This window comes from Micromys minutus, assembly GCF_963924665.1.
Source record: "Micromys minutus genome assembly, chromosome: 1".
In the NCBI taxonomy this organism is placed as follows: Eukaryota; Metazoa; Chordata; class Mammalia; order Rodentia; family Muridae; genus Micromys; species Micromys minutus.
Genome location: NC_137969.1, coordinates 140340007 through 140412095, shown reverse-complemented (window position 1 = coordinate 140412095; position 72089 = coordinate 140340007). Strand labels below are relative to the sequence as shown.

General features: G+C 38.9%; 1 protein-coding gene across 1 annotated transcript; it reads left to right on the top strand.

The window, feature by feature from the left end:
* Positions 1 to 25562: 25562 nt before the first annotated feature.
* TMPRSS11A (transmembrane serine protease 11A) lies at positions 25563 to 58714 on the top strand (the record flags this gene model as incomplete). The annotated part of the gene is made up of 8 exons (XM_080910031.1): positions 25563 to 25683; positions 33263 to 33339; positions 45126 to 45193; positions 47598 to 47755; positions 52925 to 53096; positions 54999 to 55258; positions 56456 to 56598; positions 58553 to 58714. The coding sequence occupies 8 exons, from the start codon at positions 25563 to 25565 to the stop codon at positions 58712 to 58714; spliced, it is 1161 nt and encodes a 386-aa protein (XP_080766157.1).
* Between the last annotated feature and the right edge of the window lie 13375 nt (positions 58715 to 72089).

The following is a 72089-nucleotide window of genomic DNA, read 5'->3' as shown; positions in this document are numbered from 1 at the left end:
AACAAAATGCAGGGACAAAATGTAGAGCAAAGACTGAAGGAAACGTCATCCAAAGACTATCCCATCTAGGGATTTATCCCATATGCAGACACCAAACCCAGTCACTATTGCTGATGCCAAGAAGTCTGATATGCTTGTCTCCTGAGAGTCTCTACCAGAGCCTCACCAAAACAGATGTGGATGCTCAGTCAACCATCAGACTGAGCACAGGGGCCCCAAGAGCCAGTTAGAAAAAGGACTGAAGAAGCTGAAGAGGTTTAAAAACTCCAAAGAACAACAGTATCTGCCAACTGGACCCTCCAGAGCTCCCAGGGACTAAACCACCAACCAAAGAGTGTACATGGCTCCAGGTGCTAATGTATCAGAGGTTTGGTTTATCTGGCATCAGTGGGAGGGAAGGCCCTTAGTTCTGTGGAGACTTAATGGCCTAATGTAAGGTAATGCTAGGGTTTGCGTGGGGGGGGGGTGCCTCTTAGATGCAAAGGGGAAGGGAGATTGGATAAAGGATTTGAGGAGAGAAACCCAGGAAAGAGGATAACATTTGAAATATAAATAAATAAAATAACCAATAAAACATTTTTAAAACGATGATAGTAAATGAAAATCTAATATTCTTTTGCATACTTTCTCTTAAGCAAATTAAAATTTAAACTTTTTATGTACCATTACATTATCTCCTATTATATACCAACCATACTTATAATTTATTTTTGAGATAATTTTATTATTACAGAGGACATCTCCATCAAATGTCATTTATGTACACTGCTTAAATCTAAACCCTGGTCTTCTTGTCTTTGTGGCAAGCATTTTAACTGCTAAGCCATCTGTCCAGCCCTTGGACTTCTTCACTCTCAAGAGTTTATCAGTGTGACTCCCTGTAAGAGAGCCAATTCCTTCTAGACAGTCAGTAAATGGAACTGAGCTGTAATAGTCACCAAAGGCCTGTAAGATCTCAACCCTGGGATCCATCCCAAACCTGTTCTGTAAAACTCACCTTGGCACAGGTAATGAGCAAGCTTGGCTCTTCTTCAGCACCAGCCAGATACAATAGCTGACTCCTCTTGGGACACGTGAAGTCATATTCCAAAAAAAACACCTCGAACTTTCTCGTGAAAATACTAGATGAGACAGCACAGAGTCTCAGAAGTTCAAGGATGTAAAAGAAACAAGATATCAGTACTTCAATAGACGAGGAAAGATGTCACCTTGCCCACCTTGATCACGAAGGAGGATGCAGTTGATGGTGAGATGAAGAGAAACACAGAAGAGGGAACTATTAGGACAGGAACAGAACGGAAACGAGAAAGAAGGATTGGGGGAACCGCACAGTCACTACTAAGGATTATATTAATAAAGCGGGACTTAAAAATGATGAGCTCTGTAGGAAAGAAAGGATGAACTATGAAAATGATGTTATAAATTTTCAGAGGTAAGAAAGACAGACACAGAAGTGCTAAGGCCCTCAGAGGCTGGATCGATGGCTCGGCGGTTACCCCTCGCTGCTGTGCTGCTTGTTTTAGTCCCTGTTCTGTTTTGTGTCCTATGACACGGAATGGTTGCTGTTTTAGTCCATGGTTCCAAGAATGCAAAATTCCTGACTAGGAAAGCATAGCAGGAACCACATGTGGAGAGGTCAAGTTTCATTGACACACTGAGAGGAGTTGGGGGAGGGGGAGGGAGAACAGGATGTGGGGCTATAACATCATAAGATCTATCCTCACGGATCTCTTTCTTCAGTGAGGCTGCATTTTCTCCAAGATCTAAAACCTGCCAGAATAGTGCCACCTTCCAGAGAGAAACCACTTGTTTAAAAACATGAGTCTGGTGGTGGTGGCAGTTCTCATTCAAGCCACTGCAAACGTTGCATTCCGTATCTTAAAAATTACCACCCCTCTAGTTAGTAAATTCTTGCTTACCCAGTTATGTATTTCCTCAAGCAAACAGTTCTTCAACCATTGTCAAGAGTAGAAATATCAATTGGCTACTCCTGTCCTTTCGATACCTACTCATTCCGGTCTATTGTTAAAGTCCAGGATAGCTAAGATACTGGCCTAAGTTATTGTCAGTTGAGTAGAAGTATATTAAACTTGAGGGAAGGTGATTGTCGAGGATTAAAATGCCAGCTCTTGCTTTCTTTCATCAGACTTTGCTAACCACTTCCATCCTCAGCTCTTAGTAGAGTCTAGGTACACGTTTTCCGTCCTACGCAGGGCAGCAAAGGAATCTGAGATGAACCTATTACTTTTCCATCTTTGCAACAGTCACTTTTGGCTCTCAGTTTTCAACTGCCTGGATCATTGTAACTGCAAGAGTGTCTCGGTTTCTCTTTTGTTGCTGTGATGAAACCTCTGACAAGGTAACTTAACTGAAGAAAGCCTTATTCTAGTTCACAGCTCAAGGCAGCCCACCACAGTGAGAAACACAGGCAGCAGGAGCTGGAAACGGCATCCAGACTCTGAGAGCTGTGGTACATGAATTCTTTTCCCCTTTCTCTATTTACAAAGCTGCAGATCTCATTCAGAGACTGCCTTCCCACCTCAGTTCATGGAACTAAGAACATGGCTCACAGACATGCCCGGAAGCCCACATCCCAGAGATTTCTAGAACCTGATGAGTTGGTAATTAATATTAACCATAATTACTCCATACATGTCAACTTGAAGCTAAAACACATTGCTTTTTTTTTTTTTTTTTTTAACCCATAGCTTCTTATCTTTATAGACTCATGGCCACTGATAATGGAAAAGGTATGCAGCCCAAAATAAAAATCCCAATAGTGTTTAACAATTTCAACAACTCCAAAGACTGTGAACTTTTATAAAAATAAAAACAATTTTCCTATTTCCAATATATAATGACAAAAAGTAACCATTCCTATTTTAAAGTAGGGGAAGCAGGGCAGAGCAAGACAAAAATCACACAAAAGGGAAAACCAAAATCTGCACAGCAAACATGAAATACTGCTGAAGGTCTCTGTTCATCTAGGGATGATACTGTAATCAGCCAGACTCTAAAAGGCTTGGCATTCCTCCTCCCAGCTCTCCTGCTGTGCTGGCTAGTTTCATGTCAACTTGACACAAGCGAGTCACTAGAAGGAGGGAACCTTAATTGAGAAAATGCCTCAATAAAATCCATCTGTAAGGAATCTTCTTGATTTATGGGGCAGATCCCAGCCCATCGTGGGTGGGGCCCTCCCAGCCGGTGGTCCTAGATTTTATTACAAAGCAAGCTGAGCAAGCCATGGGAAGCAAGTCAGTAAGCAACATGCCTCCATGGCTTCTGTACAGCTCCTGCTACCAGGTTCCTGCCTTATTTGAGCTCCTGTACTGACTTCCTTCAATGATAAACAGTGATTAAAAGTGTGAGCCAAATAAACCCTCTCTTTCCCAAATTTCTTTTGGTCATGGTGTTTCATCATAGTAAGAGTAATCCTGACTGAGGCTGACCCACCAATACAGTAATAGAGACAACAACCCATCCAGAAAACTTGACTAAAAATTTATTCTGTCTATAATAAATTCAGGGGTAAGTGTAGACCAAAGATTTGGCCAACTAACAACTAACAGAATTTGAGAACTTGAGACCCATTCAACCGGCAAACACCAATTCTTTTTTTTGGGGGGTATGGAAAATAAAATTTATTTTCATTTTTTATTGGATATTCTCTGCATTTACATTTCAGATGTTATCTCCTTCCCCCAATCCCATCTTCCTTTCCCCTCCTATTGCTTCCATGAGAGTGTTCCCTCTCCCAACGACCATCTCCCATCTCAGCACATTCACATTTTCCTACACTGGGAAAATGAGCCTTCTCCCATTGATGCCATAGAATGCTATCCTCTGATGCATATGCACCTGGAGCCATGCATCTCTCCATGAGAACTCATTGGCTGGAAGTACCAATACTTCATTTTTGACATCATTAGTTATTCTCTCACTCAATAGAAAATCACTCTAAACTAAGAAAGCTCCACCCAGCAGCTGACTGTAAACTATGCAGAGACCCACAGCTAAATGTTGCACAGAACTCGGAGACTCTTATCAAAGAGCTGGGGGAAGGACTAAGGGGTTACAGGAAGATCAACAGAGTCAACTAATCTGAACCCTTGGGGGCTCCTGGAGACTGAACCACCAACCAAAGTGTGTATATGCGCTGGACCTGATACCCCCACGTATGCGTAGATGTATACGGCTCAGTATCCTTGTGGGTCTCCCCCAAACTGGAGCAGGGGCTGTCTCTAAAATTGTTCTAGAATGTCTAAAATGTCACTAGAATTCATTCCCCTTGTCTGGCCTCAGGAAAAGGGATATGCCTAGCCCTGCAGCAATATGATGTGCCAAGGCACTGCAGCCTCCCAAAGGGAAGTCAAGGAACATGGGGGAATGAACCTCTGAAGGGGTCCAGGAGGAGGGGGGCATCAATCAAGATGCAGAGTGAGTGAACAAGTGAATGAATGAAACACACCAAACAAACCAGAAATCGTGACATTGGGAGAAATATTTGCAGGTGAAGAGTACAGTTCTTTATGCGATATGGATTCTTTTATGGATATAATGTTGTAATTACAACAACAACAACATATAGAACAACCCTAACTAAGACAATTGCCTTTTGTACACACAGACTCTCTCCTAGGTTGTCTCCATTCTACTGCCGTAGCTCTCCTCAGTATATGCTATGCGGTACTGACACTTCCAGTAGCCCTGAGTCTCTAGGTAACCTCAGCTTCAACGTCACAGCTGTACATAATGGCTTTTTTTCTGGGAGTTCAACCCTTTCACACATGACCTGACATCCTGAGGATTTCCTTACCCTTATGATCTTTCATAATATGGGTAAAGCCAGCACCACGAGAATGGCATTGCTACACTCCAGAGAAGTCGCCATTCCTTGAACCACGGCCACATCATCATCTGTGTACCGATGCTATGGACATGTTCCTAGACTTTGGCTTTTGAAAAATGGAGAGCCTCTTATTTCTAGGCTTTATTCTCTTTTGATGTTTTTGAGAATTCTGTTCATGAGTACACTTTGTTTCATCATTTCTACTTGTCCTTCTTCCTTTCTATTCCTCCTCCCCTTCAACTTGATCTCAAATCCATGGCCTCTTCTACAAGTATTATTGTTACACACACACAGAACTTAGTGAGTCTGCTTATGGTTTTTCATATACACATGTGTTCTGGGCTGACCAGTTGGGAGTGGGATTGGATAACCCATCAGTGGTCCTGTTCCTGGAGAAAACTGTTTCATCCTGCCCTGACATCCATTGATTACCGATAGTTCATCATATTGGCATGTCATGTTTATGGTCATATATGAAGGTATTCCAATACCTTCATATATGGATAATAATACACACACACATAAAACATAATAGGATATATATCTTATTATGTCTGGCTCTTAGACTATTTCTATCACTCTTCATTACTAGAATTTTAATGATATATATACAGCACCTTGTTGTATATGGACATCCTATAGTCACATAGTGTCTGCATTGTAACCGGTTGCAAATCTTGGTAGCAGCATCTGTCTGCTACAGAAACAAGCTTCTCTGGTAAAGCTTGTCCTGGCTAGTTTTATGTCAACTTGACACAAGCCAGACATTTTGAAAGAGAGCCTCAATTAAGAAAATTCCCCTACCAGATTGGCCTGTGGTGCATTTTCTTGATTTCGTACAGTAGGCCCAAGTCATTGGGTAGCACCACACCTTGGCTGATGGTCTTAGGTACTATGAGAAAACAGGCTGAACAAGCCATGGGAAGGAAGCCAGTAAACAGTGATCTTACGTGGTCTATGTTCCTGTCCCTGCCTTGAGTTCCTGACTTGGCTTCCCTCCGTGATGGATTTATAAGCTATAGGGTGAAATAAATCCTTACTTACCTAAGTTACTTTAGTCATATTTTATCACAGTAATTCAAACCCTAAGTGGTGAAGACGAGGAGAGCTAAACAAACGGTTATAACACAATGAGAAACTGTGTTGATTTAGGGAAAGGGTGGTAGAAGTTTCCCCTACTATGATCCCTCCAACCAAAGGTAATTGGCTAAGTTTACAGTCCCTAACTTGAATTCCCTTCCCACTGAGTGGGTGGTATGTCCAACGAGACAATTATTGGCTACCTCTAAGATAAAACTGTCTCTATACCACCACTGAGTACATTTTGCTTGGTTGGTCATTGTTATGAATCATAGGCCTTGAGTAAAATTTACCATAGGAAACCTTACTTTATACACTTACATAAAGTCACACATGCAGCACAATATAAGCTTTCTTTCTTTAAATGAATTTGGCTCTTCACAAGATGGACCCTTCAATGGGTAGGATTTTGTCACCAAGGCAGTCTTTCTCTTGTCCCAGTGCAGCACAGGATATTTCTCTTCCATTAGGATGACCTCTTTAACAAATATAGTGCCTTGTCACACCAGGAAAAAAAAACACAATCCTGTCTTAAGATCTCTTCTATCAGAAATAATAATAATAATGAAGAAGAAGAAGAAGAAGAAGAAGAAGAAGAAGAAGAAGAAGAAGAAGAAGAAGAAGAAGAAGAAGAAGAAGAAGAAGAAGAAGAAGAAAGAAGAATCAATTATCTTCAAATACAACCTTATTTAACTTTTCAGGACTTCAACACAATGAAACCAGATTCGTGGCCAAATACCTTAGGAATGAATGAGCTCCTGCTAGCACTCCTGTTCCCATCTGACATCTCACAGGCCAGGCCCCTCTCTGTGTCTCTCTCAGCATTCTGATCTTCCAGGATCCTACCCCTTAAGAGTTGGCCTCATTCCAAACTCCAGACTCTTTCACATTTCAGATACAGAATAATTCTAATGGCCTAAGATCACTTAGTCAGGTTTATCAAAACAGCTTGATGGGGGGGGGGGTCATCTCTTGTCTGAGCTCATTACAGTTCACGGTTCAAGGTACAATAAACATGACAGGGAAGCGAAGACAGCAGGAGCATGAAGCAGCTGGTCACACTGTCTCCATAACCATTCTCTGAAGACAGTGAATGCATGCTGGTTCTGGGTTCCCCTTCTCTAATAACATAGTCTCTGGATCCCAGCCAACAACAGCCAGCAGCAAGAGTGGGAAGTTCTTCCAACATCAATTAATACAACCAAGATAATATTCCCTAGACGTATCCAGAGGCTTTTATGGCAGGTGACTGTAAGATTCTATCAGGTTGACACTACTTATTCACACAGGTTGACCCCATACCCAGAAGCACCAGGCAGTGTTCCAAGGTCCTTGCTGGTGACATCATCAGCAACTTAATTCTCAGAGAAAGCTGACTAAAGCCAGAGTGGAGTATTGCATTGCACTCCGCAGAGGAGCAGAGTAAGGGTAAGGAAGGACGGAGCACATTCACGGACTCTGGCATAAGAGATCACGATTAGCAGAAAATTGGTGCTATTCCATGTCAAGTCTCTCCAAGCATTTTCTTCCCCAGAACAATGAGCAGCCTCTGTGTTTACTTGTTCCAGAAAGGAGGAACCTTTTTTCTTTTTACCTTAGACAGACATCCCGAGGTTGTTAGAATAGACCCAAAGGGAGTAACTTGTAAAAGGATTACCTTTGAACTCTACAAAATAAGCAACCAGATTTTGTCTCTCCGTGTTGCAGCAATTAAAACAAAGGTTTTGCACAGTAATCTTTTAATTTAAAAAGTCTTTTGTATTCAGAACAAGTACTTGTTACTACTTACACTCACTGGAAACCCTAACACAGTAACACATAAAAGTGCCAACAGGAGAGGAAGGGGTAGGAGGCAGTTACATCATTATCAGGCCTCAGCCTTGCTTTTTTGTGGAACAACAACAAAAAACAAAAACAGAAACAAAAACAAAAACAAGATTCTTCTGAAATTTCCAGGACAAAAACTTTCACAGCCAGCATCTCTCAGAAGGTTCCAGAATGCTTAGTCAGTGGGATTGTAGTAGACCATGCCCACTTCATCGGAAACTGTTTCAGAGTGATCAGTGCATTTAGCTTTAGAATAAAACTGTTAGAACAGTGGCTCAAACATGCAATCACCCCATTAAAGAATTGCTAACAATTGCAATTTATCATTCCAAGAGGACCTTTTAAATGTGCTACCCACATTAATATTAATAAGAAAATAAGAAAGGGTATAGATTTTTAAATACATTGAAGAGATATTTGGAGGCGCTTAGCATTAGGAAAGTGAGTAAGATATGTGAGAGCGAGTGGAGTCTGAGAAAGTTCTAAGTGGTTGGCAGTGCTGGGTGCACGCCTCTTCCCAGAGCACATTGCAAAAACCTGGAAGAATACTTTCTTCTTCTTTTGTCTTGTTGCTAGGTTCAGTGAACTTAAAGAAATTCTTGCTAAACAAACAAACAAACAAAAAAAAAAAAACCCCAAAAAGCACAAATGAACAAACCAAAAAATCCAACACTTTAGAGACTATGTAAGACAAATAACAGGAAACAACAGTAACAGGTGAGGAACGGGAGCAATCTGATTCTGAGTGTTACACAGCATAACAGTTTATGCCTTTTCTTCAGTGAGAAAAATATGAGAAAGAATAGTCCATTCACAGGAAAAACAAAGATTGACAGAAACAATTCCTTGGGAAAAATATGGTCATAGGAATTACTAGTCAGTGACTTTGGGGCAGAAGTAATACCAAAATTCACACAGAATTTTAAGGAATCCTGACTATCCCAAACTTCTTTACAAAGCAAAGATGAGGGTTTTTGCTTCTGGATTTTGAAACCAGATGCAAATGTAAGAAGAGTGTAGGGCTGGAGCCGGAAGAGAGACGCCTCAGCAGGGGTGAACCTGACAGTCCTTGCAGAGAAGCTGAGTCACAATCTGAGCAGCATGAGACAGCTCACAGCCTCCTGAAACTTTGGCCATAAGGGATCTCATGTTCTCTTCTGACCTCAACAGGCACTGCATTCTCTCTCTCTCTCTCTCTCTCTCTCTCTCTCTCTCTCTCTCTCTCTCTCTCTCTCTCTCTCTCTCTCTCTCACACACACACACACACACTTAAAATATTAAAGATATATATTTTCAAGAAGTGGAAGCCAGGCATCGTGGCACAAGTGTTCTTTGTTCCATCTCAGGTTACAGAGACAGAAGCAGGTACATCTCTCCAGTCTGAGGCCAGCCTGCTCTGCATAGCTAGTTTCAACATAGCCAAAGTTTCATAACAAGACTGGTCTAAAGAGTTCAGCACTAGAAGAAAGACAGAAGACACATTAATAAATGAAAATCAAAATCACCAATTAGTAAAGGATATAATGTTTTTAACCAATAGAATTAATTGTAAAATCTAGATTTTATGTGCACAATAATGTCATTGTACTATTTAATGTATATCACACACAAATATTTAATGGGATCAGAAGCTTAAGGCAGGAGTTAAAGGATACAAATCTTGAGAAAATAAAACATTATAGACAAACTACATGGCATTTGATTTGGCAGCAGATGTTTTGTACTTCTTACCAAAGTAATTGGCAACAAAAGAACAAATGTGTGAGTTAATCTCCATCAAGATTTCGAGCATCTGTATACAAAAGCTTACTAGTTGGTTCCTCAAAAACTAAACACAACTCATCACAGACTTTGGCCACTCCATTTCTGGGTGTATGTCCAAAATAATTAAAAGCAGGCACTCAATGAGTAGTTTCACAACAGAGTCACTTACAGCAGAAAAAGATAGACATAGGCCTACAGACGAAGATTTGAACAGATAGACAAACCACAAGCAAAGAAAACGTACCCTCTATTATTCAGCCTTGAAAATAAATTCTGATAAGTGGAGTCATCCAGGCATGGTGAGGCACATATGACTCCACCCCAATGAGGCAATGGGAATAGTCAGATTACACTATTTATAATTACTTGACTGGTTGATGAATTAGTACTAATTAATTTAAATCAATAGTTATAAGGTGCTATAGAGGCATAGTAGTTTCTGAGTGCTAGAGTTAGAAAGGAATGGGGATTTACTGCTGAATGCATCCAGAGCACTAGTCTGGGAAGAAGGAAAAGCTCAGGAAACCGACAGTTGTAATTGCAAGATGTAGATCTACATATTTCAGAGACTATATGCTTAAGTTTATATAATAACTTTTATGTCTACATATACATATTTTCCAAAAGCACTTAAAACTAAAAGAGAGGAAGAAAAGGACAGTCAGAGGGGACTGCAGTGAATGTAGTCAGAGGCAGAGTCACTAGACACAAGCCAAGGGATGCCATTAATGATAGAATATGCAAGCAAAGGCTAGACCTCGTGGAACAAACCTGCAGTTCCATCCACCCTGGAATCCAAAGCGGAACAATCAGAACTCGAAGGCCTGTTTTGGCGACAGTGAAATTTCAGGAGCAGCCTGGATACTTTAACAAGTCCTGGTCTTAAATTAAAATGAAGCAGGATTGGTATATAGCTCACCAGTATAGCAAAAGCCTTGCATGTATGTAGTCATTGATTCAACAATCAGCATCTCAATAAAAACAAAGGCCAGAAATTTCGTTGGCATCTTGATGTGGGATGCATGCTCTTGATAATGGTGAAAGGATAATTAGTCTTTTTAATGTTGAAAACATTTCGATTATTAATCTCTTAGTCTGCACTTTAAGCAGTTAAGTTGTTGTGACATTAACACACATATGGCATCACAACTGGCTTTATTGTTAACTTGTCACATTTGTAATAATTTGCTGAGGTTGTCACCACCAGTGAAATAGGAGTTAGGAAGAAGGGGGCCTAGAAAGAATGGAGGAGGGATAGAAGGAGCAATAGGAAAGAGGAGTGTGTAACCACCACCCAGGAGGAAGAATGTGACTCCATGGTGGGACAGACTGACTGCATGAAAACATAGAACCCACTGTCTGTCTGTCTGCTCCAGAAAGTGGCTGATAAATCACAGAAACTCGAATTTGTCAAAAGTTGCCTTTCATCAAAAGAGTACAAAGGGAAAGAGGGGAAGCTCTAGTCTTGTTTCCTAGGTATTCATGTGGCCAAAGATGAACAAACGTGTGTAGTTTGCCTAAATGGAAGCATTTGCTCATTCTTTTTAGGTTCCTTTAGAGTCTGGTAAATGCCAAATGCACATGTTATTGCTTATTGCATTATGTCATTCTTAAAACCTCATTTGAAATTCATTTATTTGCTTGTATTCTGATAGAAGGCACTTAAAATCAATTATTAGTATATTGATTGTTGTAATAATGTATCTTTATGATAAATTAGCACTGCACACTGATAAGATTACTAGATTCTGAAACTTGAGAAGTATTTTAACTGGAATGGCATGATTATTTCTTGCTGAGCGCTTTTATATTATTGTCTCTAAGCTGTGTACATTCCTACCAACAACTGGCTCTAGACTCTTAATCCTTGTGCATTCCTAACACGTTTCTCACGTAAACCCCTAGGACCACTTTATTCTTTAACAAAAGTACTCAATACCAAAAAAGAAGAAGAAGAAGGGGGAGTGGTGATGGGGGAGAGGGGAGGTGGAGAGGGAGTGGAAGAGGGGAGAAAGGAGAAAGCTCAAACTATTTCTTTCTGTTGGGAGTATGTTTTCTCTGGCTGCTTTCTCCAGGCTGTCCTATGGGCTGCGTCTTCTGTGCTCAGACTTGTCAAACTTGTTTCATTTCAGCTACTTGTCACTTGTTTCCGTATTTCTCCCAGGAGTAGATCTCTAAGACATTTAGGGATGTCATAGAGTTGATTGGAAAGTCAAGTTCAGTGGGTGATACCTGCACGATTCCTTCCTCCCAGGAATAGATCTCTAAGACATTTAGGGATGTCATAGAGTTGATTGGAAAGTCAAGTTCAGTGGGTGATACCTGCACGATTCCTTCCTCCCATTCGTGATGTATCTGTATAGGTAAGTTCAGTTTTGTTCCTTTGCTGTGTCTGTCCAGGGAGGCAGGGGTTGGTAGACTCCCTAGATCAGAGCATAGCTAGTGAGAAATCTTTAAGGAATTCAAACTGCTTTGAAGCTTAAAGGATTTCTGTAATTTTCACAGTGGGTTGGAGTAAGTAATCTCTGTTCAAACAGCCAGGTTTTCTACACAAGTCAGCATCAGTATTATCTCGTGTTTCCAAGTTCAGCAGTGGGTAGCTGGGACTGCGGTGGAAAAGGCAAGTCCACTTAGTCCTGCTTGATTCAGATCTGAGAGGGAGATGATCATTTGCTTTAAAGCCATCCTCATTGTTCCAACTCCACAGGCTGTTCCCTCAGCTTTTCCTCCTTATTGTGTGCTGTGTGTGTGTGTGGAGGGAGATTAAGAAGACAGGCCTTTCAGAGACAACTGGGCCACTGTAGACTTCCTCAGGAGAAACTGAGCTCACAGGAGATCAAGGCTGGTGATAGTAGGCTAACTTTCTAAAAGTCCTTTTAAATAGTAAAAAAATATATATATAATTTTAAATATGATTTGCCACATTCAAAGAAGGAAAAAAGTTGGATATATATATATATATATATATATATATATATATATATATATATATATATATATATGGTAAAATTTCATTTTTGTTAATATTTATGATCTTTCTGAAGTATTTTTACATATTATTTCATTAAGAGCCTCAACAAGCCTGGTGAGTTCAGTAGAGTGGGTATCATTAAGGCCTATCCTGATAAACAAATCTGAAGACACAGACGTTAGGAGACTTCTCCAGGCTCACAGGACCATCAGATGCCAGAATTTCTTGTAGTAATACTTAACTATATATTATACAGTTTTATTATTGAATAAGCATATTCCCCTTATTAACTTCCATCTCTCTAGATAGAAGGCATCACCCTGGGAACTTCAGATGTGAGATTTTCATATTAGACAGCCTGCTAAGTCAGTGAGCTTCCCTGAAAAACTCGACCCCTTAGAATACCTATATTTGATAGTAATATTTTAATCAGTGCTTTAGAAAGAAACTGTATCATAAACATGGTCTCTGACACTCCTTGGAAGGGTCAACAGTGCTTCATACATAGCCAATACCTCCCAGGTATTTACTGAATGAATGAGAAAACAAGCAATGTAAATATTTTGTGCTAATGTTTAGCTTGTTTTTAAAATTTTATTGAAATAGAAAATCTATGCCCAGTGCTTACATATAGTAAGATTATAAGGCAAAATGTTGCATTTCCCATTTTTTCTATTAAAGTTATTGAGTCTTGTTATTATAGGCACCAAACATTTTCTTTTCCAGTGAATAATTAGGCACCTATGAATTTTACAGTTTAAGGGAAGTAAATTATTGGAGTAATATTAATGTTCAATTGTCCCTATTTTAGACATTAGTGACATATTATTAGCAAAGAATAGATATAATAAAAAAACTCTAAGTAGCAGTAGTTGCTTTGAGTCAAATTCAGGAACAATAACCAAAATGGGAGATTTGCTAGAAATCCTGCAAAGAGGCAGGCATAGGGATTAAGGACAAGAAGGTGCTTACTAACTGCTGTGAAAGCCTGTGCCAGGCCTCCAACCACTCTAAAGTGCATCCCACAGTTCTGCGAAGTTTTAATGCTTTTTGCTTCATTAACAAGAAACACAGTGGGAAGACTGGGAAATGTAGCATTTTATTCACATGCCTGTTGTTTGTGCTATAATAAAGCCTGAATCTCCTCCATGGAGTCTGTGATTTCATCTCCATCTTTGGGCTGGCTTTAGTAGAACAAATTGCAGACTCTGTTTATGTTCCCCCCAGAAATAACTATCTCCCCACCATTTCAAACTCTTTATTGATTAAGGGATTCCAGTCACTTTAAAACCTCATTTATATTTTTTTAAATAAAAGATAAGATAAAATGTCAAGTGCATTCTTCATCTGAAATTAGGATCAAGTTCCCAGAAGCCTGTACAACCCTCTCTTTTTCTAGCTTAATAGAAAACAAAAACTAAATTCACCTCTGGCCTTTAGAGAAAAAATTAGTTCTGGACAAGTCCATTACCAATCTTTGTGGTTTAGATTTTAATATTTTTGGATAATGTTTCAGCTAATTTGCTAATTTGCTAAGTCTAGTCCCTGACATATCCTAAAACCATCTTCAGAGTTGAAATTATTAGCTGGTAAATTATCAATTAGATAATATATTTTTATTTTTCCAGAAAAGCCACACGTTCATTACATATCTTCTACACCTTCTATTAACTCATCTAATTCTTACTGGTGTGTGACTTAACAACTAGGTTTCATAGGTGGGGAAAGTAACCAGTCTGATATTACAAGCTAATGGAAGACAGGGTAATGGCTGGATGTGAAGGCAAAGACCAAGAGTAACTGAAAGGGTCTTCTTCTTTTCCTCTATCTAATGAGTTTTAAACACCACAATATTTTGTGTTCGCAAATTCTCAATTTTTATGAAGTATTCAGTCTCATTGTCTCCAAATATCCATCTATAGTCAGTGGATTGAAATGGGTATTTTTGTCACTGAGCTTTAAAAGGTGACCTGCAAATCATTGTTTAGTTGCGCCTTCATTTCCTTTTATCTGGAATATATGGAATTATATTTCTAATAAAACCTGAAGACTGAGGAATATGTATATATACACACATATATATATATATATATATACACACATATATATATAATATACTCAAGATTGTAGAAATTTACTATAGACCAGTACACAATCCCACATTAGGTGGTACTTTATTTGTATCTATAATAAGAACTATTACTTATTGCCCATTTATTAAATACACATCAGTTTGAATCATAGTATTTATTAGATGATTTATTCATTACAATCCTGATTGAAGCAAACCTCTGTGATCACCCTGTTTTCATGAGAAGGAAATATCACCACAGATCACAGTTATTCAGTTTCATGTTGTAAACCTGATACATGCATTAATATGTCTGGCATAATTGGCAGAAATGAACCCACTAATGGTACCATCCAGTAAGTAAACCTTGAATACTATCTTCTCTTGGGTTTTCACATTTGGTCTCAAGATGGTCTAGTTGCAAACAGGAAATTACACTGACAAGTCTTTTCCTTCCTTTATCTGACTTTACTAGTAGAATGGTAGCACTAAGGCTGATGTCACCAAGTTATGGTGGCACATGAAATCATGAACATCACTGGCTCTCAACCTTCCTAATGCTGCGACCCTTTAGCACAGCTTCTCATGTTGTGATGACCCCCAACCATAAAATTACTTTAGTTGCTACTTTTTTTGTAACTGTGATTTTGCTATTATAAATCAAAATGTAAATATCTGATATGCAGGTTATCTGATATATGACCCCGAGAGAGGTCAAACCCTTAAAAGGGTCACAGTCCACAGGTTGAGAACCACGGATTTATATGAAACTTGCTGTCCAAACTAGGACTCAGTATATGCTAGAGTCCTTCATTTGCTTGCCCAATGCTTTCACGCTTGGAGATAAAGTTTTTAATTTCCACCTAACAGAGAGCAGGGAACTGAAGTAGACCAGGTTGTGAAAACTTCAAGACACACCCCACACCACATCAAGCATTTCTTACCCTAAAGCCAAATTAATATATCTCCATATAAAAATGCTTATAGAGGGTTGTTCCAGGCAGATGGGAAATTTAGAATAGTTTTCAGTGTTTGTCTTTAATATTTGTTAACAAAATACAATTTTGTCATATTTTTACTATTTTAAGCATTTTAAAAAAGCAGTTTACAGTACTGAATTATTTTGAATCTCACAGGTCTCAAAGGCTGTACCCAGAAACTGGGTGTAGTGGCATATGCCTATAATGTCAGCACCTGGGAGATAAAGACAGGAGAAATGTGCATGTCCAAGGTCAGCCTGGACAGCACAGTGAGACTGTCGATAGTCAAGGAAAGGGTTGTAGCATGCATTGTATGAATGTAGAGTTCATGACAAGGAAAGGGTTGTAGCACGCATTGTGTGAATTTAGAGTTCATGAAAAGGAAAGGGTTGTAGCATACATTGTGTGAATTTAGAGTTCATGACAAGGAAAGGGTTGTAGCATACAGTGTGTGAATTTAGAGTTCATGACAAGGAAAGGGTTGTAGCATGCATTGTGTGAATTTAGAGTTCATGATTTATTCATCCTTACTTCTCCCAACTCACCATAATGTTTAAAACACAAGTTTCAAGAAAGACTGTAGAAACCATATTCAAGTAGATAAATAGACACAGAAGTAGAAGGAATGTTGACGGGAAAACGTAAAAACAAAAAAGGATAGAATATATTGTTATGCCTGGTTAATGCCTTAGCAGTAGTTTTTAGAATATGTTGTATTATACAATGCTATGATACAGGTATTTGCACAAAAAGAGCTCATTTTTAGTACATGAATTACATGAATAACCATTCCAGCCTGAATCTTTTCTTAATATTAAACAACTTTATTTTAAAAAACAGAGATATTTGTACAGATTTTTCACAGCATTTTTGCATAAAACTATATGAATATATTTTTTGTCAACATTTGATTTTTTTAAAGATTTGATAGTATGCATTGAAATCTTACTAGTTACAATGAGCATAAAGTACATGTAAAACAAAACATAACATGGAAATAGTCAAAGTTTTCTTGATTTGTAAAGATTAAACATAGTGATTTTTAAATACCAAGAATTGCCACAAGGCTATATTCTTAGCTCTTAAATTATTAATGATTTAAGGTCTACGTGTGCCACACTCTGAGAGGGTGCTATACACTTATTTTTTTCTAAGAAAAACTGAGGCTTCCACTTTTTGGCCTTTCTTCTTTTTGAGCTTCCCAGCAGACACATCCAAATGGTATTTTCTGTGGTGGTTTGAATAGGAAAGGCCACATAGACACGTGTTTGAAAGGTTGGCCCACGTGAAGTGACACTTTTAGTAGATGTGGCCTTGTTGGGATAAGTTTGGTCTTGCTGGAGGAAGTGTGTCACTGTCGAGGTGGGCTTTGGGGTCCTCATATACCCAAGTTAGGTCTAAAGTGGCAACCTTCTTCTGGGGCATGAGAATAAAGATGTAAATCTCTCAGCTCCTTCTCCAGCACCATGTCCCCCTCTATACTGCCATGTGTCCCACCATGATGATAATGGACTGGACCTCTGAAACTGTAAGCCAGCCCCAAGTAAAGGTTTTCCTTTATAAGAGTTGTCTTGCTCACACTGTTTCTTCATAGCAATAAAACCATAATTGAGACACTTACTGTGTGCTAGTCTCTTTATGTGGATTAATGCATTTAGTTTATAAGTAGGTAAAATACTTATTTTCACTTTAAAATGTGGGAGTTTTTAAAAGATTTATTTATTTTGTGTATATCAGATTCCATTACAGATAGTTGAGAGTCACCATGCAGTAGCTGAGAATTGAACTCAGGACCTCTTGGAAGTGCACTTAACCACTGAGCCATCTCTCCAGCCTCAAGATGTCAGACTTTTGATACAGACAGGCCAAATGCCTTGTCTTCCACTGCAGAGTGAGGAGGCTGGAATATACACTCAGACCAATTTTAGAAACTGATGTATACCATTGCCAGTCAGACTCCTGTTCAATCTTTCTGCATTAATTTAAGCTGCGTGTAGCTCTGTTTTATGACTGATTCAAGCGTTAATCTCAACAACATTTAATAATAAATTTGAAGCTAAAGCTAGGACAACTGGACATCATGTTCTGTTGTTTTCTCTATGTGAAATTTAAGTTGTTTCAGGGCAGAGCTAGAAAGCACTGTTTTGCTGAAAAGGAAGGGGTCTAAAATGCAGAACTGGAAACTAATTTCACTAATTAAGGTCACGAGGCATCAGAGGATGTGTGCTTCCACTGTGCTTTGGCTAACTCAAAGTAAGTCCCACCTCTGAGGCCAGATGTGATGAGGAATGAGCAACAGTCTAATGTCAGGGACGTCCCCCTCCAAGGGCATGGACAACATCAATGGCAGCCAAGACAAAGTGTCTTATAGCCTTCCACTCACACCCTCATCCTACAGTGTCCGGCTTGACACAGTTAAGCCCCCTTAAACCTGATTTCCAATTTGCATCTCCAGTTGAGAGCAAATAGATGAGGAGCAGAGGTTTCTTCTGAAAACCCAGGGTCCTTCTTAGTTCCCTGAATTCAGCACAGCCTGAACTTCATTGTCCTTTCCCACAGAAAACATCCTTTATGCTCAAATCACAGTGCTATATTCCAGTTTTCTCCTTTTTGCCTTGCCCTCACTTCTGCCCGCTCTGGGAGATGGAGGAGAAAGAAACACAAGAAGGCAGATCCTTTGGCTTCTTCTGATGTAAGCACTCCTGAGAACTCTTGGACATGAAGCCTCCACCGGTGAGAGCACCCCACAGGCAGGTGCTGTGCTCCTTGTGAGAAATAGGAAGATCCAAGAAACAGGAAGAGATGTTGATGGAGAGTAGATATGGAGTTTTTCATTCCATTAATTCACTAGCTCCCAGTGTCTAAGATTTAAATGGTGTATCACACTTGTGAGTGTGCTAGTGGCCACGACATATAGAAAACTAAGGGACATGCTTCCCGTTTTTCTCTTCATTTGAAAGACCAAAAACTCAAAAAGAAAAATTCCATTCAACATTACCTAAATTGTTTTTACATTCATTACAAAATATATTTGATCCGAGAAACCTCTCCTCTTCTTACTTCTTGGGGACATTCTTAAGAAATATCTCAGGGCTAGAGAGAGATGGCTTGGTGGTTAAGAGCACTGACTGCTCTTCCAGACGTCTTGAGTTCAATTCCCAGCAACCACATGGTGGCTCAGCACCATCTGTAAAGGGATCTGATGCCCTCTTCTGGTGTGTCTGAAGACAGCGACACTGTACTCACACACATAAAAGAACAAAGAAAAAATGATAAGTCTCAGTGCTGAGCATGACTTATTCACTGCCTTCAGAATCCTGCTCTTTTTCAGAAGATATGTGTCCACTGTCGAGAATTAAATTATAGGCCATGGATATGTATTAATCACTTGCTGCACGACTATGAAGACCTAAGAGAAATTCCTCACAGCTCACAGAATAAGGCAGGTGTAGCCGTGCCCTCCTGCAACCAAGCATGGGAAGGCACAGTGGAGACAGGATGCCTAGGGCTGCTGCCTACCTACCTCAAGGTTCAGTGAAAGAGTTAGACTACAATCCGTTAGGACAGGTAGTCATAGAGGACATTCAACTTTCTCCTCTGTTTATGCACGTGAATAAGTGTACACACAAGCACACAAGGACACTCACACACATACACAAGCACACAAGAACACTCACACACACATGATTTAAAACCAGAAGATATTTGGTAGGATAGAAAAGTGTGGTCATTCCATTTCCTCTGCATTTCTTCTTTTAGCCTCCCATCTTTCCAACTGACTATTGTCATGTTCACCTAAGGCTCTCTGAAGTTGAGGAGAAGGAGATCATCACTTTGGGAAAGTACATACACATTTAAGGCCAATAGGAAAGATGGATGTATAAAATCAGACTCCGACTTAAGATGTAAGCTTAACAAAGACTGATAAAGCTTTTTTTTTTCCAATAAAACGGTCTCTACTTCATTTCAGGAAAGCCTCCAGTTCCCTGTGGCTTAAATTTCACAAATCATCCATCAGAACAATGGGAAGCTTTTCTTGAAAAGTTAAAACCAATCTCTTAAAGAACAACTTGCTCTCCAAGAAGAAATATTCTAAATCATAGATGTTAAAGGCAGACTCTTTAAAGAACACCTAGTGGATGCTATCACACAAATGAGAAGAAGGAATAGCTTCTAATATTCTATAGCTAGTAAAATAATTAAGGGTAATAATTAAATGACTACTTTTAAAATAGCTATTAGGGAAGACTGTGAATATTTCTAACACACACACACACACACACACACACACACACACACACACACAAACTTGCCTGGTTACAGGTGTGCAACAACCTTTATTTGTTCAGTATTTGTTGCATACATATACTGAAATATCACAGCATAATCCACGCATAGACATAACTCTGCATCGTCAATTAGAATCAAGAATATACTTTTCTAAAATATCAGGTCCTAACTGCTCACTTAAGATATAAGAACTGGGCAAATTGTTTCTTGGGGTAAAATACTCACAAATCTTCTACAAGTAATTCTAGTTATAAGAATGACTATAGGTCACACAAAGTAATCAGTTAACCCAATAAAGTATACTTTCCAAATATTATATAATAACTCATATTTTTATAATTTCTATATTAAGTGATTATTCTAAAAAGGAGGTAAGGGTTGACTGGTAGACAGTTATATGTCAAAGTCGTCACAGAATAATCCTTGCCCTTTTCAGGTAGCAAGTGGATGAGGACTTCTTATAGCACGTGCTCCAAGGAAAAGAATGAGGTTCTGTAGGGTTTTTTTTCTATTGAAGGTTTCCATACAAAGAAATGGCAAGTGAGGCCCAAGGAAGTCAGGTGAAGGAGTTCAATTCCCTAGCATTAGCATGACAGGCTGAACCACCATGTATCAGAACTAAACCTGGCTCAACTGTGAAGACAGTAAATATTCTAAACCACAGAATCCCCTCTCCACTCCTTAGAATAAATTTGTCACCCTTATTTACTTAAATTAGCAAGTGGATTTGTAGCATGGGAAGCTGGTCAACAATCAGTAAACATCAGCTAGTGTTTGCTGAGGCTTAAACAATGCTTGCATGAATATTTGTAGAAACATTACCAATATGTAAATGCACAGTGGTATGGAATCACATGGGCACACTCTGTGATGGCTAATTTCATGTCAACTAAGACAAATTAGAGTCATCAGAGAGGAAGGAACCTCAACTGAGAAACTGTCTCCCTAAGATCAGGGTATAGGTAAGACTATGGGACATTTTATTTATTAGTGATTGATGAGCAAGCCAGTAAGCAGCATTCCTTCATGGTCTCTGCATCAATTCCTTCCTCCAAGTTCCTGTACTGTTTGTGTGCCTGTCCTGACTTCCTTTGATGATGGGGTATGACATAGAAGTATAATCCAAATAAACCATTTACTCCTCAGGTATCTTTGGGTAATTGTGTTTCATCACAGCAATAGTAACCTTAACTAGTACAGAAATTAGTACTAGGGTAGTAGAGTATTGCTGTAACAAACCTGCCCATGTTATTTTCTGAAGGATTTCTGGAGGAATTTAGAACTTTTGACTGGAAAAGCCATGAGTGTTGAGAGATCAGTGGGTTATTCTGTAGAAGCTTGGTTGTTCTTGTATGACTCTTGAAGGCCATGCAGACAATGAAGACCTAGCTTGTGATGTTTCAGAAGGAAACAAAGACTCTAGTGGTCCTTTTGTGTGAAGAATCTGTGCTTCTGGTCATCTAGAGCTGAAGAGTTATCTGTGATAAACAATAGACCAGAACCACTAAAGGAAAACCCGTGCTTTGCTGGTATAATGGATGCTGGTCAGATGAGGCTGAAGTATCTGCTCATTAGGAAGAGAGCAGCAATACAGAGGTAAACTCTGGGAAATATTTCTCAAGAGTCAGCATATAGAAGCTGTGTTCCAGAGGTGGCTGAGGTAAACAACAGTGTAAGAGTTACCCAGATGGGATTGCTTTTGAAGGCCCGATGGGGTCAAGAAAAGCAGCTGAAGCTTAGCAAGAAGTGAAGAGGTCATTGGTGAATGTGTTGCTCCTGGAGCAGTTGAAGATCCAGGATTGAAGGGGTTATGCAGAGGCTTGGCATCATGAAGAAAGTCTGGAAAATCTATTGGTGAAAGTGCAGCCTAGTTGCAGCAGAAGACCCTGGTATCTTGTAGATGCCCTTACTATGGGATGACCATGAAGAACAGCAACAGTAATGGGCTGAAATCTTTCCAAGTTTTGAAGGCAAGCCGTGTGTGCTGCAGGTGGAGCTGGAGGAAAAACCCCGGCTGCCTGGAGAGAGCAAAAGATTATGAGTGAATCCCAAATATTGAACATTGAGTTATTTGCATGATTCGAGTTTGGTTTTATATTGTTCAGATTATGACTATGTTCTGGTGATTCTCCCTTGAAGTGACACATACATATATGTATTAAATGCAACAAAGGAACATGAAATTGAGAGACATTTTTAAAAAGAGGGACTTCGGAGTCCTACAGCTTTGGATTTTAAAAGAGACGGATTTACTTTTAAATACTCAGAACTTGATGGAGTGTCATATAGTTTCAGCAAATAATTGGTTTGTGCATGGTGTTTTAAAAGAATGCCTAAATCATCAGTAGTAGCCAACCTGTATAGTGTCAGAGTTTTATTCCGTGCCCCCCAAACAAGCACCTATGTATAACCTTATGCTTCTTTCTGTAAACTGTATCAAATTACATAAAAACCTCTTCCCAATTGCTCTACCCTCCAAACATAATAGAAGGATGGTGCTTTTGAGACAGTTTATTAATGCACACACACACTCAAACTCTCAGCCTATCCACACCTACAACCTTTGCATTACAAAGAACTTCCAAATGTTAAAAGGTGAGGCAGAACTGTGCTGTCAGGACCAGGAATTTGCTTTAGTTCTTGTTTCAATTTCTAAGCGTTCACTTTGTGTGTAATAAAACATTCCCCGCTATTCGCTTTATTCCAAGACCATCTTAGAACTGCCTTCTTATGGAATGGCACTCGACTCCCAGTCTGAAAGGTCAGCGCTCACATGCTCTAGGTGCGCATACGCCTTTTCACTAAAGTCATAATAGTTTAGTTGTTCAAGTCCCTAGATGGCTGCCACCACCCACCACCCCCCACCCCACACATTCTCTTGCACATAGTGCTTCTTACTGAATGGATCAAATCCTATCTAGATGCTGGGGGGTTTACAGATATAATAAAGTCCACAGAAAATTTATTTTAAGAAATAAATTGTTATCCTTGGAGGTCTAATAAAATGATACATTGAGAAATGACTAGGCTTTATTTTGATCTCAGTTTGGCATCAAGAAATTGAGTTCTAATATTCTACTGAACTTGGAAGTGGGTCATGAACCACAGATTATGAACGCACCCCCAACCAGAATCTCAGTCTCTGTCATGAGACTATGAGCACTAGATGGTCAGCCCTGAAAACATACAGATACATATAAAGCATTATACAGACTGAACTTATGTTCAGGTATACTATGTACCTGTAAGCACATATATGCTTGTAATAATAATTGGTGATAAAATTCTAATTTAAAGGAAAGCGAGGGATGTTATATAGGAGGGTTTGGAGGGCAGAAAAGGAAGAGATATAATTAAAATATAAGTTATACTTAGGGAGAGAGGGGGGCAGGGGAGGGTCAAGAAGCCAGCTGTGCCACATAGCACTGGGCATCACTTTGAGGTGCAAATTTTGCAGGAATTAGTTTCTCAGAGATGGAAGATGAATGCACCTGTGTTTTCTTTGCCAAACACATGCAAAGCCAGTGAGAGAAACAATGTCTAACAAAAGGCTGCTTCGATTTATAAACAGTCTAGAGTCCGAACAGCTGTACTAAGTGGGCTTTTTTGTTTGTTTGGTTGGCTTTGAGAGGGTTTTGGTGGTGTTGTTTTATTTTTTGGTTTTGTGGATTGTTTTTTGTTTTTGTTTTTGTTTTCTAATCTGAGTGATCTTAGGCAGGTGACTAACCGTGTTTGTGCAGAATGGGAGAGTAATGGGGTGAAGGTTTTTTGTTTTTGTGTTTGTTTTTGTTTTTTGCCTTTCTGCATTACATGATTATATTCATAACAGCTGGTCTCATCCAGCCTTAATCCTAGGGGAGGCACCCAATATCATTGCTACTTGATATACCATGTTTGTTTGACATCCCGGGATGCCCGCCTTTTTCTGAAGGGAAACAGAGAAGTGAATGAGGAGTGAGGAGATGTGGGGGGGGGGGTAGGGAGAGGGACTGGGAGAAGAGGAAGGAGGTGAAACTGTAACCAGGATGCAATGTATGAGAGAATAATTTAAAAAGAAACAAATAAAGACAAGTTGGTCTTAAGTGTTTACTCGTGCTTTTACTTTTGTACTATTACTTATAAATAGGTTTCGAAGCTGATCCCTTGGCACTGGAAAGTCCATTGACATGCGTTTCCTAGGGAGTTCTGCCTCTGTGCTCCCAGTTTTCCTCAGTTGCCTATAATTTGTTGTGTAGATTTGAGGCTTTGTGGGCTTTTTCACATCTACTGTGGCCTGCTCACCTGAAACAGGCCTTTCATTATAGGCTCAAACTCTTACACTTTTTTGCCTATTACACAAACTTATCAAAATGGCTTTATATTTCCAAAAATTAAATAACCACTGTATACTGAATGTTTACTTAGAACTAAGCATTTCAATAAATCCTGTGAATTAAATATGAAGAATTTCTCTTGATCGTTGTTATCAATAAAGATGAAATGACAAGCTAAAAATACAAGTAAACAAACCACTATTATGGGACATTGTTTAAATGGATCACTAAAGTTACAGGGCCTGGTGAACTCTCTGCCAGTATCTTGTAATTCATATGCTATCTTTATTTTACGTGCTTGTAGTTTATAGGTTTATAAATTTATTCTGTAACAGACTCCTCATCAGTTTTTAGTGGTAAAAGATCCTAACCTACTGCAGCCCATTGCGGACTTCCAGTTGACTCTGTATCATGAGCATTCATGCATCCTCTTGATACAATACAGGGAACACATTTGTTTTCAAAAGGTTAATTGAAGAAAGGGTTTTTTTAAAATCCAAAACTGTGACAATTTTCACTACCCATAGTTAATGAAATATGAAGCACACATTAACACACATAAAGTATTTCTGTCAATGAATTGAACCAAAACCTAATTAAGATTTTAAATATAAATTCTAGTTTTAAAATTTAGAAAATCAAGTTGATTAGTACCACAAAGAAGCATCAGACAAGAACAGAGGGTGAAGCTATCTAAAACCTGTTAGTTTGGTTTTCTCCACAAGTCAGTGACATTCAGATTTCAAAGGAAGCAAGGTTGCTTTTGACTAAAAGAGACTTATAAGCCATAAAGACCAAGGACTGTGCATTGACCTGCATAAGACAGGATGGTACCCTGGCCTGGGTAAGGCAACTATAAACGCTGTGAAGACAAAAAGCAACTTGGAGGTAGACTGGCCATCAGCAGACATTAGAACACTGTTAATAAACATTCTGAATACAGAGGTTGGATGACACCCCAAAAAAATGTCATTGATAAAACTACAAGATGAATATATTCATTTAGACTTTTCTGATTTCCCATGTCTAAAACTTCACATTAGTTTTTAGAGGTGAATGAGAAAGTGTATATCTGACATTAGGTTGCAAGCCTTAGGCAGACTGCTAAGAAATGGGGGAGCACTGGAAGGGGGTGAATGGGCTCTTGCAAGCCTCTGTTGACAGCAGTTGCACGTGGCCCCACAGAGCTGCCACCAGATGTCATTAGACACAGAAACTAGGGGCAAGAACATGATTCCCAGATCTAGTCTTTTTTTTTTTTTTTATCTTCTCAGGACTAAAACTACTTTAAGCAAAATCAAAATAATGTACTCTTGGTGTTAAAGGCAGCATATAGCAATGTGGATTTATCCAAGAACAACTAGAAAACCTGTAACAACTCCAATGTGAGAGTAACCATGATGTTCCTTTATACAGAATGGCAGGCTGTGGTACCCACAAAAGAGATCTGAAGCCATGGATGATCATCCTTCTCTCCACTCTATCCCTTATGGTGGTGGTAGTGACCATTGGACTTCTGGCTCAATCCTTCATTTTTGGTAAGGGACAGTTGGGACTCTCACTTTTGCACATAGCACAGTGTGATCTGCATACCCATAAATGACATTTATATTTTCACCTGGGACAGTCTCCACACAAAATGTTTTAGAGTTTATTCTGTCATCTCATCACAAATAATTATTGCACCAGTCTTAAATACAAGTGTTTTCTGAGTGCCTATGACCCAGCTGATGTAGTGTTCAGCGAGGCATAAAAGCTTCTCACTTGCTGAGGTGCAGCAAGCTTTAGAATCTACATGTAATATCAAAAACACTCATTGTAACTTGGCTGCTATCAGTCAGACTGAGCAAATCTAACCTTTTTTGTAAACACAACTTTACTTAAAAAAGAGAGATGCATGTACAGATTTTAAAAATCATTTTGGCATAATATTTTATGAGGATATTTTTGTCAGTTCTTGATTTTTTTAAGATTTGATAGTATGCATTGAAATCTTACTAGTTAACATAAGCATAAAGTACATGTAGAATAGAACATAACATAAATGTCAAAGTTTTCTTGGTATGTATAGATTAAACATACGATTTTTGAACACCAGAAATTACAACAAGGCTACATTCTTAGCTCTTGAATTATTAATGATTTAAGGTCTAGGTGCACCACACTCTGAGAGGGTGCTATACACTTTTTTTTTCTAAGAAGGCTTTCACTTTTTGGCCTTTGTTTGTTTGTTTGTTTGTTTGTTTGTTTGTTTTTTGGTTCTTTTGTTTGTTTGTTTGAGCTTCATATGGCCTATGAGTTGTTTCTTGCGTGTTCAGAGCTTATTGGGGTTAGTATCCAATTATCAGTGACTGCATATTATGTCTGTTCTTCTGAGACTGGGTTACCTCACTCAGGATGATATTCTCTAGATGCATCCATTTTCCTAGGAATTTCATAAAGTCATTCTTTCAAATAGCTGAGTAGTACTTCATTGTGTAAATATACCACAATATTTGTATCTATTCGTCTACTAAAGGATATCTGGGCTCTTTCCAGCTTCTGGTTACTATAAATAAGGCTGCTGTGAACATTGTGGTGCATGTGCCCTTATTGTATGTAGGAGCATCTCTAGGGTATATGCCCAGAAGTGGAATAACTGGGTCTTCAGGTAGGACTATGTCCAATTTTCTGAGGAACCGCCAGGCTGATTTAAGAGTAGTTGTACCAGCTTACAGCCCCAACAACAGTGGAAAAGTGTTCCTCTTTTTCTGCATCCTCGCCAGCATCTGCTGTCATCTGAGTTTTTGATCTTAGCCATACTGACTGGTGTGAGGTGAATTCGCAGGGTTGTTTTGATTTGCATTTCCCTGATGACTGCAGATGTCGAGTACTTCCTTAGATTCTTCCCAGCCATTCAGTACTCCTCAATTGACAAATTTTTGTTTAGCTCTGTACCCATTTTTAAATAGGATTATTTGATTCTCTGACGTCTATCTTCATGAGTTCTTTGTATATATTGGATATTAAACTTCTATCAGATGTGGGATTGGTGAAGATCTTTTCCCAATCTGTTGGCTACCAGTTTATTTTCTTGACAGTGTCCTTAGCCTTACAGAAAGTTTGCAATTTCATTAAGTCCCATTTCTCAATTTTTGGTCTTAGAGCATAAGCCATTGGTGTTCTGTTCAGGAAAATTTCCCCTGTGCTTATGTGTTCTAAAGTTTTCCCTACTTTCTCCACTAATAGTTTCAGTGTACCTGGTTTAATGTGGAGATCTTTGATCTTCTTGCACTTGAGCTTTGTACAAGGAAATAAGAAATTGTCTATTTTCATTCTTCTGCATGCTGAGTGCCAGTTGTACCAACACCATTTGTTGAAGAGGCTGTCCTTTTTCCATTCAACGTTTTCAGCTCCTTTGTCAAAGATCAAGTGACAATATGTGTGAGGGTTCATCTCTGGATCTTCTGATCCATTGATCAACCTGCCTATCTCTGTACCAGTACAATGCAGTTTTTAACACAATTCACTTGTAATATAGCTTGAGGCTAGGGATGGTGATTCCTGCAGTTGTAATTTTGTTGTTGAGAATAGATTTCGATGTTCTAGGTTTTTGTTATTCCAGATGAATTTGCAAATTGCTTTTTCCAACTCTGTGAAGAAGTTGGAATTTTGATGGGGATTGCATTGAATCTGTAGATTGCTTTTGGTAAGATGGCCATTTTTACAATGTTGATTCTTCCAATCCATGAGCATGGGAGATATTTTCATCTTCTGAGATCTTCTTCAATTTCCTTCAGAGATTTGAAGTTCTTCTCTAACAGGTCCTTCACTTGCTTAACTAGAGTCACACCAACGTATTTTATATCCTTTGTGACTATTGTGAAAGGTATCTTTTCCTTAATTTCTTTCTCAGCATGTTTGTCTTTTGAGTAGAGAAAGGCTACTTAGATTAGTTTGAGTTAATTTTGTATCCAGCTACTTTGCTGAATTTGTTTATCAGCTTTAAAAGTTCTCTGGTGGAATTTTGGGGTCACTTAAGTATACTATCATGTCATCTGAAAATAGTGATATTTTTACTTCTTCCTTTCCGATTTGTATCCTTTCGATTTCCCTTTGCTGTCTAATTGCTCTGGCCAGGACTTCCAGTACTATGTTGAATAGGTAAGAGGAGAGTGGGCAGCCTTGTCGAGTCCCTGATTTTAGTGAGATTGCTTCAAGTTTCTCACCATTTACTTTGATGTTGGCTGTTGGTTTGCTGTATATTGCTTTTATTATGTTTAGGTATGGACCTTGGATTCCTGCACTTTCCAAGCCTTTTAACATGAAGGGATGTTAAATTTTGTCAAATGCTTTCTCAGCATCTAGTGAGATGACCATGTGGTTTTTTTTCCTTTGAGTTTGTTTATATTGGTGGATTATCTTGATGAATTTCTGTATATTAAACAATCTCTGAAGCCTACTTGATCATGGTAAATGATCATTTTGATGTGTTCTTGGATTCGGTTTGCAAAAATTATGTTGAGGATTTTTGCATCAATGTTTATAAGGGAGATTGGTCTGAAGTATTCTTTCCTTGTAGGGTCTTTGTGTGCTTTAGGAATGGGGTTATTGTGGCTTCAAAAAATAAGTTGGATAGTGTTCCATCTGACTCTATTTTGTGGAATAGTTTAGAGAGTATTAGTATTAGGTAGTCAATAAATGTCTGATAGAATTCTGCACTAAATCCATCTTCTCCTGGGCTTTTTTTGGTTGAGAGGCTTTTGATGACTTCTTCTATTTCTTTAGGTGTTATGGGATTATGTAGATGGTTTATCTGATCCTGGTTTAACTTTAGTATCTGGTATCTGTCTAGGAATTTATCCATTTCCTTTAGATTTTCCAGTTTTGTTCAGTATTGGCTATTGTAGTAGGATCTGATGATTTCTTGAATTTCCTCAGTTTTAGTTGTTATGTCTCCCTTTTAATTTCTGATTTTGTTAATTTGGAAACTCCCTCTTTACCCTCTAGTTAGTCTGGCTAAGGGTTTGTCAATCTTGTTAATTTTCTCAAAGAACCAGCTCTTGGTTCTTTTAATGGCTCTTTCTGTTTCTACTTTGTTAATTTCTGCTCTGAGTTTGATTATTTCTTGCCGTCTACTTCTCTTGGATGTATCTGCTTCTTTTTGTTCTAGAGCTTTCAACTGTGCTGTCAAGTTGCTAGTATATGCTCTTTCCAGTTTCTTTTTGAAAGCACTCAGAGCAATGAGTTTTCCTCTTAGTGCTGCTTTCATTGAATCCCATAGGTGTGGGCACACTGTGCTTTCATTTTCATTAAATTCTACAAAATCCATAATTTTTTTCTTTATCTCTTCTTTGACCATGTTATTGTTGCGCAGAGCATTGTTCAGCTTCCATGTTTATTTGGACTTTTAGTTGTCTTTGTTGTTACTAAAGACTAGCCTTAGTCCATGGTGATCTGATATAATGCATGGGAGTACTTCAATCTTCTTATATCTATTGAGGCTTGTTTTGTGACCAAATATATGGTCAATTTTGAAGAAGATGCCATAAGGTGCTGAGAAGAAGGTGTATTCCTTTGTTTTAGGGTGAAATGTTCTGTAGATGTCTGTTAATTCCAATTAGTTCATAACCTATGCTAGTTTCACTGTGTCTCTGTTCAGTTTCTGCTTCCAGGATCTGTCTATTGTTGAGAGTGGAGTGTTGAAGTCTCCCACTATTATTGTTTGTGGTGCAATGTATATTTTCAGCCTTAGTAGGATTTCTTTTATGAATATGGGTGCTCTTGTATTTAGAGCATATATGTTAATAATTGAGATTTCCTCCAGATAATTTTTTCCTGTAATGAGTAAAAAGTGTACTTCCTTATCTTTTTTGATAACCTTTGGTTGAAAATCTACTTTATTTGTTATTAGAATGGCTACTCCAGCTTGTTTCTTGAGGCCGTTTGCTTGGAAGGTTTTTTTCTAACCTTTTACTCTGAAATAGAGTCTGTCTTTGTCTCTGAGATGAGTTTCCTGTATGCAGCAAAATGCTGGATTCTGTTTATGTATCTATTCTGATAGTCTATGTCTATTTATTGGGGAATTGAATCCATTTATATTAACAGATATTAAGGAATCGTAATAGTTCTTTCCTACTATTTTTGCTTTTAGAGGTAGAATTATGTCTGTGTGTCTTTCTTCTTTTGGTTTTCTTACTTAGTTATTTTATTGCTTTTTCTAGGATGTAGTTTCCCTCCTTGTATTGGGTTTTCCATCAACTATTCTTTGTAGGGCCAGATTTGTGTTCAGATATTGTGTAAATTTAGTTTTGTCCTAGAATATCTTGGTCTCTCCATCTATGGTGATTGAGAGTTTTTCTGGTTATAGTAACCTCGGGTGACATTTGTGTTCTCTTAGTATCTGTATGATATCTGTCCAGGATCTTCTAGCTTTCTTAGTCTCTGTTGAGAAGTCAGGTGTGATTCTGATTGGTCTTCCTTTATATGTTACATGTCCTTTTTCTCTTCCTGCTGTTAGTATTTTTTTGTTGTTTTGAACACTTGTTGTTTTGATTATTATGTGTCAGGAACAGTTTCTTTTTGGTCCAATATGTTTGGGGTTTTGTAGGCTTCTTTTCTGCTCATGGTAATCTCCTTCTTAAGGGTAGGGAAGTTTTCTTCTATGATTTTGTTGAAGATATTTACTGTGTCTTTTAGTTAGTATTCCTCTCCTTCTACTATTCCTATTATTCTTAGGTTTGGTCTTCTCATTGTGTCCTGGATCTCCTGTATGTTTTGGGTTAGGAGCTTTTTGGTTCTTGCATCTTCTCTGACTGTTTTGCCTATGTTTTCAATGTTGTCTTCAGCCCCTGAGATTTTCTCTTCCACCTCTTGTAGTCTGTTGATGATGCTTGCATCTGTGACCCCTCATATCTTTTTTAGGGTTTCCATTTCCAGGGTTGTCTCTTTTTGTGTTTTCTTTATTGTTTCTATTTCCATTTTCAATTCCTTCATCTGTTTGGTTGTGTTTTCCTGTATTTCTTTGAGTGGTTTTTTTTTTTTTTTTTTTTTTTTTGTTTCCTCTTTAAAAGCTTCTATTTGTTTATATGTGTCCTCCTGTGCTTGTTTAAAGAAATTATTTACGTTCTTCTCGAATATCTTCATCATCATTGTGTGGTATGATTTCAAATCTGAGTCTTCTTTTTCTGGAGTGTTTAGCAACCCACTGCTTGCCGTGGTGAGAGTGCTGGGTTCTAATGTTGCCAGGTGGTCTTGATTTCTGTTGCTTAATTTTTTTCTTGTTTTCCTTTTGCAATTTTCTTATCTGTGATTATATGAGGTCTTGTTGTCTTTGACTGATACCTGTTTCTCCTGTGGATCTGAGGGCCTGTGGGCTTTACAAGAAAATTGCTTCTTAGTGTTCGGCTTTTAGTGGGCAAGCAGTGAGTTCTGTTAGCAGTGACTCAACTCTGTTGTGGGCTCAGGTGTGACAGTTCTTGTGAGGCTGTTCTGGGAGCTCAGCCCTTTGCCCTTAGGTCCTGAGTATTACTGGCAGGAACCTGGCTCTTTTTCTAGGCCAAAACGGTCTCTTTACCAGATAGCACAGCACTTTCTGCTCTCTGAGAACTCCTGGTGTCCTCTCCCTGGGCCTATGTGCCAGGCTCCCCTCTGGTATGAGGGCCTGTAGTGCTGAACTTGAAGCACTGCCTTTCATAGGCAGACCCCGGTTACCACTGCCTTTGCCTTACTGTGGGCCTGTGTGTTTAGTCTGCGATCATAGTCTTTCCGGGTGAATCCTGAGACTCTCTGCCAGAGGCCTGGCCCTTACTGTGGGCCCCAGGGCCACCTTTTCTGAGTGCTCTGCCTAGCCCTCTTTGCACTTTGGTTACTCACAGTGCAATCTCACCAGGCCTGTGTCCCTGGAGCTCTGCTGTTCCAGGTGGCCAAGTCTAAACTTATTAGGTGCACGCCAAGATAAAAAACTGTAATAAAGTTGTTATCAAAATTGTTTTTTAATTTGCCACTGTTCTCTGTCCAGTAGAATTTTTAGAGCAATACTCCTGACTGAAAAAATCATATCTAATAAAATTATTAAATTCACATATAAATTATGACATAATATTATCTCTTAGTCTAAAATTGTTCTCCTAAAACATTATTTAAAGATTTTGTTTTTATTGTCTAATATATTTATGTCAACAAAAATAATGCTCTCTCTCTAAATTACATCCTTCTTTGCTAAGTATAAACCATTTACATTTTTTTTTACCAATGTCCACAATGGCACACTGTTGTGATGTATGTGTGCAGTAAATATGAGAAGCTCAAGGTGATCACTTGAATGGTTTTATATGATTTCATCCTTAAGATTTAACAACAGGGAAATGCCTATTTAATGAGAAGAAAGTGAAATGACTTCCTACCACATTACGAGACTCATACTCAACCTTAATAGCAGTTTATACTAGTGACAAAATATCCATGTTAATTATACAAAAGCATCATTAACTGTTGACAACAGGCTGTGATTTCTTTACAGCCCTTAGAGCCAGACAGCTGATTAACATCACTGTTACAAACTGTTTCCACTTGCAATCTCTGCCATCCTTTTTCTTGGTGATTACTTCCACTGTACTTGGCTCTTTCTTCACAGGTAAACGTATGTAAGAACACTCACTTACTTCTACTCCTGGATGGTTTTAAACCTCAACATACACAATGAACACCCACATAGCAATGGACACCCAAACTCTGGAGCCTCACTGTAAAATCCGAAAAGACCACCTGTTGGTTGTATGACAAGCATCAAGGTAGTTGAGGTTCTTGTGTCGTACTTCTCTCCTTTATCAAATGGAGGTCTTGCCAATCCCAAGAATCTGGAATTATGATGAAATGATACATGTGAGGTTCTACACACAGTAAAGATTCAACAAATGTCAGCTACTATTATTAACATAAAACTGTGTCAGTATGCTTCAATATTTTTGTTAAGTTCAACAAGAAAGAAGGTTGGTGATAAATTTATAGCTTCATTTCTGCCCCATCATAGTTAGATTTTGGATCCAGAAGACTCTGAATAGCTCACGCACTTTCTACTTTTAATTATCATCATAGGCCAGGAAATGGAATATTATCAAGGAACCTTTACAATTTCAGATATTCAAGTCAATAGCAACTCAGGACGAAAGACCTCAAATCAATTGAAGGACTTACAGGAGAAGAATGAAAATTTGGTAAGTTAGATAAAGTTTATCTTATACAATTCTGGCAGAATTTTATGGCTTGTTCATTTTCTTGCCAAGAACATAACGTTCATTCCACTTACATCTGCAGCATTCTAGCCCCCACCTCAGACTGTTTATTCTCTATGTCATGTGATGTGTAGGTAGAATTGGGTTGAAAGAATGTGCCTGTCTAATAAATTGGGGCTTGACCCAAATCTCTTCTTAGACAATGGAAGGATGTATTAATGAAAGGAAGTATGCTAAGGGATCTATCCTATAATGTCTCTAATGTCTCTAAGAGGTTTTCCTAATAGAAAAGACTAGCTGCATTAGAACTCATTGTTGGTCACAAGTTTCTTATAAAAACCATTTTTCATAGTTTTAAAAAGACAACAAAGATATCAGTTTTACCTTGCAGTGTGTTAGTAAAGGGAAGAAGCTAAGACTTACTTTGTGATATTTATAGTTAATGTTAACAAATTGGTTAAAGCTAAAGAGTCCAGGACACCTTCCAAACGGGAAATGTCTTCTTGGCTTTGTAGAGTTATGTTCCCAATGTTCATAAATCCTCATTCAAGAACTGCTCAGATAAATTTGTCTAAAGGAAGCACAGAAGGTTGAGTCACTTCAACAAGAATAAATAATGGCTACTCTTCATATTTTAAGGATTGATTTATTTTATGTATGGGTGTACTGGTCTAACTACACGTACACATACATGCCAGAAGAGGGCACCAGATCTCATTATAGATGGTGGCGAACCACCATGTGGTTGCTGGGGATTGAACTCAGGACCTCTGGAAAAACAGCCAGTGCTCTCACCACTGAGATATCTCTCCAGGTCCTGTATTTTATATTGTAACCAAGACTTTTTTCCTTAAAATATTTCCATTCACAAATTTGTTGTCATGTATTCCATGTCATCATATTCCTACATGAAATGTGCAACTACAACATGCTTGCAGCAATGCTATAGATCATGTTTCTAATGCATATTCTCAATCATCATTAAGTTTTACAGCTTTTCTGTCTTGAATTTTCACGTTCCAATGCATAATTTATGTTTACAGATTGATGCATGTTCCCCCTGTGCTTTTGCATTCAGAGTACTGGGCAATGACATTTGCTATATAGCCTTGAGAAATCCAAGAATGAGGTGTGTGTGTGTGTGTGTGTGTGTGTGTGTGTGTGTGTGTGTGTGTGTATTGCCCAATTAATTTTACCTAAAGTGATTTTGTGATACATAACTGGGTGGTGGCGGCACACAACTTTAATCCCATCACTCTGAAGGCAAAGGCAGGTAGATCTCTGTGAGTATGAGGCCAACCTGGTCTACAAAGCCAAGGAAAAAATGTTTGACATATACATATATGTATATGTGTGTGTGTGTGTGTGTGTGTGTGTGTGTGTGTGAAATATATACATATAAATGTATGTCACACAAATTCATACATATGTGTGTATTACTTGAAAAATAAATTTTTTCAGAGATAAAATATCACTCATTGAGAATCTTGAAGTTCTTTTACTTAGTCTGCACTCAATATTGTTGTTATTGTTTAAATATATAACAACTAATAAACCCTATTTTTATTAAACTAAATAAGATTGCAATAGCCTGAAAATAAATAAGTAACATATGAACTAACAGAGATGCGCATCGTATCAGACCCAGGGCCCACATGAGTCTGCACCAGGTCTTCTGCATCTGTATTCTGACTTCCAGCTCTGTGTTTTTATGGAACTCCTGAGCATGCCAATGAGTGCATCTCTGATCCTGTGCCTTTTCTTGGCTTTGTTTTCTTCTGTTTGGTTGTTTTGTCCAATGCTGATGTGTTAGCTTTTTTCTGTATCTCATTTTATTATCTTTTATTATGTAAAAACATAAAAGAAATGAAGAAAACTTGGACATACATGTGCAGCAGAGACATAGTCTGAAGTAGATTTTCAAGAGTCAGGTATATGTGAGTTTCTAGGCCCCAGGGACAGATATTGACTTAAATAATGACATATTTATTCTCATGGGTATATTCAGGGCCTTTAATGGTTGTCACTACATACTTATGGGGCAGATACTTCAACCAACTAAGCTATGGAACCACATGGCTTGCTACATATTTAATGTCCTTTATCCTCATAAAACACACATATCCCTTCCCCTCCAGGTCACCATTCTGTTTTATGAGAACTTTGGTTTGTTTGTTTGAAATCATTCTTTCAAAACTACATTTTGTTTTATGTGAGCATTCTTTAAACTTACCTCTTCACCTTTGCTCCATCCTGTTTTTATGCAGTTTTTTGTTTTTTTGTTTTGTTTTGTTTTGTTTTGTTTTGGAGGAACTATCCATGCTGCTGATTGTGTGTCAAATTCATTGTCACTTTCTCAATATTGTTTGGACCTGTCATTTTTTACCTTTGTTTCCGCCAGTCATTGTAAGACATGTCCTAATCACACTCCTCCTTTTCCCATTATTGATACATTCAAGTATGGAATGGATCACACTTTATGGAAGCAGAACTCATGGTTCCCTGGGCATAATTTTACTCCCTGTTTAACACCATTCTTGAGAGTGGCTGAATAAATGTGTTCTCCAATCTGCAGTACGTTTTGAATTGTGTTCCCACACATCTTTCCCACAATGGGATGTCTTACTCTATCCTTGCTTTTATAACAAAAAAAAATACCATAGACAGTATAACTTAATCAGCACACATTTATTTCAAATTGCTCTAGAAGTTCAGGAGTTTAATATAAAGTTCTTAGCAGACTTGGTATCTGGTGAAGACTTTCTTGGGCATAGAAAACTATATTTAAAATGTTAAAGGATAATGATAAGTTTTTCATAAATGAGACCAAAATCCTGAGACATGTCTTGAATGAATAGATACTTATTTTACCTCAATCTATAGTTGGATGGCCCCATGCACTTGGCAGAAAACTGTTCTGGGGCAATGTGTGACACAGAGCACATTCACATCATGAGAGGCAAGAAAACTGACGACTGGGAACAGGCTTGAGGTTGCCTGCTTCCCTTAGCCAGGCCTCATTCCCTAAGGGTTCCACAGCCTCCTCAAACAGCACCATAGCTGGAGAAAGCAGTGAGCATATAGCTGTCATGGCACAGCCAATCAGGAAGGAGAAACCGAGTTCCCAGGAAACCAGGGTCCTGTATATCCTTCAGTCGCTTGCCACTCAAAGCCTGCTTTGACTAGCTTGGCCTCGCTTGCTAACGGGTCCATGTCCTACCACAATCAAAGAACTTTATCAAACTATGGACCTAGATAAAATAATATTTCATCGCTCAAGTTATGTCTGTCAGGTATTTGGTCTTGTTTATGGAAAAGTAATAAATAATGATACCTTTATATTTTGATAATCTTGAGTGCTTTGATAAAGTTTGCTACAACCCAACTAGAGATCATGTTGAAGACATTTGATATTCTACCTATAAAAGGAAGACACAAATATCTAGCTGATTTGGGATTATTTTTCTTTTCTTGGTAGTATTTGCTAATCTAGTAGGCATCAATTAGCAGTATTGCCTTATTACCTTATTTGAATTTGCACTTTTCAAATTACTACTGAGTACTTCATTCCTTGTGGTGCATTAATTTCCACAAATTCTTTGTATATATTCTTTGTCTATGATTTCATTTTTGCTTGCTTACATTTTTTAGGTGTTTTGCATAATTTTTAGACAATGAGACTGAATTTTTTGTACACACCACACTTAACCTTCTTCTTCTGTTTATATTGATCATGAAATGGAAAATCCGTGCAATCATATCAACTTTCTGAGCCTTGTAACTGTTTTTGAAAGTTCTTTGATAGTCCTTTTCTCCTGGTCAGTCAAAATCATTTCATTGTGTTTTCTTCTACTAAAATTTTAGAATTTTATGTTTTATATTAGCTCTTGAATTCATCTAGTGAATATTTTCGAATGTGATATTAACAGAGAATCAGTTTTTAGTCACTGTCTAATGAACTAGTTTTCAAAAACAGCTAACTAAACCATATAAGCTTTTCTTTTTAAAATGTTTTCTAAACTTAATTTTACAAATGCAGCTTACTGGCCCCCACCCACTCAGCCCACCCACAGTCCTCTGAGTGGGTGGAAACCACTAGGCACTGACTCTTCCAGTGAGGCCAGACATGGCAACCCAGCTAGAAGAACATATCCCCATATAGGTGACAATCTAAGCTTAATATCAGTATTAAGCTTATTGTTTTTCTTGGCGCATAGGACTTTCAGAAAAGGAAATATGATCTGTCCTTTCAAGTTGTTGCAATCTCGTGGGGGAGATGTGAGTAACACGGCAGGGAGCTGGGAAGCAAAGCAGGATGTAATTAGGGATTAAATTGTGTAGAGGGCAGTACATGTTGGAGAATGTCGAAGGGAAAGCAGATCAAGGAAGATCCCTGTGATCACAAAACGCTTTGTTTTGCATTGTCTCACTAGCTTAAATCAAGCAGGCACTCTCCCCTACCCCTACAGAGTTCGCTTTAGAGGATTTTCTGGAAGGGTTCAAGCCTCATCCTGAGCCACTCCTCTTAACAGTTGCTAAATCCTAATGAGTAAAACCAGCTTCTTCTCTTTCCTATGTGGATACTAATTGGATTGCCAAGAAAGACGGCTACAGATCCTGTTCTGCCTCATAGTTTTGGCTTTACCCATTTGAATGAATAAGAGTGAACTGAGTTCATGCCCCAATATTGCTAAAACTTCCAGTTCCAAGAAGTATTGTGAGGGATGTAGATATCCCCTCATATTCCTTGGGTACCATCCCACCCTGAGACATCTGGTTCCAACACGACCATGCACATCCTCTCTCATTGAGGCCCAACTAAGCAAGTAGGGGAAAGGAGATCAGAGACCAAGATAGCCCCCACCCCTGCACTCCACTTGGTAGGTTACCTACATGAAGACCAAGTTGCACATTTGTCACAAATGTGTAGGGTTCTAGGTCCAGCTCCAGCATGATCCTTGGTTGGTGGACAGTCTCTATGAGTCCCCAAGAACTCAAGTTAGTTGACCCTAGGTCTTTTTGAGGTGCCCTTGACCCTATGGCTTGCTTATTTTTATCCCCCACTCTTCCACAAGACTCCCCAAGCTCTGCCTGATGTTTGTCTGTGGGTCTCAGCATCTGTCTTCATCCTACTCAGATATTAAAAACAAGTACATCATGGATTTTGAAGGTCATAATTTTTTAAGAGTTATTTTTGGAATAGCCTCATCAGAAGTCACGGTGAAGAATTTGGTTTTGATGAACATCACAGCAGAAATACTACTGAGAAAAATCAGCAGCAGGGACAAGACAGTACCCGAGCTTCAACACAGCAACAGTGTTAAAGAAAAATCTGATGTTTGAATTCATAAAAAGACAGAGACACAAGAGATGTCCATTGTTTGGATTTGAGCTGTGGCTTTATGTCTCGAATTCGGAAGCTTGAAGAAAATTTAAACAAAAGGAAATAACAAAGACAGAAGAAAATGGTGGTCCAAACCAGTAACCACAAGTCTAAGGCCAGCCTGAGCTACGCAGTGAGACCCTGTCTCAGTAATGATAATTAAAAAGTAGAAACCAGAAGAGATTTCAGAGGCTGAGACTGAGGTAGCTGTAGTTTCATGTGAATCCTGACAAAGAAAAGGATAGGAGTTGTCTATTTCATCTCTAATACTTACCAGCATAATAGATGTTAGAATTCTGTCTAAACTCCACCCCACAGTTACCTGGCTCTATAAAGTAATAATTATATATTACTTACCCCCTCCTCTTTCTCTTGCTCTTGCACTTCCTTCTCTTGCTCTTACCCCTATGTCCCTCCTCTCCCCATTCCTCCCCCCCAATATGCTCACATTTCTCTCCCTCCCTCCCTCCCTCCCTCCTTCCCTCCCTCCCTCCCTCCTTCCCCCTCTCTCCCCCCCACCTCTTTCGCACTGCCCCTCCTAGTCTCTTAACTCCCCTCCCCATGCTCTGAATGAACTCCATTCTATACTATACCATCGTATGGCTGGTCCCTCAGGGGAAAGAGATTCCTAACATGGGCCCACCAAAGAAACCTCCCCGCTTACACCTCACCACACCCCCATAGAACATAGCCCTCTACTCTCTATCTTTTTCATATCGGTGCCAAAATCCGGCAAATATCTTTATCTTTGTATAAACACAGCAATAGGGATGTCATTATTTTCTCCAAGTGAGAGAACTGAGTCTCCAAGTTTAAAGTCTGCAGCTCCTAACGGATGGAGGGAAAATCTGAAGCCATGTAGGTGACTCCAAATGTGTTTTTTTTTTTTTTTTTTTTTTTTTTTTTTTTTTTTTTTTTTTTTTCTAGTAAATTCGTCTCCTGGTAAGGATACTCTCAGCTCAAGTCAAAAATGAAGTGACTAAAACCTACACTTCTTTCATTTAGTTATTTCTTTACATAAAAATATGTTTTTCTTAATCAATATATTGGGATCACTTGTTATATAAAGGTGTTCTCATCATTTCCTCACATCAGTCTTTGGTGAGGAACACAGTAATCGAAGCAAGTATCAAGAAGAGAGAATGTTAGTGGTCATGACTTCACATGCATATAGAGTAAATGATCTATAGTTGCACCAAAGCTGTGTATGAGTGTGCTGTTTGAGAAAAGATTTCTGAAAAGGGCAGCGATATGTCTCTTGCTTATCATGGTAAATACAGACATGTGCCTCGGTCTTCACTCTCCTGGATAACCTATAATATATGCAGATTACTATTTACTATTGGAAATACAGTAACACATTGGACATAAAAAGAGACAAAATAAAATCTCTCTCTGTGTGTGTCTGTCTGTCTGCCTCTCTGTCTGTATGTCTGTCTTTTCATCTCTATCCAAATTAGAGAGTTAAAAGATAAGCCTGGAGAGGACATGAGCTTCCTACATGGAAGCTTCTCTCTCTTGCTGCGCAATCCCTGCTTTTAAATATCCTTATTACTATTTTAAATGCGTGCATACTTAATAGATCTTTCCAAAAATGATTTGGAGACCCTGATTTTTGAGGCACACTGGAGGTTAGCAGTTTATCTTTTATAATATCTTATTGTAATCTCTTAATTTAGACAAATGTACTTTGACTCTCCCGTCTCGGGAATATTAGTCAAGTCGGGATACGGTTACCTAGCACAGTAAATCCAGCAATGTGTGATTAGTCACGGATGTGCGTTTCCTTCAGGCATTCTACAAAGAGACATTGAAAAATCATAGTGCAAGAAACTGACAACATTATGAAACATCACACCCTATCCAGTGATCTCATTCCCTTTTGGTTTAAGGAAATCAGAAAGCCACACTACCATGTCACTCCACCCACATATCCAGACCTCAGTTGACCCTGGACCCAACTCCTTTCTCCCATAAACGTAGCTCTGTGTTCAAGGCCAGGAGAGGTAGACCTTATCTCAGTCTATCGAGCCCAGAACTGCTATAGACACTTCCTGGTGCTCAGGATGGCCATGCCCCACCCAACCCTGAAGGAAAGATTTAGAGTTCACTTATTCAACCTTCTGCTCATTTGGGGGCCATGGCTCAGTCACTAAAGTGCTTCCTGTGTAAACATGAGAATCTGTGTTCAGATCCCTGATGTCCACTTAAAAAGATTTATCCCTGCAGCACAAGCATGGCACACAACAGGAGAGTTCCTGGATCTCACTGCCCAGGCAACCCAGCCAATCAGTGAGCTCCAGGCTCAGGAAAGAACCATGAAAAACAAGAGAGCAAAGTATGATTGAAGGAGACATCTAACATTGGCCTCTGGCTTCTAGATGCACACACATTACATGCAGTATCTAGAATTTCCAGTCAATGAAGTAGTATTATAACTGAATCCCAGTAAAAGGTACTGTGCTCTACTGTTTCATTTTGGCAGACCGTTGCAGTTTCTGGCTCATGTAGGCACAGGTCACTGGCCATTGTGATGAGAAGCTCTGGGTGCTCATCCTTAGTCCAGTACTGTGAGGACACTATCTAGCTGAGAAGCTTGCCAGCCTAGGCCTAATCCTGATTCTGTGGTTCAGTGCTGTTTCAATTAGGGGCAAGTCAGTTCCTCATCCAAATAACATGGGTAATAATAGTATTTGTCTCTGATTGTTGATAAGACAAGCAAATGTGCTCACATGCAAAAGAGTTTGAATTTAGGGGATAGTTAGCAGACAACAGGGATGCTAAGTCCTACCTTTACCTCATGGAGACTCAGTATAAAGCAACTTTCCACAAGGAGACAATCTACTGGGGAACAACAATGAGAAGAAGAAAGAAATTCCTTCAGCTAGTCCCTATGTGGTTTTCTTCTTGTTGTTCTTATTTATTTATTTATTTATTTATTTATTTTGTATAGAAGCATTTGATCTCAGCCTATGTAATGAATAAGATGCATTTAAACCTACCATCGAAGTGGTAAACATAAGCATCTCTGATATAAAAATCTCTCTTATTTATTCCCTCTCCAACAACAAGCAATATAATTACCATTACAAATATTGCAGACTAGGAAAACAAAACCACCATGCTCACACATAAATCTTTACGTTTGATAAAAGGAATAATACGCTTATATGAATAACTATGCAAATATGTAGACCGTGTAAGTTGAACAAGAAAATCAAGACAGTAGAAAGTGAGATTCACATGAGGAGGAAGAATCAACTAAACCCCAGAGGATCCCCTGAGAGAGATCCCCAGGGAAAACTGGGATTCAGAGAATCACAATTATCAGTAGAAGGACCCAGAAGGTCAAAGACCAAGTACACGAGATAATGGAGACCGGAGCTGGTATTTGTATGTAGAGGGCTAAACAGACCAGGTGGCGAGAGACTGGGAAGCCATTGAATGCCTGCTGATGTTGACAAACATTAAATATAATGACACCCAACCCCCTGTTTTACTGACTTCATCTCTGCAGCAACAGTAGCTTCAAGTAAGCTTTACTAAAATTTATCTCAAGGTGGAGAATTGGCTGAGAGGTTGGGAGTATTTAACTGCTCTTCCAGAGGATATGGGTTCAGTTCCCAGCGCCCACATCTGACAACTCCCAATTGTCTGAGATTCTATCCCTAGGATATCCGGTGCCCTGGCACACCACACATGTGGTGCTTACATGTATTTGCGGGCACATGGACATATCTCTACAATTAAAATGAATGATCATCTCTAAGAATGTGTAAGCCACCATGCTTCTGTGGTGCCCATTTTATACGTAGAATAAAACAACAGAATCTATTTTTTAATGGCATGATTTTAGTCCCTTTAGTTCTTAGGGGGTCAACTAAGGTTATGTTGGAAAGAGGAGCTTGTATAAAATTTTCAGTAGAAGAGCCATCTGCCATCTCAACCTAGAAATACCCTCATGTGCAAACAGAGATTACTGTCAAGGAAGTCAATTAGGAAGGACCTGACAGAAAGGGCCCTTGGCTGACATGTGCAAACAGCGACTTCAGGAAAGATTGGGAATGAGCTGAATGGCTGGGCGTGTCTGAGTTGTCAACCGCTCCCTAACTTTTTCATTAAACACCCAACTAACCTCCAATTGCCCTCTTAGTATTTAATCTCAGTGCAGTTTGCAGCATTCCAAAGTCACTAAGCAGAAACTAAGTACTACCCTAAAGGGGTCTTTTGTTCACTATCAGGACACTCCCAATTACAAAGCTGCAAATGCCCTGAGGTGACAGGCAGGGTTTTTAAGTCATTGTCTCTAATAGATTGTGCTAAAGACAATTAATTTTAGCAAACTCACACGTATCTACACTGGGAGAAAAAGGTGTCCTGGAACTTGGAATGTCACAGCACTGACAGAGTATGTACAGTGAATCAAATGACTCTTTTTTCATGAAATAATTGTAAGGGTTAAAGTAATAAAAGTCCTGGGTCCTAGTGAAGCATCTATAAAAATTTAAAATCAGTAAAGAAGTTATAACTTGATCCACTACTCCTAAGTCATCTTTCCTCCATTTGTATATCTTGCTCTTTTAAAAATAAAAGTTGCATTTCCTGCCCTTGACTTCAGGATTTAGAACTTTGGGATTTCTCTCTTCCCTTCCCTTCCCTTCCCTTCCCTTCCTTCTCTTCCCTTCCCTTCCTTCTCTTCCCTTTCCTTCCTCTCCCCTCCCTTCTTCCCTTCCCTTCCCTTCCCTCCCTTCTCTTCCCTTCCCTTCCCTTCTCTTCTCTTTCCTTCCCTTCCCTTCCTTCTCTTCCCGTCCCTTCCCTTACTCTCCCCCCTTCCCTTCCCTTCCTCTCCCCTCCCTTCTTCCCTTCTCTACCCTTCCCTTTTCTTCCCTTCCCTTCCTTCTCTTCTTTTCCCTTCCCTTCCTTCTCTTCTTTTTCCTTCCCTTCCCTTCCTTCTCTTTCCTTCCCTTCCCTTCCCTTCCTCTCCCCCTTCCCTTCCCTTCCCTTCCTCTCCCCTCCCTTCTTCCCTTCCCTTCCCTTCCTCTCCCCTCCCTTCTTCCCTTCCCTTCCCTTCCTCTCCCCTCCCTTCTTGCCTTCCCTGCCCTTCTCTTCCCTCCCTTCCCCTCCCTTCCCCTCCCTTCCCTTCCCTTCTCTTCTCCCCTCCTGTCCCCTTCAGCTCCTCTCCTGTCCCCTCTTTCTGTTTCTGTCTCTACCTCTCTGTCTCTGTCTCCCTATCCCTGTCTCTATCTCTCTGTCTCTGTCTGTCTCTGTATTTCTGTCTATTTTTCTCTCACTCCTTCCACATTTATTTATTTATTGTATGAGATTTAATTGAATTTTCCTTCCACATTTGTAGTTTATCTGGTTTCTCAACAAGAGCAACGGTTCCTACATTCAAATGACACCATCGCCACCAAGTGGAAATTAGAGGGTACTGATGTCAAACACACCTGTGACAAACATCTTGATGTAGCAAGCTTGAAAGTGCATACATACCTGTTAAATTTTATATTATTCCTCTTCCTTGGTGGTATAAAACGAGGTCCATCACTTTTACTTGATATTTCAACATTATCTTACCCCCTTTCTGGTTAGCTTTAGCATCTACAATAATTTTAAAAATTTGTTTCTGCCCAATACCCAATACCCTGTATACTTCATAACCAAAGATCTACAGAGCAAGTGATTATGTACTAAATATACTATAAATGAATGGCGATGTTGTACATCTTTATTATGTACTTCGGTGTGGAAAAAGTTTGTATAACATTTCCCTTAAACATGAATTATTTTGCTTATGTGTTTTTACAAAATTAATCTGAAATCTACAACCCCTAGATTACTACAAACTGAGACGTTATTTTGTTTTTAAATTTGGAAATTCAGAAGCAACAAAAACTCTTTTCATAGATTGAAAAGGGAAAGAGGGCGGAATCGGGGTTTGGTCATCCGGAATGTTTGAATGCATATTTCAGAACCCCTCCCCCCTTTTTTCATGTAAAAGCTGTAAACTATGAGAAGTTCCAAATTTATTTCCCCCTTTCCTTCAAATATCTTGCAATAAGTATCTTTTATATAGAGCAAACAATTGGAAATAATACAAAATTATCTGATGCTTATTTAAAAATAAAGTACAGCTCTGGTAAGTACACTAAAACACTCGATTAAAAAAGTATCCATTTTATGTGCCACTCACATATATCTTGTGGGTAGGAGCTATACTCTTTTTTTAGGCTTTGTAAAAGAAGTAAATAATTTAATTACTGCAAAAAAATCACTAACTTAAATAATCTTATTGCTATTGTGACAATTGTATTTATTTGCCGTTTAATAGTTTTATTATAAAATATCTTGCTAAAACATTGTTTCTTTTTTCTTATAATGACAGGTAGATGACGTGTTTATAGATTCAGCCTTGAACAAGCGCTACGTCGAAAACCACATAGTCAGACTAACGTATGTATATTTGGGCAAGAGCGTAGTTTCTAGCCTGCAGGGACGAAGGGAAAAGACGCAGACCCCTCACTTTAACATGTGTTTCTAGGCCTTTTATCGGGGCTCTTCAGAGATATTGTTTCTACCATAGTCTCAGGGTACAGGGCTGAACCCATCCTGACAATTGAGAAGCTAAGACGTGGGGAGGAGAGCAGCGATATCCCGGTGTTACCCCAAGAGACGGTCACAGCTGATATAGCGAGCGCTCAAGACCTACCCGCTCGCTGTGTGGCCCGGAATCCACCTTAATCCACAGTCACGGACAAACCCCGGCCATGTCTCTGCGTGCACCAAGTCCTGTGCTTCTGACAGACATGGCGTTTCAAAAACACCACGAAGGCAAAGCTTACTACAAAATGGGATCATAAGTTTTACCCGTAACCAAGCCCTAGTGGCAGGCAACATGTCCGGACCAAAAGATGATCGTATTGTAATAGATGCTCCCTTTTGCTTGGGTGTGGAAGCGCGACTCATATCAGTCGCTGAAATTACTCAGAGGTTTCAACTTTGTTATTTAAAAAAAAAAAAAAAAAAATCACAGCAGAAAAGACAGGCACCAAGCCAAGAGTTTGTATGAATCATTTCAAAGAGAAAAACAAGCACTCAAACAAAGACGTAATTATGAAACCCACGGCTTCGTACAACACATATATAGTAAAAAAAAAAAAAAAAAAAAAAAAAAGCTTCTGAGAGCACCTAGAAGACTTAGCTGAATTTATTGGAAAAGAAGGGTGGTAACTATTTTTCTTACCAGTAGACTGAATGTTTTATAGAAGGCTCACTAGAATTTCATACCAGTGAGAACTCATGATTTCTATGAGAAATTTATATAAAATTATTTTTATCTTAGGCTAATTAGTGTTTTGTCTGCATGGCCATATGTTTATCACTCCTGTCCTGTGTCCTGGAGGCCAGAATTGAGCAGCGAACGTCTGTGGGGCATCGTGTGGGTGCCGGAAACCAAACTCTGGTCTTCTGCAAGGGCAGCAGATGCTCTCGACTGAGCCATCTCTCCAGCCCCTGAATAAAGTTATTATAACATGGCTGGGTAATTTAGGATGCAAAATGCTTATAAATGCTGGAACTTGGTACCTTTTATACCCTCTGTCTTTACATTCTAATTTTTGTAGCATTTTGGTGACATCACCATAGTCTGAGAAAGAAACTCCTTATGTGTAGCCAGTTTTGAATATGTTATTGTTGTGGACATTAAACTCAGAAAACTGTCTTAACTCCTCTGGAAAAAAATATTTGGGTCCCCATTCGCCAATTTAACATGTACAATTTAGTTAGTTATATTTCCCTATTCTAGAGCCAAAATGGGACATGAGACGTATCACGTCTGGGAATTGCTTTCACTTCCTTATATTTTAGCCAAAAGATTCAAGTAGATTAGACTCATGATTTTTTAGAATGGCTGTTTTGTGGTAGAGAAATAGGAGGAATGAAAGATCGCTAGGTATCACTTCCAACTACAAAAACACCTCTAATGAACCACACAGGTATATTTTTGCTGTATATGAACGTATAGACAAGACAGATATCAAAGGAAATTTCTAGCATTTGTGTTCGAACATGTAAGTCAGGTTAGCTGCACACCAAACAAAACCTCGGTTCTCACTCTCCTCCCGAAAAGACAGCATTCATGGTTCCTATCGCTACTGTGAGTCCCTGTGAAATTCAGCTTGCACAGGAGATGGAACTTGAGGGGTTAAGGAAGCTTGCGTGGTCATCTGGAGGCGCCAGAGACCGCACACTGCTGCCTTCAAATGTTTGGCTCGGAAGACGGCCATGATGCTCAAAACGCATCAAAACTGGTGCTCTAGGCTTCGTGTGACAGAAGGTCAAAGGGTGGACACTCGAAGTTCTACGTAAATAACGTTTAAAATCGAGCTGAACAAGGACCATTCTCTTCAGCAAAGCAGAATTTCCACACCTCAGTGGGGTCGAGGAACCGCTTCTCATTGATTCTGTAGAGGTGGTTCGTATTTCACATTTTTAAGATGCTGTTGTGAGCACAGTGCATGTTATCACATCCTATAATTCCTGCTGTGTGTCCCCAACATCTCCCTTTTACAGTTGTGTCCTCTGTTTCAATTCTTACACATGTATATATGGATACAGCACACACACAAAGCAGTAACACGTCGTCAAGTTACGGGGTGCACTCAAAATATTCCTTTTTAAAGCTAGAGGAAGAAACATGGGAAACGCATTTAAGTGAGAGAGTAGCATGTGGAGGAGCGTGGGTGTGAGCCGATTACCCAGCGCTTGACATTCTCAGCACCTGAGGCAGAGATCAGGCAAGACTGTGAGACACACCCATGCACCCTTTGAATGTGAGCCCTGCTCTTGTGTTTCCCAGCCCAGAAGAGGATGATACAAAAGCCGGCGTCGTGATGCTCCAGCCTTTCTCCTCAGGGCAAAGGACTGTAGGAAAAAATAAGATCCATAGCTTCTTAAACCAGAAGACACGGAATGCCAGAGCTTTGTCCGCAGATGTCTCTGTGGTTCAAGTTAATGGTAAGTAGGCTGATCCCCACATGATGCAAAATCTTTGTACACCCGTGCACTCACTGTTTCAAAGAACAGTAAGAAACCGTATAGGGGAAAAAACTCAACCTGAAGATGAGCCATTTCAAGTTTTGATTGTTCTCTGATGAAAAAGCATGTCTGACATGAGTCATCAGGTGGCTTTCCTGGAAGTAACCCATCAGTGCTCGTCTCTCAATGTAAAGTATCTTTACCGCAAGCACGGTTAATCCAACCCAGCCCCTGGCTCCACGGTTAAGCAAGAGTTGATTTCTGGGTGGGACCTTCTAAAGACACGAACTCATCTGTAGCCTTTACAAACATAGGTAGTTTCTGTATATGGTGGTGTTAGGAAATTTTCATTCGTTTTCCTATACTATTTAGAAAAGAGGTAACCTGCGTTTAGAGCTGCTGAAGCCATCTGATAAATGAGGCCTGGTGAATCCGTGGGGGAAAACAAGTCACTGTAACTTGAATATACGTTTGTTACTCCACTTCTCTCTTCTCTGTTTATCTTCACTCAGTACACTAAAACCACCTCTCTAATTGTACAAAGTCCATCTATATAAAGGTCCATCTGTACATTATACATACAGTAATGAGTATATATATATATATATATATATATATATATATATATATATATATATATATATATGAAGTTTAGAAATTCTATTACATTGCTGTAAATTTTTTAAGGAACATATTAATTAAAAGGAGCCAAGATTTAAATCTAGCTATCTAATTTATTGATGGGCATAATGAAAGGGGGGTTAGGGGCTTAAACCAGTGCTAGAACCCTATGATCTTTGTCTCCTGGAAATTCATCCTCAAATCAGTATATTTGAGACTGTGAGGAGCCCTTGTAGCCAGGAATTTACTTGCCCTGCAGACTGTGTGCAATCACAGCATCTAGCAGACAGGTACAGATTATCTCATAAACTCCACTGGACACCAGATTTATGACAGTAAGAGCAAGAGATGTGTGCTGGAAATAAGACAGGGCGCCCTGCCCTTGTGAGGGTCAAGCTGACTTTGGAAGGGAAACCTCATTAGGAAATGAGCCACCAAGGTAATGGATGAACAGGTGCTTGCTCATATGACATGAAACCAGCTCCTAAGAGCATACGTCTATGAACCCCTCCCAACTAGAAGGAAGGAACCTGCCAAAATTGTGATCCATTTTAAGTGTTATGGTTGTGAAACAATGTTCATTTTCATGAGCTACATGACAGGCTACCTGTAATTTCCAACAATGAGTTAAAATTTCAGGAACTCAAAAGCCTGCACTATCCAAAAATGAAGCTTGACATGGTCCCTGGCAACCAGGCCTTCCTGTTCCATTTGGGATCAGCTTGTGAGCTTCATGTACCTTAATGATTGCATTCTATTTAAGAAGAGAACGTTCCTATAGAGAACCGGATGTGTGTTACCTCTTTCTAAAGTCTCTTTATTACAGCAGTGTGAATAATTACCCACCCCTGTGTGTGTCTTTTTATAAAAGCTGTAAAAGTGCAATCACAATGTTTGTTCTTCTTGACAACATAGTAGTATGAAGAAAATATAAAGGAAATTAGCAAACAATACAGCACTGGAAAACTATTGCTTCAGACTAAGGTAAATTGCATGCCCTTTGAAAATTGATTGACTAGTAGGAGAGAGAGCAAGAACTATAAAGGCTTCAAGTTTCCAAATGCACAGTGTTGATGAGCAACTAGAGAAGGACCATAGACTACAGAGCTCCTATGCAGTCTTCAGGGGGCAGGTGTGTGTGTGTGTGTGTGTGTGTGTGTGTGTGTGTGTGTGTGGTTTGTTCAAGAAACTTACAAATCACTTCTGTTAGAAAAATTGTGTTTCTTCCATAGGCTAAGAACTGAAAACTTGAGCAATGGCACCTTCACGGTGACTGGCAGATGCCCTCACGGATGATAGGAAGCTCACTATTTTCTTAAGTTTCTGCTTCATAAGGATCATTGCCACCAGCAACTCATGTGAGACCTAAAACGCGTTAGCCAAACAACAAATTAGTTTTTCTCAAAGAGAAATAGGTTGCAGAGACTAATTCCGAGAAACATGGCCCTGTAGTTTATCACTACCTTGTTCTGTGAGTTCCTTTAATTAAAATGTCACCAGTTTTTATGCGATCTTCTACCATCATATTTCCCAAGTGTTACTCACTTAGAAGTACAAATTGTAAATATTCATTGTTTTTAACACGCTATTCATATTTACATAAAGTTCATTTCCTTTGTCAGATTTCTGACTTTGTTGGAAATCGGCAGAATTTAACCTTAAAGATGATCTCACACAATATTCAGCTCATATCATATAATGATACCTGATAGTTTCTTTTTCTGTTTTTGCTTATCTTTTGAGAAAGGACTTTCTCAAAGATGATTTTCCTGAGGTGCAAGCATGTGCTGCTGTGTTCATCTAAAATATTTTCTTATTCCACAGCATCTAATACTTTAGGAACTTTCCTGAGAAATACTTTAAACACAATTTATGTTGGAGCTTCTCAAAGTCTTTTTCATCCTAAACTCTTTGAGAAAAACAAGCTTATATGAAATCTTAAGTAAACAAAGAGACAAAAGCAGTCAGGCATGTTTTGGGTGAGAAAAACTGTGAGGCCTAGGAGCCCATGTAATTCTCTCTTCTCATCCTACAATGGAATCCACAAGGATTTACCCTGTACTCTTAGAAAACAACAGTTCTGCATTAATGGAAACTATTTTGGGGTTTATTTATCCACTGTTTTTGTCTAACACAATGAGTAAGAAATTACCCAACTAATTAGACGCTGCTTTTTATATCCAATGTGTGAGAGAAACCCCGTGTCCTGACTTGTCTGTTTGCTGAACCGTCTAGAATCCATAGTAGTTAGTGGCCTCTGGAAATTCCTGCTCATTTTACTGAGCCAAGAGAACATCAAGTGAACTCTTACTATATTTTGGTTTTGAGCAATGTGCTCATCAGCAGGGAAACTTATTTCCCAAGCATGCAATTCTATTTAGTTTATATGAACAAGTTCAATTTCTATATCAGCAATAGTATCTTCAAATGTCAGCTCATAATTTCTCATACACACTCACTTTTTCATCTCAAAAAACAATAGATGATATAATATGTTTTCTAATTAATAATAATAGAATATGTGCTTTCCTAATTCTCAGGCTAAGAAAGTTAAAACAAAAGTACATGTTTCCAGTTTTGAGTGGGCTTACTTTTCTAGGTTTTAAAAGGGGCCATGAGAGCTGCTCTCCGCTGAAATTAGGCTGATGTAAGGAGATACAGGAGAAAAAATGAACCCATTATATGAGACTGACTACTGAAAGACAGTAGTATTATCTTCATGCCCAGAATGACTTTATCAATTCATTAAAACTTGCTGTGGCCTGAATTTTGAAAGATTTTACAAATATGTCATCTTAGTTTGGGTTTTATTGATGTGAACAGGCACCATGACCAAGACAACTCTTATAAAAGACAACATTTAATTGGTGCTGGCTTACTTGTTTAGAGGTTTAGTCCATTATCATCAAGGATGGGGCATGGCAGCATCTAGGCAGACATGGGGCAGGAGGAGCTGAGAGTTCTATGTTTTCAACAAAGGCAGACAGGAGAATATTATCTTCTAGGCAGGTAGGAAGAGGGTCTCAAAGCCCACCAGCACAGCAGCACACTTCCTTCAACAAGGCCACTATAATAGTGCCACTCCTTCAGCCAAGCACATTCAAACCACCGTATATAGTAAAAAACTTGAGTAGTGAGTCATTCTTTCACTTTTGTGTCTTGCAAACACCTCTATTACTTTTTTTCTCATTTCTGTTATACCTTTTAGCATCTCTATTAATACAGTGTCTCAAAGCATTTCAGGGGCTGGTCATACCACTGTGACTAAGACATGATCTTATTTAAACCATTATTCCAAAGTAAAGGAAGGCAAAAATAATTTGGAAAACTATTGAGTACAATATAATAAATGATTTAAGAAAATATACAGTGCTTTAGGAGTCTAACAGAGTTAGCTTAGCTGGTCTTGTTGTGACACAAAATAGTCCCTAAAATGGCAAAAAGAGAATTCGTGAATCAAGAGACTGGTATTAAGTATACAGGGCAAGGAGGCCATGCAACTGAAGACATCATCATCTCCCAAAATGAAAAATGTCTGCTTCACTGTAACAAAGACTTGGGAGCTGGGAGTATGGCAAAGAAATGTGACTAATAGTCATGCTTTAGAGTCCCCTGAAAGAGTTTTACTTTATTTGGAGGGCAACAAGACTCCCCATGTTTCAGGAAGGCTTTTCAATGTCCAGAGCCGCAAATAGAATGTAGAAGGACAAGACTCAAGTGAGCACATGATGTGGGAGCTATTCTGTTCTTTCAGGTGGGAAAAATGGTTGTCCACCTGAGTGTTACGGTAACAAGACTGAGATTTCCGAGATGTTAGAATATAATCAACACATATAAAATTCATTTTTACTCATATTTATTTGTTGGAACAAGAGCCAACCTACAACATGTTCTTTTTCTTTCTTTCCTTCCTTAAAAACACTATGATCTCAATAAGCTTTAGTCTTCACAGCAGCTCAGTACTAAAGCATCTGATGTGATGGAGTGCATGTTTATTCTTGTTGATGGTGGATGTAGTGTTGATATGGAAACATAGAAGCCTGCATCCTAATGAATGAATGACTAGTCATGATGCATTAATCCTTGAACACCTTAGAATGTAGTCACTCTAGAAAGGTAGATATCAAAGGGGTTTTCACCAAACAGGCCACAGCTTAGCTGGCTAGAAGGAGTTGTCCTGATGAGTACTCTTCATGGTAACAGCCCAACACTGTTGGATTACCTACAACTGCAAAACAATAATCTTGGTGGGAGCTGCTACAGTAACTGTACAACTACCAGTAGTGGGTCCGTGGAGCTGAATCTGTCAGCATGTTCTAACTTAGTAAAGCTTTGCAGACAACAGATATCCACATATACAAAGGTTGGACTAAACAATGTATCGATGCATTAGGAAACACAAAGAATGAAGAAGAGCAGTCATGACTAAAACATGACAGGAACAAGGTTGGCTTTGCAGTATTCTGTGGGATCCACTGCATTGACAGCCAGACAGTCATTTCTTAGAAATGGTTTCATCTCTTTCAGATTGTGGCAAGAGAGTTATCCCATTAATTGCCAACAGAATTGTGTCTGGAAACCCTGCAGCCAAGGGTGCCTGGCCTTGGCAAGTTTCTCTTCAGCGCAACAACATCCACCAGTGTGGGGGCACATTGATTGGTAACATGTGGGTCGTTTCTGCAGCACACTGTTTTAGAATGTAAGTTATTAAACTTAAGTTAATCCCCTGTTTTGCTTAAAACTGTATTTCCATATTCAACTGCCAATCAAATAAGATAAGAAAGATCTTCCTGATCCTTTTCTAAAATGATGTACTTGCAAACTTATTTGGAAAGTTTGGTAGGAATAAAGGAGTACTGAACATTATCGCAGAATCTATTAAGTCTTCAGAGTTCAACTAAAGAAATTTCAACAATAGCAGAAGTTATTCTAACACAACAATTTACTGATCAATCCAGCCATTTATTAAGTAATTCTCTCCACTTAACACTAGTGCCTGTTTCATTAATCACTTGGTCAGTCTCATGAGGATGCTAAGAAACTGAAGATAAAGTCTTCAAGAAGGGCAGGGAGTGAGTGACCATTGCAGCAGATCTACTCAGGTCAAATTTAAAGTGCTGACATTGGTCGTCAAAGTTTGATTGTGATTGGCACTACAGCTTTAAAAATCAAAGCCAGAATATATGACATGTGAGACCAAAGCTGGTCTGATCTTCCTGGGAAATTCTGAACTGGGTGGCATACTTAAAGAGAGCTTGACAAGATGGAGCATTGATACAAAGTCTCAGATGACAAAGGGGCAGGAAGTAGGCCATCTGCCCTGCCACTCAAAGAGCCTTTTATCACTAACAAAAGGTGAGAAATGGAAATAGTTAAACCTTGTCCCAGAGCTACAGACTCTGAAGCTGCGTTTTAATAAGAGCCCCAAATCATTTGGGTGCACATCAGAAACACCCCCCTACCTGATGCAATCTTGTTCTGAGAAATCGCTAATACAGAGTTGTATTAACTGATCTGAAGTCCCGCCGCGTTTCTGGAAGACACATAGAGAGTCAAGAAAGGACTTGCCAGCAGGCAGAGCTGCTCAAAGATGAAAGGGATGCCTGGTGAACAAAGAGATTCCAAGGAGGAGCAGTCTCCATCTGCAGAGGGGTCAGGCCGAGGTGTTGGAGGGTTGACAGTGACTTTGTGGCATCAGGCAGCACAGTTGTTAAGCTCCATGGTGCCACAGCCACTTCATTACTTTATATAATTCTCAGAACCCTCCCTCCATGTAAGGCTGGATGGGAGGGCCTTTTACTGAGATGTGAATCTAGAAGTACTCAGAAGTACAGATTTACAGAACAAGCAAACAGAAAATACCGTGTTATTATTCATTAGACATGCTATTTAACAACATAAAAACAAAAGCTACCATATTACTTCAGTCTAATATTGAGTAAACATGAAAAATTGATATCTCAAAGGGATGTTAGACATAGGCAAGTGAGACCACCTAACTCCCACTTTCAAAACATTAAAGAATTCCACTCTCCCTTAGATGTAGCCTAAGCATTTTCTCTCTCCCTGTGAGAAGCTCTGATCCCTACCTACCTTCTTTCCAGCATCCTCTTCCACTGTTATTCCACTGGTGTAAACTGAGGTCCACCGCCTTCCGCATTCTCACACTAGTACATTACTCATTGTTCTATTTTATTTTATTAATACTCTTTAGAACTCATGTTATTTGTCAGCATTTTAATACATTTTTATAATTTTTTTTCTTCTCAACCAAAACACTCATTAAACTTGAAGTTTATATTTTGTTCACGTCCTTCATATGCATCATTAGTAACTATTTGCTGAGGGAACAAGTAAATAATATTGTTTGTGCTCTAAAGTTCTAAAACTCAGTAATTAAATATTAAGTTTGCCAGCCGTGTGCTATTGGTATATGTTCTTATATTCAAGTTATGAGCAGCAGGCATATTTAAATAGCCAATGAGACTATGGACAGGGTGCTGTGTTCTTCGGTATTAACCTAAATGCACGTTGTTAATCCATCTAAATGGTATAGTTAACGGGCGCTGTGCACGTCATGTGTGCTCCTAATCTTTTGTAGCAACGCCAACCCTCGCCAATGGACTCTTAGTTTTGGAACAACAATAAATCCTCCCCTGATGAAAAGAGAAGTCAGAAGAATTATTATGCACGAAAGGTATCGCCCTCCAGCAAGAGACCATGACATTGCTCTTGTGCAGTTTTCTCCCAGAGTCACCTTTTCGGATGAAGTGCGCCGAATTTGTTTGCCAGAACCCTCTGCATCTTTCCCACCAAATTCAAGTGTCTACATCACGGGATTCGGAGCACTTTACTATGGTGGTGCGTACCTCAGAGCAGCAGACCGACCTCTCAGCTCTTTAATGGAGTACTTTGATCACGTGCACGCTATCCCTTTCCACCCAGCTCGGGTTGTTTTGTTTTTGTTTTTTTTTTGTTTTTTGGTGGTTTTTTTTTTTTTTTTTTTTTTTTTAAACAAGTAACAGAAATCCAACGTAAAGAAGAAACAACGCAAATTTAGCCCTTGTAATTCAGGAGTCCCCCTGCGAGAAATTCAATTTAAATAGGAAGGAGAAAGCAGAGTTTAAATGATGTTGCTGAACCCTGGACCACTAAATCTTTGAACCCCCAAGTCCTTGTTCCCCTAGGTTAACTTCACCAGCTGGGACTCTAGCGCCACCGAGTGGTATTTTATGGTAGTTCAAGAGCACAGGATTAACCAATTTAAGTATTTTTATGCCTTTGCAGCTAGTTTAATGGTGGCTAAGAATAAAAGCAATGTAAAGATAAGTTTAAAATCAATTCCAGGTCTCATCACAGACAGCTTTACTTGTTACTTTGGATTCTGTACATTCTATTGTTTCAGTTGTGTGTGTTATAGAATCTTAATTGCACATTCCCTGTCACTGCCAATGTTTAAAATGAAGGCCCTTTTAATTTATTTATTTTTATCATTATTTTTTATTTTTCTTTTTCTTTTTTTTACACTCTAGATTTTATTCCCCTCCAGGCCCACCCTCCAACTGTTCCCCATTCCATGCATCCTCCCCACCCCCTGTCACCATGAGATGTCCCTACCCCACCCACCCCAACAGACCTCTAAACTCCCTGACTGAACCCACATCCGGCAGTCCCCTGCTGTATACCTGTTGGGAGCCTCATATCAGCTGGTATGTGCTGCCTGGTTGGTGATCCAGTGTCTGAGAGATCTCAGGGGTCCAGGTTAACTGAGATGCTGGTCCTCCTACAGGGTCGCCCTCCTCCTCAGCTTCTTCCAGCTTTTCCCTAATTTAACCAGAGGGTCAGCAGATTCGGTTCATTGGATGGGTGGAAATGTCTGCATCTGACTCTATCAGCTGCTTGTTGGGTCTTTCAGAGGGCTTCATGATTGGTTCCTTTTTGTGAGCTCTCCACAGCCTCAGTAATGGTGTCAGGCCTTGGGCTGGATTCCCCTCTCCTCAGTCCATCTAAGACTTATTGAAAAGTCTGAGAATGCTTTGTTTTTGTTTTCTCTTTAAGGGGAATCCCAAAATGAGCTCCGTGAAGCCAGAGTACAAATCATAAGCAATGACGTCTGCAAGCAGCGACATGTGTACGGCAATGAAATAAAACGTGGGATGTTCTGTGCTGGGTTTCTGGAGGGAATTTACGATGCCTGCAGGGTAGGTTGGAGAGAAAATATTTCAGAGTCACTAACTCAAAATCTTTGCACCTAGCCCAGGAAATACTCTATGTTCCTTATGGTCACGTGGGACACAGACATCTTCACGTGTGTTAATGTCATAACATCTAAGGACTTTTAAGTGTTTTATTATTGAACAACCTGAAACAAGCAAAGGTTTTCTTGGAGCTAGCAGACACAAAATGTAGATATCTTAGTCCCGAAGCTCTCCGGATAAGAGTCTCATGATGTCGTCTTACACAGTAGGCTCAGGAATTACAAAGGCGAGGTAGCAATTGTGCACAGCAAACTTGGAGGCTCTAAGAATGCAATGGGAAAGATGTAGTCTCCCCTTCAAGAAAACGTTCTTGGAACGAACATCAGAGAAATGATGCTTTACTGAGACCGAAAGAATAAGTAGCACTTACGCAATTACAGAAAAACAGAGAATAGCGACAGCTAAGAAGATGGTTATATTATAACTTTGCTAATTACCATAATTTGTAATTGGTAACCCCAAGCAAAGCCCAGCAGCATGGCCGGCAGGAGGGATATTTAATGGGGCAAAGTTGGATTAGGTGAACCTGTCACTTTCCTACAGTCCTTTTCAGAGTCTTCCCCAGTCCTCCAGCATCTGTGTGGCATGTATATTTTCTGACAAAAATCTGAGTATTTTTTCCATATGCAAACATTTTCTTTTGAGACAAAACCCTTGTAAACATCAGTGAGGTTAGGGTTAGGGCTAGTGAAATGGGAGTGTTGGTGGTATGGAAAACAAAAGGCCCTGCCCACACAGGCCCACAAACACACTGAACGAACAACCTGTGTTGGAATTTAAATAAATAAATAAATGAATAAATAAATAAATAAATAAATAAAACTTTATAACCTCCAGGCCAGGCCAGAGCAGGATCTAACACATAGCTAACCTCTCTTGTTAAACGTGTGGAAGGAGGTGGTTATAATGTAGGGATCCAATGAAGAAGGAAGCAGAAGCTCAGCAGGAGGCTTGGAGCAGACAGGGAATGATAATTCAGAAATCCATGGAAATATCTGTGGTCCAGAGGATTCACTGGGATTGGATTCAAAGAAACATAAGAAAGCCCTTACTCATTAAAAAAAAAAAAAAAAAAAAAAAAAAAAACTAGAAAAGTAGCTCGAGTGCTGGTAACCAGAGTACACGTGACCAGGGCTGCAGAGCATATGACAAAACAGAATTATACGCACCAGAATCAACCTGTCTTCCTTACATCACCAAATGCTTTTCTGGGATTCAATAAATATCCTTTACATAAAGTGGGAAGAGGAGGGAGAGAAGGAGAAAGAGTGTGGGGAGGGAGGAGGAGGGAGACAGTGGGAGAGCAGGAGAAAGCAAGAGTGAAAGTGAGAATTTCTCCACCAAACATCTAGGTAAACAAGATCCAAGCACAAATTAAAAAAAAAAGCAGCAGAATTGACCCCGCCTTTCAAAAACAAAAACAAAAGTAAACTAAAAAAAAGTTTTTACAACTTAGTGCAGATTTGCAATTTTGTTTCTGGTTGGAGCTCAGGCACTGTGGGAAGGGCATGGTTGGAGGTGGTTCTTAAAATAGTTCGAATCAGGACAGAACACAGTGGGTGGGAGAAGATATCTCCATTCAACAACAGCTCCCAAAGGAAAACTTAATTTCCCCAACAGAGTCTCTCTGGGTATACAAACCACAGGGCAGGCCCCATGCTCAGAAGTAGGTGGCCAACGCAAAATGAACTCAATTGTAATTTTGGAGATTTTTTTGTCTCATATTTCTATGTTTGGATATTTTCTACTGTACTGGTCTTTTGCTTGCATGTTATGGGTTTTGTTAACTTATTTGCTGTTGGTAATCTATACACACTTAGAATAAAATAACTGATTCATCAACTTTTATAAATGATAAACTGTTTAGACAACTCTTTTTCTTCTTGTTTATTTTCAGGGTGATTCTGGGGGACCATTGGTTGTAAGAGACAACAAAGATACTTGGTATCTCATTGGGATTGTGAGCTGGGGAGACAACTGTGGTCAAAAGAACAAGCCTGGGGTATACACACAAGTGACTTATTACCGACGCTGGATTGCTTCAAAAACGGGTCTCTAACTCACTTCAGATGTTAAAGAGAATGGCAGCATTGATGGTCATATGTATCTAAGAATCCAGACACTCGTTTGGTGGCATTGGTACAATGAAATACGATTAAATAGCTGGACCTAGCAACATAAAACTCATGATTTATTTCAGAATCACATTTGTGAAGGGGTGGGTTGATTCATCTTTGAAAAATCCAGTAAAGACCAACTTAGACCAACTTAACTAAAGCATACACAAGATGCATTATGTGGTTTTGCAGATAGCGTGGGAGAGTTTTAGAGTCTGTTTTTCTTGGGTACCCTTCAAGTGAAAAAAACATTTTAAATCTTCAGAAACCTCAAGGTGCTCACACAAGCCCCTTTAATTTACCCAGAACTCACAAACATCTTTTTGTCCTCTTTACATTTCTTCTAGCTTTTCCTAAGTTTGTCCATCACAGGAAATAAGTTTGTTACCTCTAAATGTTTACCTGGGAATTTAGAAAAGAATATTATATCAAAATTCTGTGGCAAAAATAGAGTAAAGGTAGTTTAAACTTTGCTGGGGATTTTTCTGGTTTGTTTTTTTTCCTATGACTTTTTAGAAACACAACCATGTAAACAAGCCTCATATCACCGTCCTGACTACATAGATATACATAGGAGAAATACAGAGTAATGTTTTATATAAAGGAACTACTTAATCAATATATTATTTTTATCCTGAAAAATTGTGATGGGGACTTTGGGAGCTGTCCCAGGATAGGTGTGCAAGAATTTGACATTTTGAATGTGCACCTACATATTTGGTCACCAGGGGGAGATTTGGTCCAGCATTATCTTAAAGTTAAATGACTGAAAACAATATTAACATGTAGAAAAACATTTCTTTCTCACAGAATAAAAGTTTTATTGCCTTTATTTCTACCATCAAGTTTTTCCCATGAATCATATTTCAGATATTACAATCACAGACGCATTATACATATATATGTATGTGTGTTTATGTATATTATATGCATATGCATATGTATATGTATATATTCTCCCAGAAGTAAAAACAAACAATTAAGACTCATGAAGGCATCAGGAAAGCAAAACTTTGTTGCCCATAATACAGCTAAATAAGGCTTTATTGGAATATTTCTTGCCTGCCAAATGTCTGAATTTGCAAGTTAAGTTATATAAACAACACCACAATGTTATTTGTAATTTTCATTCTTAGTTGTCAAATGTTCCCTTTCCTTAAAATGTTTCTGGCTGCTGCATTTATTGAATCAGGGCACCCATGACCTTTCTCACTCTGTGCTATTGAATCAGTTTTTTAAACGAGGGGATTCTTACTGCCACTACTCATTTAAAATATCTTCATATATGCAAATGCCCATTGTCACATAAATTTTCTATATTACGGTGGTTAAATATGACTGTGTTTCTATGCTAAGATTCAGAAAGTGGTCTTAGAGTTGCAAATGATATCCTCCAAAATGTCTTCTGCTGTGTTTCATTCATGGTTGTATGGGAACAAATGTTGGGGTTTGTTTGTTTGTTTGTTTGTTTTAAATCTAATAAAGTTGGTGATCAGAGCATTCCATAGCCAGTATCTCTGAGTCTGTGTTCAGACAATAGTGTGAGTCTTTCAACTGTTGTTAAGAACTATAGTCTCTTTTATAAAAAAAAATTCAAGGTCATTCTCAGCTACTCAGAAAGCTTGAAGCCAGACAGGGTTGTGGGAGATTTTTTCTCAGAAAACAACAAAAACCAACCAAATCACATTCTTTAAATAGTTAGGATAATTCCGAAGAAAACAAGGTTTCTTAACCTTGGTGCTATTGAAACTTTGTCTTGAACTAGTCTTGATTGTGAAGAGCTACCCAGTTAAGACGGTTCAACACCCATCTGCTCTCACTCTCACCAGCATCTCTCTTCCCTAGAGCCTCAAGTTTCAACAGGACTAGGCACATCCCCTCTCACTGGGACCATACAAGGCAATCCACTGCTACATGCATGCCTAGGGCCATGAACCAGCCCATGTATGCTTCTAGGTTTTTCGTTTAGTCTCTGGATGCTCTGAGAGATCTGGTTTAGTTGACACAGTTGATATTTCTGTGGGGTTGCCATTCCCTTCACTCCTTTAGTCCTTCCCCTAGCTTTTCCATATTGGTACCCAATCTCAGTCCAATGGTTATCTGTAAGTATCTGCCTTTGTCTCAGGGAGTTGCTGTTAGAGCCTCTCTGAGGACAGCCATGCCAGGATCCTGTTTACATGCACAATACAGCCTCAGTAACACTGTCTGGATTTGATGTGAGTGGATAGGATTGATTCCCGAATTGAGATGATCTCTGGATGGCCTGTCTTTCATACTCTGCTCCATTTTTTGTCCCTAAATTTCCTTTCCATAGGAACAATTCTGGGTTAAAAAATTTCAAAGTGGGTGGGTGGCCCCCTGTCTCTACTGGGGTTGATGTCTATTGAAAGGGGTTTCTTTTTATTACATCTCCCCATTGTTTGGATTTTAGATAATGTCCTCCTTATTGAGTTCCGGTAGTCTTTCACATCTCCGGTCTCTGGGACATTCTTGAGGTTCCTCCTGCTCCTTACTCCCAAAGCTGCATATCACAATTTCTTCCTTCCTGTCTCTCCACATATCTGATCCTGCCCTCCTTCCCCTACTCTCCCCTCTCCACATATCTGATCCTGCCCTCCTTCCCCTACTCTCCCCTCTCCACATATCTGATCCTGCCCTCCTTCCCTACTCTCTCCTCTCCACATATCTGATCCTGCCCTCCTTCCCTACTCTCTCCTCTCCACATATCTGATCCTGCCCTCCTTCCCTACTCTCTCCCCTCTCCACATATCTGATCCTGCCCTCCTTTCCCTACTCTCTCCTCTCCACATATCTGATCCTGCCCTCCTTCCCTACTCTCTCCCCTCTCCCACCAGATTCCTCCCTCCTTCTGCCTCCTATGATTAGTTCCTTCTCCTTCTAAGTGAGTTTCAGGTATCCACACTTAGGCCTTCCTTCTTAAACTTCCACAGTCTGTGAGTTGTATCATGCTTATTCTGAATTTTTTGTCTAATATCCACTTATCAATGAGTACATATCAAGTATGACCTGGCATTTTCTTTTTTTTTAATTGAACAACTTTATTGTTAAAAAACAAAGATAAATGTACGGATTTTAAGCACTTTTGCATAGAAGAATGCAAATACATTATGCCAGTACTTGATGTTTTTAAAGGTTTGATAGTGTGTATTAAAATCTTACTAGTAACAATGAGCATAAAGTACATGTAAAATAAGATGTAACCTGGAAATAGTCAAAATTTTCTTGGTGTGTAAAGACAGAAAATAATGATTTTTCTTACTTTTTTTTTTTTTTTTTTTTTTTGCTTTTGTTTTAATTGAATTTCATATAGTCTGTGAGTTGTTTCAGGGGAGTTCCGAACTTTCTGGGGTTAGTATCCAATTATCAGTGAGTGCATATTATGTTTATTCTTTTGTGACTCCCTTACCTACTCAGGATGATATTCTCTAGATGCATCCATTTTCTAAAGAATTTCATAAGGTCATTGTTTCTGATAGCTGAGTAGTACTCCATTGTGTAAATGTACCACAATTTTTGTATCCATTCATCTACTGAAGGACATCTGGGATCTTTCCAGCTTCTGGATATTATAAATAGGGCTGCTATGAACATTGTGGTACATGTGCCCCTATTGTACCGTGGAGCATCTCTGAGCTGTATGCCCAGAAGTGGAATAACTGGGTCTTCAGGTAGTACTATGTCCAATTTACTGAGGAACCGCCAGGCTAATTTTCAGAGAGATTGTACCAGTTTACAACCCCACCAACAGTGGAGAAGTGTTTGTCTTTCTCCACATCCTCGCCAACATCTGCTATCATCTGAATTTTTGATCTTAGCCATTCTGACTGGTGTGAGGTGGAATTTCAGGGTTGTTTTGATTTACATTTCCCTGATGACTAAGGATGTTGAGCACTTCCAAATGCTTCTCAGCTACTTGATATTTGTCAATTGAGAACTTATTGTTTAGCTCTGTACCCCATTTTAAAATAGGATTGTTAGATTCTCTCATGTGTAACATCTTGAGTTCCTTGAATACCTTGAATATTAGGCCTCTATCTGATGTGGGGTTGGTTAAGATATTTTCCCACTCTGTTGGCTGCCATTTTGTTTTCGTGACAGTGTCCTTAGCCTTACAAAAGCTTTTCAATCTCATAAAGTCCTATTTATCGATATTTGACCTTAGATCACGAGCCATTGGTGTTCTGTTCAGGAAATTTTCTCCGATGCCTATGTGTTCTAAGGTTTTCCCTACTTTCTCTTCTATTTTTTATTTATTGAAGAACTTTATTTAAAAAAAATAAATGCACAAATTTTAAGCATTTTTGTATAAAAGTATACAAATATATTTTTGTCATTGCTTGGCTTTTTTTTTAAGGTTTGGGAGTGTGCATTAATATATTACTAGTTACAATGAGCATAAAGTACATGTAAAACAGGATGTAACCTGGAATTAGTCAAAGTTTTCTTGGTGTGTAAGGAGTAACATAACGGTTTTTTCTTTTCTTTCTTTTTTTTCCTTGAACTTCACACAGTCTGTGAGTTGTTTCTGGGGTGTTCAGAGCTTTCTGGGGTTAGTATCCAATTATCAGTGACTGCATATTATGTCTGTTCTTTTGTGACTGGGTTATCTCACTCAGGATGATATTCTCTAGATGCATCCATTTTGTTAAGAATTTCATAAGGTCATTGTTTCTGATAGCTGAGTAGTACTCCATTGTGTAAATGTACCACAATTTTGTATTCATTCATATACTGAAGGACATCTGGGTTCTTTCCAGCTTCTGGCTATTATAAATAGAGCTGCTATGAAAATTGTGGTGCATGTGTCTTTGTTGTATGTTGGAGCATCTCTGGGGTGTATGCCCAGAAGTGGAATAACTGGGTCTTTAGGTAGTACTATGTACAATTTTCTGAGTAACCGCCAGACTGATTTCCAGAGTAGTTGTACCAGCTTACAACCCCACCAACAGTGGAGAAGTGTTTCTCTTGCTCCACATCTTCACCAGCATCTGCTGTCATCTGCATTTTTTGTCTTCGCCAATCTGACTGGTGTGAGGTGGAATCTCTGGGTTGTTTTGATTTGCATTTCACTAATGGCTAATGATGTTGAGCACTTCCTTAAATGCTTCTCAGCCATTCGATATTCCTCAATTGAGAACTTATTGGTTAGCTCTGTAGCCCATTTTTTAATAGGGTTGTTTGATTCTCTGCTGTCTAGCTTCTTGAGTTTTTTGTATACCTTGGATATTAGGCCTCTATCTTGGTAAAGATCTTTTCTCAATCTGTTGGCTGCCATTTTGTTTTCTTGACAGTGTCCTTAGCCTTACAGAAACTTTGCAATCTCATTAAGTCCCATTTGTCAATCTTTGACCTTAGAGCATGAGCCATTGGTGTTCTGTTCAGGAAATTTTCTCCTATGCCTATGTGTTCTAAGGTTTTCCATACTTTCTCATCTAATAGTTTCAGTGTATCTGGTTTAATGTGGAGATCTTTGATCCACTTACACTTGAGCTTTGTACAAGGAGATAAAAAAGGATCTATTTTCACTCTTCTGCATTCTGCGTGCCAGTTGGACCAACACCATTTGTTGAATAGCCTGTCCTTTTTCCACTGAATGTTTAGGGCTCCTTTGTCAAAATCAGGTGACCATATGTGTGAGGGCTCATTTCTGGATCTTCTATTCTATTCTGTTGATCCACGTGCCTATTTCTGTACCAGTACCATGCAGTTTTTAGCACAATTGCCTTGTAAGATAGCTTGAGGTCAGGAATAGTGATTTCTGCAGATGTTTTCTTGTTGTTGAAGATGGATTTCACTATTCTAGGTCTTTTGTTATTCCAGATGAATTTCCACATTGCTCTTTCCAACTCCATAAAGGATTGGGTTTGTATTTTGATGGGGATTCAATTGAATTTGTAGATTGCTTTTGGTAGGACGGCCATTTTTACAATGTTGATCCTTCCAATCCATGAGCATTGGAGATCTTTCCATTTTCTGATATCTTCTTCAATTTCCTTCTTTAGAGGTTTGAAGTTCTTGTCATATAGGTCCTTCACTTTCTTAGTTAGAGTCATACCAAGGTATTTCATATATTTTGTGACTATTGTGAAGGGTATCTCTTCTCTAATTTCTTTCTCCACATGTTTGTCCTTTGAGTAGAGAAAGGCTACTGATTTGTTTGAGTTAATTTTATATCCAGCCACTTTGCTGAACATATTTATAAGCTGTAGTAGTTCTCTGGTAAAATTTGTGGGGTCACTTAAGTACACTATCATGTCATCTGCAAATAGTGATGTTTTCACATCTTTCTTCCCAATTTGTATCCCTTGGATTTCCTTTTGCGGTCTAATTGCTCCGGCAAGGACTTCTAGTACTGTGTTGAATTGGTAGGGGGAAAGTGGGCTTTCTGATAAATGTCTGATAAAATTCTGCACTGAACCCATCTGGACCTGGGCTTTTTTGTTTGGGAAGCTTTTGATGACTTCTTCTATTTCTTTAGGTGTTATGGGATTATTTAGATTGTTTACCTGGTCCTAGTTTAACTTTAGTATCTTGTATCTGTTTAGGAATTCATCCATTTCCTCCAGATTTTCCAGCTTTGTTGAGTTTAGGCTTTTGTAATAGGATCTGATGATTTCTTGAATTTTCTCAATTTAAGTTGTTATTTCTCCACTTTCCTTTCTGATTTTGTTAATTTGGATACTCTCTCTTTGCCCTCTAGTTAGTCTGGCTAAGGGTTTATCAATCTTGTTAATTTTCCCAAAAAACAGCTCTTTGTTTTGTTTATTTTTTGAATGGTTCTTTTTGTTTCTAGTTGGTCTATTTCTATCCTAAGTTGGATTATTTCTTGCTGACTACTCCTTTTGGGTGTGTCTGCTTCCGTTTGTTCTATAGCTGTCAGTTGTGCTGTCAACTCCAATAGGATGCATGGGAGTCTTTCAATCTTCTTATATTAATTGAGGCTTGTTCTGTGACCGATTATATGGTCAGTTTTTGGAGAAGGTGCCATGAGGTACTGACCAGACATTGTATTATTTTGTTTTAGGGTGAAATGTTCTGTAGATGTCTGTTAATTCCAATTGGTTGGTAACCTCTGCTAGTTTCACTGCATCTTTGCTTAGTTTCTGCTTCCATTATCTGTCCATTGATAAGAGTGTGATACTGAACTTTCTCACTATTATTGTTTGTGGTGTTCTATATATTTTGAGCTTTAGTAGGGTTTCTTTTGTGAATATGGCTGCTCTTGTATTTGGAGCATATATGCTAAGGATTGAGAATTCATCCAGATCAGTTTTCCCTGTAATGAGTAAAAGGTGTGCTTCCTTGTCTTTTTTGATAACTTTTGGTTGAAAATCTACTTTATTTGATATTAGAATGGACTTTATATGTTACATGTCCCTTTTCCTTTACTTCTCTTAGTATTCTTTCTTTGTCTTGTTGATTCCATTAATACGTGTCGGGAAGAATTTTTTTCTGGTCCAATCTGTTTGGGGTTCTGTAGGCTTCATTTGTGCTCATGGTCATCTCATTCTTAATGGTAGGGAAGTTTTCTTCTACGATTTTGTTGAAGATATTTACTGTGCCATTTAGTTGATATTCTTTGCCCTCCTCTATTCCTATTATCCTTAGGTTTGGTCTTTTCATTCTGTCCTGGATCTCCTGTAAATTTTGCGTTAGGAGCTTTTTCGTTTTTGCATCTTCTATGAGTGGTTTGTCTATGTTTTCTATGTTGTCTTCGGCCCCTGAGATTCTCTCTTCCATCTCTTATAGTCTGTTGGAGATGCTTACATGTGTGACTCCTGATTTCTTTTTTAGGGTTTCCATTTCCAGGGTTGTCTCTTTTTGTGTTTTCTTTATTGTTTCTATTTCCATTTTCAATTCCTTCATCTGTTTGGTTGTGTTTTCCTGTATTTCTTTGCGTGTTTTTGTGTTTCCTCTTTAAAAGCTTCTATTTGTTTATGTGTGTCCTCCTGTGCTTCTTTAAAAAGGAGTTATTTATGAGCTTCTCAGAGATCTCTGTCATCATTGTGAGGTATGATTTCAAGTCTGAGTTTTCTTTTTCTGGTGTGTTTATCAATCCACTGCTTGTTGTGGTGGGAGAGCTGCGTTGCCAGGTTGTCTTGGTTTCCATTTCTTAAGTTCTTTTGTTTTTCTCTTGCCATCTTGTTACCTGTGATTATATGTGGTCTTGTCGTCAGTGACTGGCACCTTTCTCTTTTGTGGATCTGAGAGCCTGTGGGCTTCAGAAGAAAAATGTTTTTGAGTGTTCAGCTTTTAGTGGGCAAACATTGAGTTCTGGTAGCAGTGACTCAGCTCCACCTTTTTGGGCTCAGGGGTGGGAGGACTTGTGAGGCTGTTTGGGGAGCTCAGCCCTCTGCCCACAGGTCCTGGGTATAGGGCAGGAACCTGGCTCTTTATCTATGCCAAAACAGACCCTTTCCCTGATAGCACAGTACTTTCTGCTCTCTGAGAACTCCTAGTGTGCTCTCCCTGGGATTATGTGCCAAGCTCCCTTCTGGTCCAGGTGTCTGAGGGCCTGAAGAGCTGAACTTCAAGCACTGCCTTTCCCGGGTGGACCCCAGTTCCCACTGGCAAGGGCCTGTGCCTTACTGTGGGCCTGTTTGTTTAGACTGGGTGCACGGGCTTTCTGGGCAGATCCTGAGTCCCTCTTCCAGAGGCCCAGAGCTTACTGTGGGCTACAGGCACAAGTTTTCCCTAGAGCTCTGCATAGCCCTCTGTGTTCTTTGGTTACTCATAGAGCAATCTCATCAGACCTGTGTCCGTGGATCTCTGCTGTTCCAGGTGGCAAAGGGCCTGAGGGTTTTGACTGGGCGCATGGGCTTTCCAGGCAGTTCCGGAGTCCGCTTTTCTGTATTTCTTTAAGGGATTTATTTGTTTCCTATTTAAGGGCTTCTACCTATTTGTCTGTGTTTTCCTATATTTCTTTAAGTGAGTTATTTATATCCTCCTTAAAGGCCTCTATTATCTTCATGAGATGAGATGTTAGGTCAGCATCATGCTTTTTAGGTGTGCGATGATTCTGATCATGCCAAAATACTTCGACCCTGTTTCTTATGATCTTATACTTGCTTCTCACCATCTGGTTATCTCTCCTGTTAATTGTCCTTGGTGTCTCTGTCTGGAACCTGCCTCCTTGAAGGCAAGTAGAGCTCTGTGATTGGTTTATAGCAGGCCTCCTGGAGCAGGCAGTGATTCTGATTAAGGGGCCTCCTGTGTCACTGATTAGAGCATGGCTCCTGTTTTCCTGGTTAGAGAAGTCCTCCTGTGTCTCTGTTTAGGGCCGTCCTTCTGTGATCTGGTTATGTTAGATCTTCTTCAGATACATGCAGGCTTTGGTATATGGAAGAGGAGCGAGCACACTGATCTTCCCAGGCAGAGGTACAGAACAGAAAGGAGATTAGGGTCATGCAGAGAGGAGGTGTTCCACGTCTACTGGACTTGTGTTGGGTCCCAGTTGGAGTGGTTATTTTGATGGAGGTTTCACCTGTATTCTTGGTCACAGATCTCCTGGGAGATAGGAACACTGTGGGATATTGGGGAGGAGCAGGCATGTCAATCTAAGATTAAGTTTTATCTCTCCTTATAATGTTCCTTTTACTGCCTCATGCAAGATTGTTCACTTCATAATCTCTTGTAGTAATTTTTCTCTTTCTCCAAATCATTTCTAATCCTTCACTCTACATTGTAGATTTTTTTTCTATAAGTGTATAAGCTCTTAAAGGAATTCATATTCTATAAGGCTCAGGAACTGCATTATTTATTTATTTATTTATTTATTTATTTATTTATTGTCTCACACATTACTTAAACAATACAAGATATATGTTTTAAAAATTGTTTAGTGAAAGAAAAATTTTAAAAAGTCAAGAAATCAATTTCTCATATTACCTAGGTCCTCTCTCCATTATTTTCTTTACCAAATTTTTGAACTAAAAGGGTGTTATTTTACATAATTCTGAATATTCCTAAAGACCTCCTGCTCTTAACCTATTCCAAGAGCAAGAAATACATGCTCATATAAGTCAACACTGTTTCTGAGATCTTGTCATTTCTAAATATTTCTCCATATCTTTATACAAAAACATATTTGAAATTTATATATCACTCTAGAAATTAGGCCAACAAGTATATCTTCATTTTGAAGATCTTTGCAAACCCTTTGTTTTCTTCAATGAATCTACCCGTGTCCTCTGATCTTGCTCTTTGTCTCAAATGTTTCACAGTTCTGGCACTCACAAGTGGCCGTGTTCAATATACATCATTTCCTCTGAAACGTTTCCTTGTTGACATCTCCTAATAGCAACAATAGAAATAGAACTGATAGTTATATGCAGTATCTATGTCTTTTGAGTTCATAGGAACAAGGGGATTTAAATTTCACAAAACAGAGATTAACTATACTTGTAAATTTTAGTTATTCACATAAGACTGCCTTTTTATTTATATTAGTAATTAAGACTTAATAGTAAGCATGCCTTTTAATGTGTGTGTTTCATTCATGAGTGTGTATATGATTGTTCATATGTGTGTGAGCTCATGTGTGTGTATTTGTACATGTGTGCATGTACATGAAAAGGACCAAGGTTGTTATAGGGAATCTTCCTTGACTGCTCTTCACCTTATTCACTGAGATAGTGTGTGGCTGGTTTTGTGTGTCAACTTGACACAAACTGGAGTCATCACAGAGAAAGTTGAGAAAATGCCTCTATAAGACCAGATGTAAAGTGTCTTCTTAATTAATAATCAAGGGGGGAGGGTCTAGCCCATTGTGTATGATACCATCTCTGAGCTGGTAGTCCTAGATTCTATAAGAAAGCAAGCTGAGCAAGCCAGAGGAAGCAAGCCAGTAAGTAACATCCCTCCATGGCCTCTGCATCAGCTCCTGTCTCCAAGTTTCTGCCCTGTGTGAGTTCCAGTCCTGACTTCCTTTGATTATGAACAGCAATATGGAAGTGTAAGCTGAATAAACCCTTTCCACTCCATTTTAATTATTGGTCATGATGTTTTGTGCAGGAATAGAAACCCTGACTAAGACAAATTGGTAATTGAATTGAAATCATGGCTCACCAATAAAAACTAGTCTGGCTAGTCAAACTCCTTTGGAAACACCAGTCTTTGATTTCTGAATACTGGGATTATAAATGAAACACCACACCTGCCTGGCATTCAGGCATGTTCTGGAAAGCATCCTATTCACTAAGCATGAAGCCTGTACACTAACTTTTAAAAATTAATTCTGAAAACCCAGGAATCCCATCTCATAAGAGAAATCACTGAAAGGGGGGCTTACATGTTATATGAATCAAAAAGTACAGTAATAAAAATGATTTGAAAATCATGGGTTAACAAAGGACTGGAGAACAGAGGGAGTGCTAGGATTCTAAATATAGACATGTGCTTGGAATACCCGTATCAATATTAATTAATTAATTAATCGTGTCTTATCATTCTGATTTGCTAATTAAAGTATCATTTGTATATATACTGTAGTATTGAGAAACAAAGTTAGAATTGCTCTGCACTGTGAATTGAAAAACTAATTTCAAAAGTCATCTTAAAGATTTTTAATCTAAATATTTTAACTCATGAGGAAGAAAATCTATACCCAAAGCACTTAGATATTATAAAATATGAAAGCCCACAGGTTCAAGAAGGGTGTGGAAATTTGAAACTGAGTTATCCATCAGGCCAAAATTAGCATAAATAATGGAACTTTCTCAGGTTTATCCACTAAAGGACTTAGGTATGTTTGGTACATTTCTTCAGCAAGAAGCCTTATGACATTGACATATGCCCCAACATCTTCCATCAGTCTGTACTTGGCTAAGTAGACAAAAATAGTAGCTGGGAAATTCTTCATATTTTAGATTTCTATCTTTAGTAAACATTGCTTAGATTTGGAGATAGACCTAAGTGTCCTAGTGAGTTATACACAAATATCAGCTTAGGAAGAAAAGATCAATGTTGATGAGTAACGAAGAGCACATTAATAATTGCTAGCACTTCAAAGGAACTCATCCAACAGACCACTGGCATCTGAGACTGGGAGAAATCATCAGGTATTGTATTGTACACAGTAGATTATGCAAAGTTTGGCATACCATTTAACCTGAACTTGTTGACTCTTTATAGCCTACATCTTCCTCAAATGGTGTACCCATGGAAGCATATACGTGTGTTCCCAGTACATGGGGATATAAGTCAAGATGATGGTGAGTTTGAGAACAGCCTGGGATACATAGCATGATGATGCCTCACAAAATACAGAGTAACAATGATTTTTAAGAGCTGTGAAGCTGCCAGAAGAATGTAAAAATGGTTTAGATATGTTTAGAAAACGTGGTATTTTTTTAAACACACAACTCATCGATTGCTCTTTGATATTCACCCACATGGCCCCAAAATTATGTTTGTACAAAAGTGTGCACACAGATATTGGCAGCAGTGATTAATTTTCAAAACATAGAAGCAGCCAAGACATCCGTCAGAAAGTGGATAAACTGGCACATCCAGATGTGCCTTTGAGAACAGAAGAGTATTGCTAAATGAGAGACACTTGTAGAAAACATGCAATATTTGAGCTTATTTATTGCTTTAGGGAGCTGTAAATTAGGATGATATTAAAAAGTTGATGATTCCAAGACTTTGGGGGTAGAAGGTGAATGAAAAGTTGGACAAAGACATTTTAGGGAAGTCAACTATGTTCTGTGGAAATATAATGGTGGTTGTATGTATTTACACATGTATTTGTACCCATCAAGTTCCCCACATAAAGATGAAGTCTGGTGGACTTCTAATGCTAGAAGTGCATAATGTTGACTCCTGGATGACAACAAATGGAATGCTTGTTTTCATTATCTATTATTTTTAAAAATGACTTAGAGGTATAATAGAAACTAAAGTGGAAAATAAAGAAGGGCAGGTCATAGAGTTTTAAACAAAAAAGTATTGGGAATGCGCATAACAAAATTAATTTATCTATAATCTAAAGGACTTTTGGCTATAATTGAAAATGTAAAAGTGAGAAAAAATTAATAAACATGCAGACACACTTACAAATAGGTTTTAGCAGAAAGCAGAAAACAAAAGCAGTTTTCTCAAATCATTGGATAGTATATATCAAACAGCTTAAATTCTGTGGTGATGTGGATAATGAATCAATACAAGAGACTCTGAACTTTATGAAAGCAGACTTGTATTATATTAATTAATATGTTCAAAGAAGCAATTAGACTTCAGGAGTTGGGGGGGGATAGATTTCCCAAATCATCCTAATTTTCCTTCTGTCTTAAAGTA